The sequence below is a fragment of the Raphanus sativus genome, chromosome 1, assembly GCF_000801105.2.
Source record: "Raphanus sativus cultivar WK10039 chromosome 1, ASM80110v3, whole genome shotgun sequence".
NCBI lineage: Eukaryota > Viridiplantae > Streptophyta > Magnoliopsida > Brassicales > Brassicaceae > Raphanus > Raphanus sativus.
The window spans coordinates 22,230,833-22,302,921 of record NC_079511.1 but is presented as its reverse complement, the minus strand read 5'-3'; the positions used below and the strand labels follow the sequence as shown (position 1 = coordinate 22,302,921).

The window sequence follows — 72,089 nt, the reverse complement described above, 5'->3', positions numbered from 1 at the left end:
TAAGGAGCAAATCACATATACTCATTTAAAAGAACTAATATCCGATCCGGAATATACATATGCATATAAATGTATATATAAAATTATATATAATTTAATATCTTTATATGGATTTTTAATTATTTTATCCACTAAATTAATTATTTGGTCATTAATTTTTTTTTAAATTATCTAGTTTTTAAATAATTTGCAATGAAATATTATTATTTCATATTAAAATTTTATTTTTATTTTAATATATTTCAAAAATGATTTTTTATTATTTTTTACCGGATTGACGGATCGAATCGAATATCCGGTAAAATATACTGATTTTTTCGGATATCCGTAACACCGAATATTCGAAGCATCATGGATCAGATTGAATCTAAAAATTGATTATTCATACGGGGTAGATCGGATCACAAATATCTATTGTGCCCACCCTAGATATAACCCAACAGTAAAGAGCTCAAGATGCGAGTGGGCTAGGTATGGCCTAAATTTGTCAGTTATATGATAAACTAGAACTGAATAAACAATGATTGTGTTGTCCAAAAAAAAAAACAACGATTGTAATTATTAATGATTGTCAATACTGAAATGCTTGAAATTTGTAAGTACTAGACACGTTGTAGAATATACACCATAATTATATAGTATTATATTATATCGGGACGCATGAGATATATATGTTACATTAATCGTAGTAATATTTTCACGTTAGAAGCTGCAAGTCACACAAAAGTGGCAATACCAAAACCAACAGACTGTCTCTTTTTGTTTTGTTTTCTGTTTTTTTTTCAAGCCATAGTTATTAGAAAACACATACTCACATCACATCGAGCTAAGTTTATTTTCCTACTTCGCTACCCACACAATGTTATCAAGAGGGAAGAAGTGGCAAACTGGTGCGGACCTTGGCTCTATTTTCAACACCTTAAAAGCTTCATGATCAACGTTCCACATAGACGTGTTCATGTGACAAACAGCAGGTCCCACAACCCGATGTTTCCCATCATCTGTCACCAAGTTAACCTCAAAGACTTTGGTTCCACTTTTATGACCATGGCAATAATAAACGACATAAGGGTATGGCATTCTATGACACCCCAACATCTTAATCCCAACAAGCTCCTTAGGAGCCTCGGCGAATGTATAGTTATGCAAAGCATAGCTTATTGTGTCTTGGGAAGGTACCATTACTTTTGTTGTCATGACCTTGAGATCTGAATTAGACGCTATTGTTTTCTTGGCGAGATCAAGCATTGACTCCAAAGATGTCCCACAAAACTTGTACTCTCCTTCAATGGCCTTGTAGTTACAACGTACCAGAGTCTCCTTCATGGCTTTAGCTTGGGGAGAGTCTTTGGAGATAGAGAAGTGATTCAGAAGGAAGTCAAGCTTAGACTTAGTGAAAGGAATGAGATCAGCTTCTTGTCTTGTGAGAAGTGGAGGAACTTTTCTAAGATCGTTTTTGTTGAAGTAAATGGGCAACTTGGTTCCTATTTTAAGATCATTGATTTTGAAAAACATGTATAGTGTAGGATCCTCGAATTCACCATCTTTGAGCAAATGGCTATTGTTCTGAATTTCTTGTTCCTTGGTTGATATCAGCTTTCTTGACGTGCGTGCCTCCACGACCCACTAACACAATATACGATTTAATATATTTAGAGACGAAAAACAATACTCAAATTTTACCTTTACTTTCATTTTACGAAAGCCATTTTACAAAAAGAAAAATTTACTATCATTTTCACAAGAAATCTAATAAAATGTTCCCAAGTAAAAAAAAAGAAAAGAATAAAGATTTGTGTTTCTTTCTTTCTGACAATGTGGTAAGAAGTTAGAACCACGAATCAGAAACTTCTGCAGATTAAGCTACAAAATTAATTCATTACAAACTATTTGATGAAAACGATGTAATATTCACTCAAAAAAAAGAATCGATGCATATTCTATTTTTTATAATTAAAATATAGTAGGATTAGAATCGATGTATATTCTTACAGTATAATAAGTGTATTTTTTATCAGTTATATAGTTTTGATCCGGTTCAAGAAGCAGGTCACATGAATAATGCTTTCAACCCAGTTAAGCTGTATATAAAATACTTAGAGAGGCATACATAACATACCAGAGAGAAGAAGAGGAAGGTGTGGAAGGTGACCGAGAATCGCAAAGAAGCCATGGATTTATTTTCTCTGCGGAGAAAATTGAGTTTCTTCTTCTTCTTTTGACCTTAAAAAATGCCCAAATTCTTTAAAGAAAATAGAAGAAGGTATCCAACTGATCTTAGATCTCAATGAACTATGAATACCACCATCTCTCTACATATTTATAATAATAAATTTATTTGTGCTGATGCTGACTTATTACTAGGCTTTTTGTTTCACCATTTGTCATCTCCATTCGGATGATTCATTTGTATGATCTATCCAGATAATTCATTCAGATTTTTGTACATATTTGTTTGTCCATCGAGATATCTCATCTAAATGAATCATCTAAATGAATCATATATTTATTTTTTTATTTTCATTTTCATCCAAATGAGTTTAGTAAACAAATTACCAAAATACACTTGTATTAATTTAATCATATGGTTGATATTATTTTTAACTATATTACATTTAATTATTTAGTTTAATATATTTACATTAGAATTATTATTTTAATTTCATTGATGTTTTCATCTAATAGTTTACAGATTAAGTAAACTGTTAATATTCTTAATTCCATTTGATTTTAATTACTAATTATTGTGCAGCCTGCAGATTCGTACATCGCCATCTGATTTGAAATTGTAAAAGATGAAGACAAAATAATTGATATTAACTCATAGATTGGTTCGGTTGATTCTATAATACAAACAGTATATTTGATGGATCATCCTTTACGTCGCGAAGAAAAATATAATAAAAGAATTAAATTTTGTTTTGTATATTAATTATTATATTCTTGACGTATAGAAAAAGAGGAATATTCATATCGATATACTTTCTTTTTTGTTCTAACTTTTGAAATTGTTTGAGTGATTTTCTAAGTTTTTCAAAAAGCTTCATCTACGTTTTCTTTTGAGACAATTAAAATTATTTAATAGTTATCAATTAACATTGTAAATATTCCTTGTTAATTTTAGGGTTTTGTATAGGTAATCCAGACGTGTTTTTGTAAAGATTAACAAGATTTTTTAGATTTTTCATCGTATGAGAGCAAAATTGGATTTGGATTTGCAAAAATCGGTTGTTGATTTCAGTGGTACTATTCACCACAGGACTGCTCATAAAGTATTATTCACAAATGTCTTGTTCACAGTAGTATTGTTCATCAAATACTGTTTATGACAGACACTGTTCATTGATTCGGGTACTGTTTGCAGTATTATTTGTTTATCGGATACTATTTATCTATTTCGGATTTGTTTACTTTAAGATTTGAAATTCGATTTTTGATTGTTTGGGTTTATTGAGTTGTGTTTGGTTAGTAAATAATGGATGAAGATATTTTTTTTTTTTGAAAAAAAGGCTAAAGATGAAGATATTTTTGATAATAAGTTTACGGAAAACGGTTTTAGAGTTGTTGAAGAAGAAGTTGCGGAAGGCGCTTCATTGACACAAAGTAGTCTAGTGGCACCCACACCCGTTATGTCACACATAGTTACGATACATATTGATTCTCATGATAAAATTGGTTTGAAAAAAGAGCAATGGTAACAAATTTTGGGTGATACTTATTTAAAATCATAATCAACTAATTTGTTCATGGATAAGTGGATACTTGACAGTAGAGCTCACATCATATGACTGATACGTTGAATTTTCTTGTTGATGTCTACAGAGTCTTACTGTGTTTGGTTGGGTTACCAAATGGGAAGAATGTACTTGATGATTGAGAATAGAGTCTCATTGTGTTTGATTGGATTACTAAATGGGAAGAATGTACTTGTTGATTGAGAAGGAAGTATTGTTTTGACAAAGAAATTTGAGGTTGGCACGAGTTTTCTATTTCTAAAAGATTTGAGGTGTAGTCTTGTCTTTGTATCAACATTTGATTAATAATTTGAGATGAATTGTATTGTTCTCGAAAACAAGATATTTTCTATATTATCTTGGGGTTCAAAGAGAGAGTAAGCTGGAATCACTAGAAGTATGCCATAAGAGGATGGGCATTCCTCTGAAAAGGTAATCAAGAAAGTACATAGTGTTGATAGTGGAAATATTGGTGTATCTGGGTGTGATATATGCTTCAAGGTGTAGCAATGTCGAAGTGGGTTTACGCTGAGTACAAGTAAAAGGAAAGAGGGTTTTGATATGTTACATTGTGATCTTTGAGGGCCGTATCAGACGCCTAGCTTGAATGGTTTTTCTTACTTCCTTACGATTGTGGATGACTATTCTAGAGTTATTTTGTTTTTTTTTTTCCTTGTGGACAAGACTCAAGTTGAAAGAACTACATTGGATTATTTTGGTTTAGTTCAGAGACAAATAAATAAGCATATGAAGATAGTATGGACTCATGGTAGCAAGTTCTTGAGAATGAGAGACTATTTTCATCAACTGAGAGTGATCCATGAGACTTCGTGTGTGGGTACACCTTAACAGAATGGATGAGTTGAGAGGAAACATAGAATGGATAAGTTATATAAATAGTGTTTAGGAGTAATTTTGTTGTTAGTTTGATGATTCCTAAAAGATGGGCAAATATTTCTTAATCTAAACGATAATGGGTTATTGATTTTATTTTTTTCGATTTGCTAAAGTTAAAAAGAAAATTGTTGTTGATTTTAAACCGTTTTACACAATGACTCTTTTATCTTGATTGTTTAATTATAAAATATATAATACAAATTATTTATATTTTGGTAACTATCTACTGTTATAAATTTTTATATTTTAAGTATATTTGGTATAATAACTATTAACTTTTATAATTGTGTAGTTTTTTCAGAATATTCGGGAGTATCAATTATATTTTTTTCCAAATTTACATCATATTCTTAGTTAAGTAGATATCAATATCTAAAATTAAAAGGAGGTTGAAATTTCTATATCTTATCATCAAAATTTAATTTGATTGTGAAACTATAGTAGGATACACATAAACAATGTTGAATACATAATGGTTTACACAATAACCAAATCGTTTTGGTCTAATGGTAAAGGAGTTCTGGCTGGAGTTTTCGCCTTGGGTTCAATTCCCCTTGGTCACCCATGGACGCTCTTAGTGGCAATAAAATCCGGATTTCCACAGACCTCGTAATGATTAGTTCTCGGACCTAAAAAGCTTTTGGGATCACAATACGGTTATAAATAAATAAAGTTGCAAAATTCATATTATTATTGTTTTACATATGTTCTTGTTTTCAAAGTGTCAGATCGAGTAATTTGCTGAAGTTTGATGCAAGTATATGGAAAGATAAAAATCTGTATCATCATCCAATCTTCAGGTATAATCAGAGCATAGTAGTTTGCCTTAAGGTTGATTCAAATTCATAACATATATAGATCAAGATTTAATTAAACTGTTGTAATAGAGCATTGAAATTTTAGGTAGATGCATCGGACATTATATATGCTATTATGGTTGATATTAAAAATAATTACAAGGAGCGTGTAATATAAATGTTAGATATCGGAATAGATTTAAAAATTAAATGACAATTTTAATGGTAGATAAAATAAAAAATTGATTGATTTCAAAATTTAAAAAAATTCTATAATAATCTACAGATAGTAAAACTTTTACTGAAAAGGAAACATTCATTTAAATATAAATATTCAGTATATATTATATCGAGTATTTTTCTGAAGATTGATGCAAGTATATGGAAAGAGAAAAATGTGTATCATCATCCAAACTTCAGGAATAATCAGGGCAGAGTAGTTTGGCTGAAGATTGATTCAAATTCATAACATATATAGATCAAGATTTAATTGAACTGTTGTAATAGAGCATTGAAATTTTAGGTAGATGCATCGGAGAGTATATATCGGTTGATATTAAAAAAAATTATAAGAAGCGTGTAATATAAATGTATACTAGGTGGCCGGCCGCACCCTGTGCGGACATTGTGCATATTCAAATTATACAGGTAGAGCTGGGTCTGCGGGTCGACCCACCCCGTCCGCCCCGCCAACCCAAGGATCACCTAGTTTTTTGACTCATAATTTTGATCCGCATGACCCGCAATGAAAGATTCAAAATGCCTGCACCCGCCCCGCCCAAATTTGCAGGTAATTCGCGGGACCCGTGGGTTAAATATTACGGAATTCTTTATTATAATTATATTATTAATAATATTTTAATAATATTTTAATAATATTTATTTATATATTAATTATTTATGTAATAATAATTAAAATTATATATTTAATTTGCATAATGAAATTATATTTTAATTTGCATAATGAAATTGTTTAAGGAAATATATTATACTTGTATTGTCATAAAATGATATGCATTTATATGATTTTAACTTGCGCAAGTAATCAATATTAGTAAGGTAAGTTAATAAAAACAAACAACCTGATTAGATACAAATCGTTAAATCGCATTAAGCAATGTAATCAATATGATAGCAAGAGTGAATGATTTACCATATTTGTAATAAGGAAACTTATTAATACATGTATTAATTAATATTCTTGCGGAAGTAATATATAATAATGTTAGTATTTTGTTTTACTTTCCTTTTTAGTGTTGTCGATGATTAAAAAAAAAAATTCTAAAAAATCAACCAATAAGATTAAGAGAATTCTTCTCAGAATCTCTATATGAGTGTCATCTGGCAAATTGACTTCTCTTTTAATATATACAGGAATTTTCAGAAAATTAGATAATTTTCAGAATTCTTCTGAGAAGGTCTATATGAGTGTCATCGATATGATTTATATAATGCATGTATAGCTATTATTATTAGTGCATAAGTGGATCGTAATTATATTTCACTCTCGTTGTATCTTTGTATCTTACTCATTTAGGTTTCTCCACATATAAGTCTTTTTACCTCTCTCTCATCATAAACCTTTTAATTTTTGAAAAAGATAAAAAGGTAATTACGATCATATCGTGCATGGGGGCATTCATATGATTCATATATTATCCGTCTAGCTATTAGTATAAATATATAAGTAGATTATAATTCTTTTCTCAATCTCTATCTCTCTCTCTCTCTCTCTCTCTCTCTCTCTCTTCTCTCTCTCTCTCTCTCTCTCTCTCTCTCTCTCTCTCTCTCTCTCTCTCTCTTCTCTCTCTCTCTCTCTTCTCTCTCTCTTCTCTCTCTCTCTCCTCATTGTAAACCTTTTTTTTTTGAAAAATATAAAAATGTAATCATTCTTTTAATTCACCAATTATCTTTTAACTACCACAATTTTGATTTATATGGGAATATTTCATAGTTTAATATTTTATCATGAATTTTTCTTCGGTGAATTACCAACTAATCATAGTTTGCCAATTAATGTACAGCTTTTTTAAAGATAATAAATAAAATAATAATAATTTGTGTTAAGTTTTTAAAATAAATGAAAATATTAGTAGCTGCCAAAGAAGATTTTTTTTTTAACAATTTTAAAACCGTCACAAAATAGTAAATCATAAACAATAAACACTATACCCTAAACCCTTGGACAAAGCTTAAACCCTTGGGTAAAAATCCAAACACTAAACCCTAAATTCTTGGATGTACCCTAAACCCTTGGGTAAATCCTAAACACTAAACTGTAAATCCTTGGGTATACCCAAAACACTAAATCTCTCTCTCTCCCCCTCATCGTTAAACCTTTTTTTTTTGAAAAATACAAAAATGTAAACATTCTTTTAACAGTAATTTGAATCTCAAGAGTATTTACTTTACGATTTTAAATGTAATTTATCATGTTTGTAAATTGTTAATTTCTTTATTAATAACTTACCTTATTTTCAGTGCGGATTACTTGTGCAACTTGGTATCATATTTATTACTGTGTTTAAATATGATTGCACGACAAGTTAGTATCAAATAATATATTCATACAATTTATTACATTCTTTTTATTGCTATATAGATGTTCTGAATTTAATGCGTTAACATAAATCATTCTTACTTATTACCAATCAATTTTGTGAATTAAATATGACGAATATATGTTACGTGATGTTGTAATCATCATTAATTGGTAATCATTAATGTGATAAATATGGACATATTTTTCATTCAAGGAAAATTGTGACAACTAAATAATAAACAAGTAATAATATAATTGTTAAATGATGATAATAATAATTATAAAAATGACCTTATTATATATTGAGATCTGAAAACAAAAAATAATCCAATAAAAAAATATAACTAAAAAACAATAACAAATGCATTGACTAAATAATAACATGTCATTAGAACGAAAATTAGATAATTTCATCTCTTCCAACAGATTATTACTAAAACATGGCATTATTACAATACAATTATTTTAAAAATTGTCATGAGCACAAGAAAAGAAAAGACTAAATGTATTTTTCTTTGAAATAAATAATAATGAATAACGCGGATATTGACAAAAACCATTGCAACATAAGTAAGTTTTCAATAATCAAAAAAATCCCAAGCTAGATATGATAAGACAAATCATTTTTATCATAGTAAGAATACGGAAGTAAGACAAATCCATAACAATAGGAAATAAATATTTTTAAAAATCTTCGAGATCACTCCCCCTTGATTTTCTTGTGGGAATGTCTTTTGTTGAGAGAGTGTTGATCCTCAAGGCTACTGTCATGATCTTTTTGGCTTTTTCTTTTAGACAAGGGAGTTCCTAAAACCAGAGAAAATATCACCTGAGGACTGTAACATCAGGACCTGCAAAAGAAAGAGTTCATCTCATTAGTATGCTATTGTAACTATAAAATGTAAGTAAACACTAAAGTGTAATACCTGTTTAGGAGGCAAAGCAGGAAATATTAATTTTTCATAATAAACATTTAAATTGAATAAAGAAAGTAAATAAATCTACAATATCATAAGCTGATTTGAATTAAATATTAGTCTTCTTGCGCAAGTTGGATTTATTTAAAATAAGGCAACAAGATTAAAAACGACTTTGAAAATTTAGAAAGATTTAAAAGTCGAATTAATGTGATACCACATTGCGCAAGAATAAATAAAGTTATTAAATATACAATATCATAAACTGATTTGAATTAAATATTAGTCTTCTTGCGCAAGTTAGATTTATTTAAAATAAGACAACAAGATTAAAAATAACTTTGAAAATTTAGAAAGATTTAAAAGTCGAATTAATGTGATACCCCATTGTGCAAGAATAACAGATTCTCAATAAATATCAATAAATATGATTAAAACTTTCGCAAGAATTATTCAAATAAATAAGATAAATTACATTTATAATAGATTCATAAGAGATCATATTAATTGCGCAAGAAAAGAATTAATAATCGATGCATGTTCTATCAAAAATATGCAGATATGTGTTCCCAACTTTTCCTTACTCCGTTTAGTTTTGTTTTAGTATAAAGTAAAATCGAGAAGAAGAAAGAGAAGGAGATGAGAGAAAGAGATGGCGTATGATAGGTGTTTAGAAAAAGAAAAAATTAAAAAAATAAATCAGCCAATCAAATTATAATATAGTTGACATAAACTATATAATGATGACAAAAAAGAGATGAAAAAAAAAGATGACAAAAAAGAACTATATAGTTTATATATATGAATTTATAAGATATACATTTTATAATATGATAAATTGTATAAAATCATATTTGAGTACAAAGTTGATAATATGTATAAAAAGTTATACTAATTTTTATAATAAAATATTGATTAAATATTTTGTTCTTTAATGTATAAGCAAATAATTATTTGAAAAACATAGAGAAAATAACAAAGCATGAAACTTACATTGTAGTTTACGTGTTTTGGATGATATGATCATTTAAGTACATATGGATCCACATGAGGAAACGTCATAATCGTTGGTCTGCACATATATAAACTAAAATTGTAAATTAAAAAACCATTAGAAAAATATATATGAAAGCATTCTTCTCTTTCTAAGCTCTAACAAACAATCATTTCTAACATATTAAAAAAGTAAGAATTAGAATTCAAATAAATCTACGATTAATCAAATCATATAGAGAGATAAAAAAATTTACCTACATCGTGGTGAAATCGTTATAATAGGGCATCAGCATATAAACCAAAAGAAAAGTCAGCTCTGATGAAATATGTATATATAAAAGCTTAATGATGTAAATCAACCAAAACAATATGAACATAAAAAGTTCAGAATAAAAAGTCAGTGGCTTCGTTTCTTCTACTGTGAATGTCTTATATATAGTAAATTAGTGGACGTTTCTCAATGATTTAGCTTGCATGATAAGCCAAAATATCATAATATTTTATTTCTAAATTTGTAAAAAGGAAACTTACTAATACACGTATTTATTGTAATTCTGGCGCAAGTTATGATTAATGAGAGCAATTAATGTAATATTCTGATTAGCAAGTTATGATTAATGAGAGCAATTGGTTAAAATATACTCCCTCCGTTTCAAATTATATGTCGTTCTAGAGGAAATTTTTTGTTTCAAAATAAGTGTCGTTTTCGGTTTTCAGTGCAAAATTTATTGACAATATTCTCTTTTCTATTTTTCTATTGGTTAATACATGATTAGGTGTATTGGTAATAGTATTTTTATTTTGGAAATATGTAAAATTAAATGTTTTCTTAATCTGTGTGCATAAGGTTAGAACGACATATAATATGAAACGGAGAGAGTATATATTAAATTTGTTAGGTATAAGTAAGGTATGTTCATAGTAATAAGTTTCCTAATTAAATATAAATCATATTATGCCATTAAGACATTTAGTGATATATCGATATCTATTAATATTGTTGTGAAAGTTATAATTAATGAGATTAGGATTTAATGTGAATGGTCGATATTTATTAAGATTCTTGTGCAAGTTATGATTAATGAGATTAACAATTAATGTAACTTTCCGATTAGAAACTCGAGTAGAAAAATAAATCAAAAAGAAAAATACAAAAATTCGACCAATAGAATCGCTAGATTTTTCGTGAGAAGCTCTGTGTGAGTACCCCATGTCCAATGTACTTCTCTTTTAATATATAGGAGGATATCAGAATAAATTTAAAACTTAAATGATTAATGTTTAGTGGTAGATAAAATAAAAAGTTGAGTGATTCAGAAATTTTAAAAAATTCTATAGTAATCTACCGATAGTAAAACTTTTACTGAAAAAGAAACATTCAATTAAATATAAATATTCAGTATATAATATATTGAACGCTTCTGGTTTTTAAAAGAAGTCATTCTCACGAAGTCTTGTGGTACCTCATTTTATAGAATGTGAATGATAGACCTTTGGCGAATTTAAAAGGATAAATGCATAATATATCTATATATTTCTATAAAGACTGTAAATAATACTTCTTCTGTTCTTAAATATAAGATGTTTAGAATAATTTTTTTGTTCTAATATGTAAGATGTTTTTATATTTTTAGGTAACTTTAACTTTATCAAAAACTATGTAACTAATCAAATTTATAGTTATATTTTGTAGTTAGTCAGATAGTTTTTAATTTATAAATTTTATAATATTTTTAGATAAAAAGTGATTTTTTTAATAAACGTGTTTTACCTAAAACATCTTATATTTAGAAACGGAGAGAGTATTCGTAAGCAATACAAGAAGGCCATTGATCTTTCATTGAACTTAGTCGTAGCATCATTGACGTTTTTCATTATTACCAACGCACCATTTACAATCTTTGACTTTAATGCATCACCCAACTATTTATTCTTTCGCCCATTTAATTGTTTTTCACCCATTTAATTTAACATTCAAATTTAAGCAAAACTAAGAACAAAAAATGCGAAAGAATATTCATGTTCGTGGAATCTATTTTAAATAATACTTCAATCAGTTTCAAATTAATCAATGTTTTGAGTTGTTCACACTTATTAATAAAACACATTAAAATTTAACATTAAATGTATAATTTTTGTGATTAACATTTTCTCATAGCTTTCAACCAATCAAAATTTAATAAATAGATTTACTTTTTTTGAAATTTACAATTTATTATTATTATACATTAAAGATTACATTGAAAAAATAAATATACATTTTTTGAAACAATTTTTTTTCTAAAACATGGATTAATTTGAAACGGAAAGAATATTTAGAAAATAAACCAATTTGAAAGAATGTAAATGCACCGTCATTACAGAACATGGATTAATTTGAAACGGAAGGAGAATTTAGAAAATAAACTAATTTGAAAGAATGTAAATGCACCGTACTTACAGAAATAAGAAACTCAACTGTACTAAATCAGTCTGAAGAATTTTAAAACAGGAAAGTTGTTTCTGATATTTTACGTATTACTAGTATTAACAAAAAAAGAGGCAAATTAATTATACGAAAAAATTTTAAACAAGAAGGTGCATAACACAGATCCTGTCAATTTGCATTACGCTACCAAGCTTATATATAATGGTGACAAATGTTTTAGTCAAAATGATAATAAATTTATATGAACAATTATATTCATTTATTAGTTTTATTCAGTGATGCATGGTGACAAATTTCGAACTGTTGAACCACATATTATTTGAATAATTTTTGTTTTGAAAGACATATTACTTGAATACTTAAATTAACAATCATATGGATATATATAATATGCACTACTCTTTTCGTTTCAAAAATTAGTTGCATTTCAATATTTACTTTTTTGATTTTAATAAGTATGGTTTTAAAATTTCCTTGTCAATATATAAAAGATTAAATCTAAAATTTATGCCTGAATATATATATATATATCTAAGTTGTTCCGAGTCAATTAGTATAATACTCCTTTGTTTCACAATAAGTGTCACTTCAAGTTTTTTTTTTTAATTTTATTTCAAAATTAATGTATTCTACAATCTCAATTTAATTTTATACGTTAAATCTAATTTCTATCCTTTTGAATAACTAATACTCCATCTGTTTCAAAAAATGTATATTCTAGAAAAACAAATTGTTTTCAAAAAGATAAAATTTTAAGTTTCTAATGCAATTTTATTCAACTAATAATGAAAAATTATAAAAGTTCAAACATTAATTTTTTTCAAGACATTCTATTGGTTTAAATATAAGAAATATAAATTACAAAATTATGCATTTATAACTAAGTTTTAATATTTTTTATTAAAAAGTGTAAAAATTGTAAAACATGTATTATTTTGAAACGGACGGAGTAGTTTTTTATTTAAATAATTCTTATTTAATCAATTATACATTAAATAGAGATGTATTAATCAATTATACAAATTTATTAATCTCTGTGAAAATTATTAAAATGACACTTATTTTAAAACGGATAGAGTATCTACTCCTATCATTGTAGGAAAAAAAATTCATTTCAAAATAAATGCTGTTTTAGAATTTTTATGCAAAATTTATTAATAAGATTTTCTAACTTATATTTAATTGATTTAAATATGGTTAGAGAATATGTAACTGTGTTTTTATTTTGAAAGTATACCAAATCATATGTTTTTTAATTGTGTGCATAATAAATCTAGAATGATAATTAAAATGAAACAGAGAAATATTAAAATAAAAGGAATGTTGATCTCTTATAGCAGTGAATAGCCATTATATTAATGAACAGTAATAGTTGTAAGATCGCAGTACAAAAAAGAAAGTTGTAGTGTTTGTGCATGATTGAGAAATCTAAGTTGACTTTGTAATTAAAAAGGCTATTCCAGCGAGTACATGTTGAAGTTGACTATATCTATATATTTTCTCCAAATCGATCATTTCAAGAAAAAATAATTAAAACCAACAATTAAGATATGCATGCTTGACTTCATTGATCCCCACTCACTTGCTTCGTGTCGTTTGATAAAATCAATACTATTAAAAGAGAATGAATCCTAAACAACATACCTATAAAAAATTGTTTGGATTGTTTCATTAGACCTAACTTATTTTGATCTTACCAAAAATTAATATAACTATATAAAATATTTAAATTGATCCAACCGATTTTAATTCAGCAATCTATATAGTGAGTCCTTTAGATTCATATGTCGAACACAATTTATACTAGCATCAATCTGTTATTATTCAAATTTATAGTGAATGAACCAGAAGATTATTATTTATAACAACATTAACGTTAACAAAACTTGAATAATATTACAGCAATGGCAAATAGTTTACTATCTCATCATTTATATTCCGGAAAATCTATGAAATAATTACTCCCTCTGTTTTTAAAAGATGCATGTTCTAGAAAAAATATTTGTTTCAAAATGATGTATTTTTTATGTTTTCTATATAAAAATTGCAAATTTCAATAAAATTAATTGTATTTATTGAAAGACTATTGGTTAAAATGCATTGAAATTTGGTAATTTCTAAAAACAATGCATGATTAATATGTTTTCTTAATATGTGTGAAAACTCCAAAACATACATCTTTAAAAAACAGAGGGAGTATATTGAAAACAAACTAGGATTATGTCATTGTTCACTTTTATTTACTAGAATATCATTGATATATGGTGTTTTTCCACATCATTATATATATGTTTTCATTTGTTTTCATTTGTTTTCAAATCACTAATCAGTGTCAGTTCTTTTTGACCTTTTACAGGTCTGGAGTTGGTAGAAGAGAGAAGAGAAGGTGCATGAAGAAAAGATGTCCTTTTGGAGCAATCCTGCGGAGAACACTCAAGTAGAGCAGTCCCGAGACTGTTCTCTCTCAAGCGGAACAAGCAGACGGAATGATCCCGAGATTGTTCCAGATGAATATGGAAACTCCTATTTCGGGAATTAAAACCCGGTTGCCCTAATTTCTATTCTACTCACTGGCGCCTCCATATAAAAATGACATCTATCATTTTATTATTTTCTTACGCTAGTTTTTACAAGAGAACACTGAATTTGCGATCTGCAACTTGTAAGGGAGAAGAATTCATCCTCTCATAGAGAAGATCTTCTGACCCTATTGTTTTCTACTCTGTTCTTATGCAATTTTATTCAGGATTTATGTCTTTGATTCTCTGCATCATGATCGAGTAGTAGCCTTGCTCGCCTAGAGTTTTTAGGGTGTTGAAACATGAACTAAACATAGATAAGCGATTTATAACTGTTCTTCATTCATACTGTTCTTACTGCTTTCATTAATCTGATCACTTGATGATAGATCCTAAGTTCATCATCTAGTTAACCACTTAGGAGATAACTTGACATGTATTGAATGAGCTTAGTATCCCTAATCAGAGAAAGTAGATATTAGGGTGGTAAGTGAACTGATCGGACCTATTCTCTAAAGCTTGCAATCGATCCTCATCCCAACGATAGTTAGGTGGTGAGATCGATCTGCAAAGCGATCACTGCCACGACAGTGGAGTGTTCCAGCTGAGTGATCCGAGTTCTAGAAAGCACTTCATCGCGCTTGAATAATTGTTTGGCTCCAATTCAACACCCATTGAAATACCCTAGGCTAGCTCCTATTTAATTGAATCAATCTCGTGATTTTACTTGTTAACTATTGTCGCTTTTTAAAACCAGATCATTATCTTCTTCTTAGCTTGATTACGGAGCTCATAGAACTAGAGTGTAGACTGGTCTTCTGGATTTAAATCTCAAGTACTACAATTGCAACTGTTAACTTGACAGTAGTAAAGATTCATTTTTAGTGTATCAATCATCAACTTTGATGAAGTGTGTGTTTCCGTGGACTATATTGATTTTCCAACACATTAATTTAAAATCCCCGAATAAGAATAAAATGTAAGCATTTAATATTTTAATATTAAAAATTTAGCTAATAGTATATCCTGAATAACATCATATAATTCCATAATGTCTAAATTTAACTATTCAAATATGAATTATTTTACGATTTATAGAAAACCTCAGTTCAAAATAAAAAAAAATTATGTTACGATTTTAGATATCAGAATCGTAACAAAACTGATTGCTTAGTTTTCATATTTAATATTCACAGTTTAGATTTATATATACCCAAAAAATTTCAAAATCGCATTCCAATCAAATATTACATATTTCTAGAAATACACTAAGTAACTAACTAAATTATTCTTGGGAAATATTTACACAATCAACACGAATACTAACTAATAGTTTTATACCAAACTTGCCGAATTACGAACTATAACAACCTTACATAATAACGTATTTATTACTTTCTAAAATTTGTAAATTCTTGAATAGTCTTCACTATTTTCCTTAAAAATCATCCATATCAAATTTAATATCCAAGAAAGATTAGAAATATCCAAAAATCTGAAAAATATCGGAAACAAGAAAATACTTGAAACCCCAAACAAATATCCCAAAATATTTAAATAACTAAAAATAAAAAATTCTACTCGAAATCTGACCCGGTGAACCAAAAAAATACCCAAAATTTTATCTGAATATTCAAGATAATTTTTTTTAATTTTTAAATTTTACCCAAATCCCAAAACAATTACCATAAACCCAGAACTTAAAAGATATTCGTAATAGTGGAAACATATTTGAAATAATCAAATATTTAATATACACAAAATATTTCTGACCGGGTCTTGGATAGGACCCGAACTCGAATAAAGATCCGCAGATCCAAAATACCCAATAGATACTTTTCTCTAGACCCGACCCAAACCAAATCTTTATTTTCAGGTCGGTTTGGATTTGTTTTTTTGGTCCAGATAAAATATCTAGGCGTAAGAGAAATTTATTTAAGAGTGTACACATAAAATCTCAAATTTTTTTTTATAAATTATATAATTTTAAGAAAATCTCTTCTTCATTATACGACTTTTGTATTATAATATAATTCAAAATCTAGTGTTTCTTTTAAATGCCAGGTAAAAATATGAGGGCATTTATCATACAAAATTAATTCCTTTTAGACAAAAATATAAGAATGTTCTCTATAAATTTTTTATTTAAAGAATTTTTACGATAATCCCAGTATAAACTCTACAAATTAACATTATTAATATTTTATCGAATAATCAATTATGAAATATTCTCTCCATTCCATAATATATGATGTTTTGGTTGAATGCACAATAATTAAGAAACTTATTTCTTAGAATACAATATCATTATATAAAAATAAAAATTATCCAATCATAATAATGTAGTAAATTTCTATTGGTTAACCAATTTTCAATAAATCTAAAGTACCTTAAAAATATCAAAATATCTTATATTATAAAATATCAAAACTTCTTCAAAACATCTTATATTATAGAACGGAGGGAGTATTTATTATACTAAAATTATACTGTTACTGTTAGTTATGTGTGGTCGAGTGGTAAGTGGTTTTAGAAATGTTCTAAGCATATCGGATCCGAAAATCACCTACTCTAATATTTACTTGTTTAATTTCTCATTATCAGCAACCAAATTTGTTTGATGATGAGCAGACTTTCAAAAAATTAGTCGGGGGCCTTAATCTATTGGGCACCTCCAAATTAAAAAAAAAAGTAAAGAAAAATAATTTTTTTATTCTTTTATACATTTAAAGAGAAGTATTACAACATTTTATTTATTACATATGTCATTACTAGAATGTTTTTCAAAGTCTCTAAAAAATATATTAGTATAAATTCACTTATCTATATCGCTTACAAACATATATATATCTTAACACATCACTATATATATATTTACAAAGATATAGTTATTTTCTTTGTTAAAACACAAATATCATAACTTTTTATGGATTTTTTAAATTGGATTACCTCTTAGATATAAAACATATTGTTTTGACATATGTTAATAATTTATTTGTCTATCTATACTATTGAAAGAGAATCATTCTAAAAAGCTACTTACAAAAGTTTTTTCCACCTATCATTATTTTTTTGGTTCTAACTTTATTTTGTCTTACTATTGATTTTTATATATACCTTTATTTACTATCTAGAATTAACAAAATAAAACCCAAGTTTATATTGTTTGGTGTTCTAGAATTCTAATCCACATATTATATCATATAAATGAAAAAAATCTACAGAAAATATATTTACCAAAAAAGTTTCAAGTATTTTAAAAAAAAAATTTACAACATTAAAATTATAAGACACCCATACAAACTCTGTACCATTCTAAAAACCAATGTTTTATGTAAATTTTATTTTTTAATTCAATTTACATTTTCCATGAAAAAAATATTTAACTATTTTCTACCAAATTAGAAATTTGTCTAAATATTAATAACTAAGTAAATAAAAATTATTATAAAATTAATCTTTAATCTTGAATAAAATAAAATATAAAATTTATAATGCACTATCTATAATAAATAAAATAATATTGCATTATAACAATAAATTTTAGTTTTTATACCACATTTCCTTTAAATGATATAATAAAAGTTTTATCAAAACTTAAAGAATTATAAATCAAATATTTATCCAAATTTATATACTATCAAAAGGAATCTCTTTTCTAAAAAAACATCATATTTATATAGGTTTTTATCGGATCAACCAGTATCAAATTTCGGGTTAAAGAAGAATTTTTGAGTTTTATCAAATTTTATTAGGTTTTATTTATCGGGTTTTAACTAATCCTAACCGGATTATATGTGGATAGTTGGATTTATCGATTTCACGGGTCTAGGTCGAGTACAAAAAAAACATTTCTTAAATGTATTAACAGCCCTACAAATTTATAACCTATAAAGGTAATGTTCTAATGTACATAAAATCTCAAATACAATAACTGATAATTATATTATTTTTAAAAGGAAACCATTTGTTTCTTTGATATAATACAACTTATAACTTAATAATGTACATCAAAACAAAAACACTTATTTATGTCTAATATTACAATTTATCAAAGAAAAATTTGCGCTTACGAAACGCGGATGAAAATCTAGTTTATTTCATTAGAACAAATCACTTATTATAAATAATCTTTAGTCATGTATCATATTAAATAAAATGCCATTATTAATGGTAAAATTATTTTAATGAAGATGCATAAGTTATGTATCATATTATTATAAAGCTTCTCCTCATTAAATATTCTAACCCTGTTTTATATGATAAATGTATATATTAAAACTATATATTTGCTGAAAACTATTTTAACCTACAAGATTTTTAATTGAAAATATTGTATTCTGAATATTTTTTTTGCTATTGGTATTCTGAATGTTTGAAAAATTGTTTTGATATCATAATATCCAAAATTATTTTGATATATAAAAAATGGAAATCCTATAAAATTTATCAAGTAATTAGATTTCCACAAGATTTTATATAACATATTCTATATTCCTAAACGTTACAAACAATTTTTCAAAATTATTCCACAGATTAAAAAATATTTAATTTTGCATATTTATAAAATAAAACATCATTACCTATATACCTAATAATATTTTAACCAATAGAAAATTAACTAGAGAATAATGTTTTAGATTTTGTATTGAAATTCTAAATGATAATTTTGTTCAACAACGACAATTAAATGGAAATGAAGGAAGTACATAATTAAAAACCACATTAAACTCAGATCCGAATATAGTTGTATGTTAATCAAAAAAAATTCAATGGTTGATAACAGTTCTAATCTAATGTGTCTTTTTGGTGAAAGCATATTAGCGTTATTTATTTTGTTAGCCAGATGTTCTGGTCTAGTTAAATCCAAACTAACTAAAAATGAAATGGTTAAATATTGTGGTTATTTAAAACATTGTGGTTATTTAAAACATTAACACTGTCTTAATTAAAATTACAGTGAAATAACTCAAACCCTAATCTCTTTTTTTGTTGCTAACACCCTAGTCTCTTAACTAACAAACAAAGAAGGTTTAGATTACCAGAAGTTGGTTAAAGCTGCTCAGCTGAGAAATCCATTTTTATGTGACATGTTGTTCTTTTGGGCACTTTAAATTTAAAAATCTTTTTAAAATGTAAATGTTTCAAAAAGCATTAAATACGGAAACTATTTATCTGCACCACAATTAATCAGGAAAAGTTGGAATCATTGAAACCATAAATACATAAATCTTATCTAGTACCTTTATCTTAACTTAAAATAGTATAGCAAATTTCCAATATCCACTTATGAGGAGCACTAAGAACAGCTTTTTCTTTATGACTTTCTTTCTAAAGGTAAGCTGGTAGTCATGATTATCCATTTTATAAATGGAAAATCGTATAAGCGGTTTCAAATCTTTAGACAAAATTCCAAAAGCTAGAAAAGTTAAAAGGAAATTGGGTAAAGTATGACTGCACTTAGCCAAACACCATACTTTTGAGATCATTACAAGACAAATAATATTTTATTTAAGTTCAGATGATCATAATCGCGACACATCATAGCCTGTAATATTATATCGAACTGAAAAGGATCAGCTAATGAATTGAGATGGTAGGGTCTTTATTAATCCATTGTTCTCCACCAATTATGCAGTTAGGGGGTTATTGTGCTCAATCCTGGATGCCAAATCAATTTTTGAGTTCGCAATGTTGTAATTTTAAAATTATATATAAGTTAATGACTAAATAACACGTGTTTTTGGTTTAAACGAAAAGGTTTTTCAATATATATATATATAGTTTTACCAAAAAAAACTAAACACTAAACAATAAGAAAGTGGTATACAGTTGAAAATATATGAAAGCAAAAACACTAAACAGTAAGAGGCTTTAACTCATGGGAAATTGGGCTCTACACCCTTCAAACAAATTATAATTAACCCAATAACTAAAAGACCTGATTTATCGATACATACTGTGCTCATTATACATAATTGCCATACTGCCCCTCTCAACTTACCGGGAAACCGTTTCATTTTTAAATAAAAAATAAAAAACGCCCAACTGTTCACTTTATGTCGTGGCCGTTCGGATTTCACCCAATTAAATAATATTACACTTTACTTTCTCTTTTATTGGTTACAGTGAAAATTGAATAGTAGCGTCTTCTTCATCAACTTCATCGTCTGCGGCTACAGTAAACCAAACATCATTTCCCTTTCTGATTTCTCTGTTCTCTCCCCCCACATTTGTTACATATCTTCTCGCAAGTTGGTGACAGCAGTGGAGAGGAGAGATTTCATTAAACGCTGATTTCTCTGTTTTCGGACGACTCCGTCGGCGTTATCAAGTAAGTTAGCATCTACTTCTTTATAGGAATGAAATTCTTGTTGTTTACAAGATAAAGACAATTGATTTTGCGTGTACGGTAGTTGATTGTTTTCAATTTCGAGTAACCAGGTTTACATCTTACACCGAATTAGTTAGGTTTCCATTTTCCTTCTCCCCTGTACAGGTGCTCAAATTTTTTATAGAAATAATTCAAATTTTTAGAATCTACTTACTATGTCATAGAATCTCACTGTATATATTCTATACCATTTCGAAATCATTGCTTATATGACATTTGATTGTTCTATTTCGAATAGTATTAATTTTACACCGTATGCGAAATCTACTTACTATGACATAATACTCGTATTATCCATGTAGAGTACTATATTTCATAATTATATCGTACTGTTTGTAGTATACTATATTGGGTTACTGTATTATATAGTATACTATTTGAGATAGAATCTCTCTGTATATAGTATACTATGTGACAAGTAGCGATATTGATCTCCCTCTTTCATTTTGCAGATGTAGTAGGGTTTTCGGCTGTTTCTGCCATTATACTTCTTGAAATGGCCGCGGCTGGGGAGCCTTTGAACTCAATTTCTTTGACTGAAGCAGAAGTACGAATAGCAGCAGAGAACTATGCAATTGCGGCACTGTCAATGGGTTAGGTTGGAGTGTCTTTATGTTGTTTATCACCAGTTTGTTAAGACCATAATACATTGTTACTTCCATGTCTCTTCGCTTTGAGTTTGAAAATTCTGTTATGTCGCTTTATAAATTTGCTACTATTTTTTAAGACGTAAACAATGTGTGATTTTATAACTATTTGCATTGTACTACCATATTACTATTTGGTATGTGACCATATTATATGTCATAGTACTTCTAGTGATCCTATTTGATGTATATGGAATAGTACAACAATTAACGATAAGACTGGTGTGAATATAAAAAAATATATGGGGGATCGGCCCGAGCAATGGTGATATACATGTTAAGTTATCATTATGAGATATATTTATTTAAATATGTTTTCGTTGCTTTGGAAAGTTTATGAAATATGAACACATACTATACTATATGGAATATTAGTCCATTCTTGATAAGAAAGTAAAACTAGAGCTGAGTGGCGTGAAACATATTATTAGTAGACTTTATATGTATACGGAATGATGGGGTGAATTTGGGTTTATAGATCCAAATTAGGGTATAGTGATCCATTTTATTGTTTATCGATCCATATTTGGGTTTATTGATCCATTTTTGGGTATATTTATCCATTTTAGTGTATATTGATCCATTTATGGTATACTGATCCATTTAAGGGTATATTGATCCAATTTAGGGAAAAGTTATACAAATTAGGGTATATATTTATATTTCTGAAATCTGTTGACTATCAACAAAGATTACTCCGAATTCGGGTTTAGGGTATAGTGCTCCAAAATAGGGTATATATTTATGGACATAACCATCGTTAATGAATGTTTTTGTTTAATGTTTCCATACTATACTATGTAGAATAGTATTCCATTACATTTTTAAAATATAAAAATGGCGGTGAGTGGCAAAAACCATATTATTGAAAGATTAAATCTGTATACGTAATCAAGGTAATGATAGGATTGATTTGGGTATAAAGATCCAAATTATGGTAAATATTTATTTAAATATTATTACACATCCTTCTGGCAAGTGTAAGAACAATGTAAACATACTATACTATATGGAATAGTATTCCATTCTTGTTAATAAAGTGAAACTAAAGCTAAGTGGCGTGAACCATATTATTAGTAAACTATATATGTATACGTAATCAAGGTAATGATGGAGTGGATTTGGGTTGATAGATCCAAACTAGGGTATAGTGTTCCATTTTATTGTTTATTGATATATATTAAATGTATTCAGTAAATCGTATGCGGTGAGTATTTAGTGTGACGTGGTTGATTTTGTTCCCTCATTTTTGTACAGTGCATGGTAAATTAAGACCATAATTATTTTCCACTACGTCGACTTACCTTCTTCTTTTTACCGTCTACTTGTTGGCGCAAGGGTTATAACCGGAGGAAAGTATACACAAATGTTAGTTTATTAATTCAGTCAAAATCAATGCTCTGCACCTAATAAACTTAGCAAAGTTAGACATCTCGCAAATAAGCCCTTAACTCATCTTAGTTAGTTACACTGGAAATAGTAGTTTTTATGTCCAATGAATGAATTTATGATTTGATATGTAAAAAGTCAAGAGTTATATAATTATATATGCTCTTTGTCTACTTATAGATGATTTTGCTCGCTCTCGTTACATATCATAATTTCTCATATGTTTTGTACATATTGTAAATTACGTTATTTCATAACATTTTGTTTACTTTAATATACTTATAAATTATGAGCTTATATTGTTTTAATATCATATGAAAGACGAACATAAAATACTCAATATATAACAGTCATTTTTCTTAATATATATATATATATATATCAAATGCCACATGTAATGCAGCGGGTTAAAACTATTGGTACGAAACTTGTCACTTTTTTTTTCCGAAACTTGTCACTCTATAAAAGTAAAGCTATTCGTGGAATGTTTTTTCCTTTGAACTTTACTATTGGTGGAATGTTCAATTATGTTGAGTTATTCTAGTATAGTGGTTAGTTGTCTGTAGTTAAAAGTTTTTTTTTCTTGTCTGTAGTTAGTTAAAAGTTATGTATAGGTGGAGTGTTCAATTATTTTTTTTTTTTTGAAACTGAAGTGTTCAATTATTCATGTACAAATAATATTCATTGATTTCTAAATGATGTTTACTTACATGCTGACGCTAAGAAAAGCGAGAATCAATCAGAGGAATCTTTCAAAACTTCGATACCATTTTGAACTCGATGTACAATACATAACGATAACAATGTAGAAAAAACTTTTTTTGGAATTTTCCTACGACCAATTTCATCATCACTTGCACATTAGAAAGTAGGCTTCTCGATGATGCTGGATGTGGGTTAAGAGTTGAGAGTAGGACAGCTTTGTTTTGAACAAGACCAAAGTTTTCAATCGTTGTCATCTCATGTTCGATGCTGACTGGATTCCCCATGGTTAATTTTCTCACTTACTAGAAAGGAATGTACATATATATATGAGTCAATAGTCACTTAACTAAATTAACAACTTACTAATCACGTTTGAGCTAACAATGACTAATAATATCACTCTTAGTTAACTGTAATTTTTCTGTCAACATTGAACTAATGATGTACATTGAACTATTTGTTCTCCAAATTGTTTTCTACTCTCATAAGTTTTTGTTGTCCTTAAGAGTTAGCTTAAGTGTTTTGCCAATCAATTTGTCAGTATTTTCAACTATATGACTGAGAAAGTCATAACTATGTAATTTCTTTACCTTGCAGTTAAACAAAAATAATTTAACAGTTTTTATCTCAATGATTTTTCGTATTTAAAATTCAAAAATATAATAGGGCACTGAAATGATTTCTTATTTAATATGTAAATTTTATAAAACAGTAGTACTTTTTTAGACGAACGAATGAAACCAAACAAAAATCGAGATTGCTAGGTTATTCGAACGCCAATTAATAATCCAAGTAATACGAAGAAGAACCAATCAATGGCTAAATTAAAACTAATCAATGGCTCTTCAGCTAATAAGTAATACTCCAACTAATAAGTAGCCCACTACCAATTATGAAATTCATAAAAAGATATTAAATTGTAACTATTCGATAATGAAAGTTTTTAAAGCAAGGTTATGTGTCGTATAGCAAAATGTGGACACACATCCAAAGTTGACCCGCTTCACTTGACAGTATAATATTCTTTTTGGTAAATCCAACCTTTGGCCTGTCTCTTTCATCAATTAAAATAACTCTCACGGAGAAAAGCCAACATTTTCTTCTCGTCTTTTTCGATTAAAAATCCCTCTAAAGGACCACAAATTCAAAAGAAAAAAATCCATGTATATATTAAAATCGCCGAGACAAAATATATTAAAATCATGAAAACAACGATCCCAAGATCCTCAACAATAGATCAGAAATTAATTAATAGAGATATGGCAACCTTAAAAAGTAATGAAAGCCTTGTTGTGGGATATATATCATAATTTTCATGTTATTATTGCAAACACTAATAATAAAGTAGCATTTGTGATATGTACGCATAATAAAAAAGTATAAAACATAGTTGGGTACACGGTGTACCAGAGTGAGTGTTTTCACAGAATTTTTTTAATTAAATTGTTTTGAAAATATTTATAACGGAATACGAGCTACGATGTTAGTATATTTTTCCTATTTTTCTTTGTTCTATTTTAATTACGGAATATTTATTATATAAATAATTAATTGCTCAAAATTATCATAATCAATCATAGAATTCTTCTATGTTCTATTCAATTATTTCAGTGTTTTTTTTTTTTTGAAACTCATACTTCGATTAATAAAGAAAGTTAGTTGGGAGCCATGAAGACATCTCCAACCACCAAGTTTACAGCAGCACTTAAGGCCACTTTTGCTACATGATCTGCTTCAGAATTTCTCTCCCTAGGGATCCAAGAAAAAGAAATAAAATCAAACGCTGAGACATAGAAGAGGATATCAGCTAAAACACCATAGAGCTCTGACGAGGATGTTTGAGAGTTCACAGCTTGGACAAGTTGGATCGAGTCCGATTCAAAAGCCACTGTCTTTAAGCCTGAGTTGACACAATAACGAACTGCTTCTCTAAGTGCTAGTCCTTCCGCTACGAGAGCTGAGTTAACCCATTTTGCTGAAGCTTGGAATGATTGCAGACCCACCTCTGAGAAGGAGACCCATCCCAAACCCGCATCATTTGTCGTTACGGACCAAGCCGCGTCAGTACGCACAACTGTCGTATTTGGGGGAGGTGTAGTAGCTTTGATGCTCTGATGTGACTTCCTCGCAGGTTCTGGTTTGACTTCCAAAGCCCACTCTCTTGCTAAAGCTATTGCTGAAGATAGCGTTTCTTCCGGAGAAGCAGAATACCCTTCAAACACGAGCTTGTTACGCGCCTTCCATAGTCCCCAGAAGATCCATGGGATTAGAGGTCCGGATGTAATACCCGCAGGAGGAAGGCACTTGAGAGAACAGAGTGAATCCCAGCTTACCATCAAATCTATCGTTCCGCTGATGTCCATGTCAGTGTTAAACGGAGCTAGTTGCCAAACTCGTTGAGCATACTGACACTGGAACAGGAGATGAGATATAGATTCGGAGCAGCCGCATCTTTTGCAGAGGGGATCGATTGGAATGTGTCTTTCTTGAAGTCTTTCTCCGACAGGTATGGCTCCTTTGAGTAGTTTCCAGGAGAAGAGCTTGACTTTTGGGGCACAGTTTAGGTTCCAGACACTAGATTTCCATTTGAAATTCGCTACTGCATGAGGGATTGTGGCATCTTGAGAGTTGACAAGCGTGTAGTACCCTGATTTTGTGGAGTAAGTTCCCGACTTGGTACCCAGCCATACTTGCTTGTCCGGATTCCCAGTTAAGCTTGGCTTGATAAGCAGGATATGACTTTCAAAGTCAGGTATAACTTGTCTGATCTTTGATACATCCCATTCCCCTGTTCCTGGAATCATGAGGTCAGACACAAGTAGTTCAACATGTTGAGCGTTCGGTGGTCCCATTGGTCGCAGGAGGCTTGATAGGCTTAGCCACGGGTCACTCCATACGTTGATTGCTTCTCCATTTCCCACAACCCATCCGAGTTTCTTGATAAGTAAATCTCTGCCTAGGAGAATACTCCTCCAACCATGTGACATATTAGAAGTCGCTGGAGCAGTGAGGATGTCATTTTCAGTCCAATATTTTCCAAAGAGGACCTTGCCGAGGAGACAGCTTGGGTTTTCAAAGAGTCGCCAGCTTATTTTAGCCAATAAAGCAGTGTTGAAGTCCTGAAAATCTCTTAGTCCTAGGCCACCCAAAGCTTTGGGTTTTGCCATTGCATCCCATGACACCCATGCCATTCTTCTCGTGCTCTCATTATGATCCCACCAATATCGAGTGGTTGCAGATTGTATTTGCTTGCACAGCGAGACTGGGAGGCTAAAGCAAGACATAGGATATGTAGGGATTGCAGAGAGCACACTTTGGAGCTTAATAAGCTTACCCGCTGATGAGAGGAAGCGGTTGGACCATCCTTTTGCTTTCTGTTTGATTCTGTCCACATAGGACGCAAAGATATCCTTCTTGCGGCGACCAAACAGCTCGGGGAGTCCCAAGTATTTACCTCCCCCCCCTTCTTTCTCGATTTGCAGGGTCTCTTTGACCATATTTTTCAGAGAAGCTGGAGCTTTGCGGGAGAAAGTTATAGCGGATTTGTCTTTGTTGATAGATTGCCCGGAAGCTTGCTCGTACTTAGTTAAGATGGCTTTGAGGGATGCACAATTCTCCTTATCAGCTTGGAGGAAGAACATTGTATCATCCGCAAAGAATAGGTGAGATAGCCTAGGACTTCCCAACGCCACTCGAAGCCCTTGGAGAGAGCCATTCATTTGCGCTCTGTTACATAATCCCGAGAGAACTTCACTACATATAATAAATATGTAGGGAGAGAGAGGGTCGCCTTGGCGGATGCCTCTGCTCGGTACTACCTTCCCTCTAGGCAAGCCGTTAATGAGGAAGGAGCATGTAACAGTAGAGATACAATGCATTATGCATGCAATCATGTTTTGGTGGAATCCCAACCTTTTCAAGACTAGTGCGACAAAATCCCACTCAAGTCGATCGTACGCTTTACTCATGTCCGTCTTAACTGCCATAGCACACCGCTGCTCTGCTTTGGACGTTTTGAGGTAATGGAGAACCTCATGAGTAATAAGGACATTGTCTCCTATTGCCCGGCCTGGTACAAACGCTGACTGATTCTCAGAAATCAGTTTCGACATCAGAGGCTGCAGTCTCTTAGTCAAAATCTTAGAGTAGATTTTATAATAGACATTGCACAGAGCTATCGGGCGATAATCCGAGACTTTTTGGGGATGGTTGATCTTGGGAATGAGGCGAATATGGGTATCATTGATGTTCTCTGGCAGTGATCCTCCTCTGAAAAAATCTTGCACCTCTGCGACGATATCAGGCCCTATCTCCTCCCAGTGAGTATGGAAAAAACCGGCTGAAAAGCCATCCGGCCCGGGAGCTTTATCCGCATGAATCGAGAAAGCAGCATCTTTTACTTCCTGCGCCGATGGAGTAGCGATGAGCTTCTGGTTTTCTTCCTCGGAGACCAAAGGTTGCAGAGCTTGTCTTACTGTTTCTTCTCTTTCCCCTGGTTGTGAGGAGAAAAGCTTGTCGAAATATGTGCCAATGACAGCAATTATTTCCTCCTCTTTGTGGACCATTTCGCCATTTTCTCCTTCAATCACCGAGAAGCTATTTGCACGTTTCCTAGCTTTGGTGATGGCGTGAAAATACCCTGTGTTGCGGTCACCAAGTTTCAACCAAAGCAGTCGACTACGCTGCTTCCAATATTCTTCTTCCGCCAGATAAGCTGCATTTAACTTCTCTGATATAGTTTGGATCAGGACTGTATCATTTACTGGACTTGAGAGCGCTATATCTAGCTCTTTCTTCTTCTGCTCAATGGTTCTCTGACTGTTGCGCTGCTGCGTTTTATTCCAAGCAGAGATGGCGCTTCTGGTGGAACATAGTTTGTCTATGACCGAAGAGCCAGAAGCAGACCGCCAAGCATCAGAGATGACTCTTTTAGCTTCATCGTTTTTGCACAAACGCCGGTCATAACGGAACAGTCCCCGTTTGCGTCGTCCTCCCTTATCAAAGAAGGATATAAGAGGTTTGTGATCTGAGCTCTCGAATCCGAGATACTCCGAACGAGCAGTAGGAAAACATTCAGCCCAATGGGTGTTTGACACTGCCCTGTCTAATCGACATCTAACTAGATGATCACCCCGCTGGCCTCTCCACGACAGGAAATCGCCAGAATGTTGGAGATCAAACAGATCTCCTTCCGAGAAGAAGGTTCGAAGGTCAGAGAAAGATCCTTCTGGCCGCTCCGGACCACCATCCTTCTCATCTCCGCTGATGAGGTCATTAAAATCTCCGGTTACAAACCATGGTTCTTCACGCCCTTCGTTTTTTACTAACAGTCGGTTCCATAAGAGATTCCTCTCGGCTCGGTTTGTACTACCATGAACAAAGGATGAATAGAAACGTTTGCCTTCAAATTCAACAATAGTGTCAATTACATGAGCATCTGATTCAAGAACTTGTAAGTTCAGTTCCTGTTTCCAAAATAAACCCAGACCCCCTGCTCCATGTCCTGTTGGCGGTACAAGATGATGGCAGTCGTAACGTTGTCGGAGATGCTCCAGTTTCTTCAGTACTGTTGCATCAGGGTTTTTTGATTCCATAATGAAGATGATATCAGGCTCGTATTTCTTTGATATCTCTTCTAGGCGACGAACTGTCCGGGGATTCCCCAACCCCTGACAGTTCCAGCTTGTTATAGCTAAGGAGCGGGGAGGGATGGAATCCGAAAATCCATCCTTCTCCTAGTCGACTTTGGTATCATGTTGACCAGGGGGGCATTTTCCGAAGCTGTAGAAGATCCTTGAGGCCCTGCTGTTCGTGAGGGTCCACCTTTAGTTTGTTTTGGATTATTGGCTTTTGCAACTGGTGGCTTCCTGCGAGTTGGGGATGGTTTGGCCCGTGGGACTCTTCTCTTTTTAGTCGATGGACTATCATCTGCAGCTTGTTTTCCTTTTTGATTTCTGCTGCCTGGAGGTCGGCCTGGCTTCCTCTTTGATGTCGTTAGTCCTGTTCGTGCCTCTGTATTATCTTCTGTGACCGGAGCTTGTCCTAATCTCAAGGTTGCTGGTACTCTTTCGTCATTAGTTTGTAGGGCAGCTCTAGTATATTTTGTTATATTACATATAAAAATTGTTTGTGTTGCTCTCTGAGCTGTAATAGTTGATCGCTCCATAGAAGAAACAAAAATCCTTACACAAGTTAGCGGCCCACCACTCAGAAATCTAGATAAACATAAAAACTAGGTTACAGTAATATTACTATAAATAAATATGCACAGTACAAAGTTGACCTTACAATGTACTAATATTAAATTATTTTCATGTTTAATAAAAATGCAAATATAGGAGAATTATCGCTATTATAAAGAAATCAACTTCCTCTAACAGGGTCTCTATATATAAAAACTTAACACCCCAAAAGATTTATCATAGATCCAGAAAAATCCTCAACAAAACAAAAGTAAAAAAAAAATGAAGAAACAACGCTACTTGGTCTTCTTCTTTGTCATTTTCAGCTTTCTCCTGGTAAAGCTTCTTTATATTTAATGCCCTAACTAATCAAGATCTGATTTATACATGTATATATATATATTTAATAAATGCTGCATTATGTTGGTATAGTTTGTGAATCTGAGTGAAGGAAGATCAGGAGGAGTTGCAGAGGAATATTGGAAAAAGATAATGAAGAATGAGCCATTACCTGAACCAATCAAAGAGCTTCTCAACAATCCATTTAGGACAGGAGAAGAGAGGTTCGTCAAGGATTTTAAAACCAAATCTATCGTCATCATCTACCACAATCCTAACGTATGATTAATAAAATCTCACATATATATATGTATATTGCTCTGTGTTTGTGTATGTATCGGTTTATACATGCAGGTTTATGTGTGTATTTATTTAAGCAAAGAACAGCTGTTTGAGTTGTTAGTCTTATATTAGGTATATTTTCCGTAGTGAAGAAATGTAAGCCCTAGCTATAATGGGCTTCACGTAGTTTGTCTGATATATAAAATTAATCGACGGTGCTTCTTGTGTCTTTCATATATTTTGTACTATATGAAAAAAGGAATTCCAATATCTCATAGCTAGGAGTATTTTTTTTTTTTGATAAACATCTATCTAGGAGTTTTTCCTTACGGAATATTTGATTAGGGTAACTTTCCTCCAAATGACTTTTTGACGTTTCTTAAGAATATACAAGTGAACTTTCAAAATTTTAGTCTCTTACCCAATAACTCCTCTAAATGTAAAATTATCAAAATAATAATTATAATCGTCGCTAATTCGTTGACAGTTTTTTTATCAACTGCGTTTGTAATATTTGCAAAGAAAATATCATCGTTAATTATTTGACTCAGTAAAAAATCTAGACAAAAACACAGATACACTATTGATCTAGAGAAATTATGGGTGTCAAAGTTATGGACCGAACAATAACATCTCTGCATATACTTATGTATTTATGTGTGGTTTGTCACTATTATCCTGCAGTTTCCATTCCGTATATTTCGTACAGTTCTGGCTCAAACATCTACGCATACATTGAACTCCTTCAGTTTCAAATATATGTAAACTTTAGAATTTTCACATATATTAAATTTTAGTTATTAATGTATTATTTTGTAATTAACTATTTTCCATAATGTTTTGGAAATAGAATTTCAATAAACACAATTATCTTTAAAAGTTTCATAATTTATCATTAAATCTATATTATTAAAAACTGAAGTATAAATTATGTTTATTTGGAAACATAGATAGCAATTTTAAAAAATATATTTGTTTGGAAACATGAATAACAGTTTAAAAAAATATTTTGAAACATGAAAAGCAATTTAAAAAAGAGGTTTGCTTAGAAACATGAATAACGATATTAAAAAGAACATAGTGTTGTTTGGAAACATGTATAGCAGTATATTAAAAAAAAAGTAATAGACTTATGTTATTAAAAAAAATTAAAAATCTATTATATTATGATAAACTATCTATTTGGACCAGCTTTAAAATACACGAAAATAAGCTAATCTAATTACCTAAAGATATCTTTTGTCTAAAATAATCATAAAACAAAATTTAAACTTTATATACATATTTTAAATCAAAATAATAATTTAAAGTTGATTTATATCAAAAACTGATTCAAATATATAAATATATTCAAAATTTTATTTTTTACTAAAATATTTTCCAATAACTATTATTAAAAATTGTTTTAATATATATAAAAAAATACAATACAAAGTCCAATTTCATATACCAACTTAAATTATGGTTTTATATTTCACATTAAGTTCTAAAAATATAATATATGTGATTATTTATATGATGGTATGTATTAAATACTATTAATTATAGAAAAATTACACTACAAGTCATTTTTATAGTTTATAATAACACTCTAGATCACTTGTGTCTCCAGGGGCGGATCTAGAAATTTAGTAAGGCTGTGCATATATTGAGATAAGCGATTGACACTATAAGCAATGTCAGGTCGAGTATAAGCCAAGTATTGGAGACTGCCAATGACCATTCGGTATTGCTTAGGATCATCCAACGGTGAACCAGAGAGTAGAGAGAGCTTCGGAGTAGTAGCCTGCGGCGTAGACACTGGCTTGGCATCGAACATATTGAGCTTGGTAAGCAGATCGACGATGTACTTACGCTGCATCAAATGAAGACCATTGCTCGTGCGCGTGACCTCGATACCAAGGAAATAATGGAGATCAGTCGGGTCCTTTAAAGAGAAGCGATCTGCCAAGACATGTATGCAAGCCGATACCAGAGACAAGCTACTCCCGGTGACGATGATATCATCGACATAAACCAGAATATACAAAACATGAGAGCCATGAAGATAGATGAATACCGACGTATCAGCACATGAATTGTGACATCCCATCTGGCATAAAAATGTTTTAAGTTCCTGATACCACGCACGCGGAGCCTGCTTAAGACCATATAACGCTTTCTTCAATCGGCAGACATGATGCGGGCGATCTCGGTCAACAAAACCGGGTGGTTGTGAGACATATACTTCATCTTGGAGAGTCCCCTGCAAGAACGCATTGTTGACATCAAGCTGTTTGATCGGCCATGAGCTCGTCACTGCTAGGTGTAACACGAGGCGAATAGTAACAGACTTGACAACAGGACTGAACGTTTCTCCATAGTCGATCCCATACTCTTGCTTGTCACCTCGAGCCACCCACCTAGATTTGTACCTGTCAATTTTGCCATTAGACAGATATTTAATAGTATGAACCCATCGTGAACCAATAACATTTTGAGTTGGAGCTGGAGGAACCAAATCAAAAGTGCCATTTGCGATTTGAGCATTGTACTCATCGCTCATGGAACGACGCCAATTCTCATCTCGCATAGCCTGGTGGATAGTGGTGGGTATGGATATGGCGGGTGTGGTGATGGTAGCAACAAGGGTGAGCTTTTTAGTGGGTTTGGCAATATTGTTTTTAGATCGAGTTCTCATGGGGTGAGTGTTTGGGTTAAGTGGTTGCGGAGGTTCAGTCGGGGGTTCAGGGACGATAGGATTCGGTGGTGGAATGAGAGGATCAGGTTCGGGTGATGATGGTGGAGTGAGGTTAACAGGTTCATGGTCAGTTTGTGATGGCTGTGTCGTCTGTGTTTCAGTCGATGTAGCTGAAGAATCATGTCCTATACTCATGTCATCATGCTGAGTTGCCGAAGCAGCAGATTGAGACGATAAAGTCTGAGATGACAGTGGGTGAAGATCACTGCCCGGGGGTGCCGCTTGAGGCGAGTGTACGAGTGGTGGCGGTGAGACAGGGATACGAGTGTGAGGAGTAAAGGTTGTTTGGACTGGTTCAGGAACTGTAGGAGGTTCTTGGTTAGGTTCAGGGAAGGGAAACTCCGACTCAACAAAGATCACATGTCTGGAAGTGTAAATGCGACCAGTTGATTTATGGAGACAGAGATAGGCGCTCTGCGTGAGGGAATAGCCAAGGAACACACATAGGGTTGAGCGAGACTCTAGCTTATGAGTATTATACGGCTTTATCCAAGGGTAGCAGGAGCAACCAAAAACTCGCAACTTCAAGTAGTTAGGTGGCTTCTTAAACAGAAGAGCATAAGGTGATTGGTGCGACTTGACAGAAGATGGTTGTCGATTGATCAAGTAGACCGCGACAGCAAAGGCATACGTCCAAAACGTGGTCGGTATCGCAGCTTGATGAAGTAGAGTCAAACCCGTTTCAACTATGTGTCGATGTTTCCTTTCGGCTATGCCATTGTGCTCGGGAGTATGTGGTGGTGAGGTGTAATGAGAGATGCCGTGAGACGCAAGAAACTGGCGTAAAGCGATGAATTCGCCACCATTGTCGGAATAGAGATTGCGGACAGGTAAGGCAAAGTGTTTCTCGACTAAGGTTTTGAATTGAACAAATGTTTCGCGCACTTGGGACTTTCTTTTGAGAGGATAAAGCCAGGTGTAGCGGGTAAAGTGATCAACAAAGATGAGATAGTATTTGTATTGATCAATAGAAATAACGGGTGAGGTCCAGACATCGGAGTAAATGTATTCAAGGGGTTGAGTAGAAGAGATTGAGTTTGAATAAAAAGGAAGTTTGTGGCTTTTATTAATAAGACAATGAGAACAAGGTTCAAGTTTTTGAGTAGTAGAAGAAATAGGTAAAGAAAATTGAGAAACAATGGTTTGCAAAGTAGAAAGAGCAGGATGTCCCAAGCGCGAGTGCCAGAAGTTGATGGTGGTTTTGGGTGTAGGAGAGGCGAAGAGGGAGATGGTATTGTGGGAGGTGACTGGCCACTCGTACAACTCGTCTCTAGTTTTGCCTTGGAGCAATCGGACCCCCGTGCTGAGATCCTTCACCTGAAAATGAGCAGGAAAGAATTCAACAGATACATTGTTAGAATTACACAAACGATATACAGAAATCAAATTTTTCTGTAAATTGGGAACATAAAGAATATTTTGTAAAGTAAGGGACTTTGAGGGTGTTTTTAGAGAGGATAAACCAGTATGCGAGATTGGAATTGTCGAGCCATCAGCAATAGTAACTTCTTCTCCCCCGGTATACGGCTGGTGAAGAGACAGATTGTTCAAATCGGTAGTAAGATGGTGGGTAGCGCCACTGTCAAGGATCCAGTTATTTGGATTGTAAGCCTGCGCCACAGCCATGTTGGCTCTCGGTTGCCACGTTGTAGGTGGTGGAGTGTTGTAGTGTGAGCTAGAAGCGGAGCTCTGAAGCTGAGAACAACGACGGGCGCTGTGTCCGTACGTACCGCAGAGTTGGCAACGACCCTGATATCCTCGAGACTGTTGATCAGGACGCGGTGAGAACTGCTGTTGTTGCTGCCACGTTTGAGACCCTTTGGTGTTGGTAGTGTTGCGGCTCTGGCGCTGGTAAGAGTTGCGATTGTTGCTGTGGTTAGAGCTTCCTCGAAATTGAGCAACATTAGCCACAACCGGAGCGGCAGGAGTGATCGAAGCAGCAGGAGTCTTCGTCTGAAGCTTGACCTCGAAGTTAAGTAGCTTCTCGTGGATTTCAGTGATCGATGGAGTGGTCTCACGGCTCTCAATCTGATCAACGATTTGTTTGTACTCTTCAGGCAAACCGTCAAGTACAAACTCAACCTGATCTTCCAGTTCATAAGGCTTTCCAAGTAAAGCTAGCTGATCGAAGCGAGTGGTGAAGCTCTGCAGATACGCATCAATAGTCAAGGTACCTTTAGTCAATGTTTTAACCTGTTGCCGTAGCTGCTGAATATGGGCTCGGCTAGGCTTAGCATAGGTGGAAGACAATATCTCCCAAATCTGAGCAGAGGTCGTCGCGGTGGAGAGGATGGGTTGGATGGTCACCGTAATCGCGCCGAGAAGAGAACTATAGATCAATCGATCTTGTCTTTTCCAGAGAAGAAAAGCAGGATTGGTGGAGATGACGCCATCGGCATCAAGCGTTGGAGACGGTGGAACATTTGAACCGTCGATAAACCCGGATAGGTCGTAACCATCGAGAAGAGCGTGGACTTGGCGACTCCACATCAGGAAATTGGACGATGTTAGCTTGGTAACATTCGTCATGTTAACATTGAAGAGATTCTGTGAATCAGAGACCAGAATTGTTTCTGAGTTTGAAGCAGGAGAAGCCGCCATTGTTGCCAGGGAGAAGAAGAAGAAAGGCGATGCCTTTGTGTTTTAAAGTTTTGTTTTGAGCGGCTAAAGAAAAATATTGAGATCCCTAGGTATCACAGCTCTGATACCATATAGAAGTATTGGGCTGAATAGATTTATTAGAATGTATAATACAGTATTTATACTGTGTACAAGAGGTATATACTAGGGATTAGACAATGACTTAAACACCCTTAATTACATTAATCCTACAATCCTAACGTATGATTAATAAAATCTCACATATATATATGTATATTGCTCTGTGTTTGTGTATGTATCGGTTTATACATGCAGGTTTATGTGTGTATTTATTTAAGCAAAGAACAGCTGTTTGAGTTGTTAGTCTTATATTAGGTATATTTTCCGTAGTGAAGAAATGTAAGCCCTAGCTATAATGGGCTTCACGTAGTTTGTCTGATATATAAAATTAATCGACGGTGCTTCTTGTGTCTTTCATATATTTTGTACTATATGAAAAAAGGAATTCCAATATCTCATAGCTAGGAGTATTTTTTTTTTTTGATAAACATCTATCTAGGAGTTTTTCCTTACGGAATATTTGATTAGGGTAACTTTCCTCCAAATGACTTTTTGACGTTTCTTAAGAATATACAAGTGAACTTTCAAAATTTTAGTCTCTTACCCAATAACTCCTCTAAATGTAAAATTATCAAAATAATAATTATAATCGTCGCTAATTCGTTGACAGTTTTTTTATCAACTGCGTTTGTAATATTTGCAAAGAAAATATCATCGTTAATTATTTGACTCAGTAAAAAATCTAGACAAAAACACAGATACACTATTGATCTAGAGAAATTATGGGTGTCAAAGTTATGGACCGAACAATAACATCTCTGCATATACTTATGTACTAGATCATGACCCGCCCGGTCGGGCGGGTTTTCATTTTTTGGAAGCATGAGATATGTTTTTTTATTGTTATGAATTTTTTTTTTTTTTGTACATTATAAAGTTAATTATTTAGAAAACAATTATTACATAATTTCTGGGTGAATTTTATTATATTGTGATGTCTAATATATTATATGTGTCTGATATATAAACAAAAAGTACTTAGTTTGTCATTTTTATTATTTTATAAACAATAATCATATGCAATTATGCACTAAGTTAAATAAAGAAAAGATGGAGTTGCTAATAGTATAATTATGAACATGAATATATTTCAAATCTTTTAATTAGCGTTGGACCATTTATTTCGTAAACCAACAAAATAAAAGAAAGAGTTTCGGTCTATTAATGAATTCATGTGAATATCATATACCTATATAAGAGAGTGTGCATTTAATTTAAAATCTTACAAAATAATAGTTAGGTCCATTACAATGTTTCTGTTTTAATAAGATAGATTTATGTGTGGTTTGTCACTATTATCCTGCAGTTTCCATTCCGTATATTTCGTACAGTTCTGGCTCAAACATCTACGCATACATTGAACTCCTTCAGTTTCAAATATATGTAAACTTTAGAATTTTCACATATATTAAATTTTAGTTATTAATGTATTATTTTGTAATTAACTATTTTCCATAATGTTTTGGAAATAGAATTTCAATAAACACAATTATCTTTAAAAGTTTCATAATTTATCATTAAATCTATATTATTAAAAACTGAAGTATAAATTATGTTTATTTGGAAACATAGATAGCAATTTTAAAAAATATATTTGTTTGGAAACATGAATAACAGTTTAAAAAAATATTTTGAAACATGAAAAGCAATTTAAAAAAGAGGTTTGCTTAGAAACATGAATAACGATATTAAAAAGAACATAGTGTTGTTTGGAAACATGTATAGCAGTATATTAAAAAAAAGTAATAGACTTATGTTATTAAAAAAATTAAAAATCTATTATATTATGATAAACTATCTATTTGGACCAGCTTTAAAATACACGAAAATAAGCTAATCTAATTACCTAAAGATATCTTTTGTCTAAAATAATCATAAAACAAAATTTAAACTTTATATACATATTTTAAATCAAAATAATAATTTAAAGTTGATTTATATCAAAAACTGATTCAAATATATAAATATATTCAAAATTTTATTTTTTACTAAAATATTTTCCAATAACTATTATTAAAAATTGTTTTAATATATATAAAAAAATACAATACAAAGTCCAATTTCATATACCAACTTAAATTATGGTTTTATATTTCACATTAAGTTCTAAAAATATAATATATGTGATTATTTATATGATGGTATGTATTAAATACTATTAATTATAGAAAAATTACACTACAAGTCATTTTTATAGTTTATAATAACACTCTAGATCACTTGTGTCTCCAGGGGCGGATCTAGAAATTTAGTAAGGCTGTGGCACTTCAATATTTATTAATAATAAATAAAATATAATGATTAAATGTAAGATAAATAACTTAAAAACTAAAATCAAACTGAAATAGTTTATAACAACTAAAAACATAAAACTCTAATATAATAAAAATAATACGAAAATCTCATAAAGTCATTCTTCGATCTCCCATGTTCTGAAATCTTTTGTTCACTGCATCATTTGTCACTTTGTCAAAGTGATCCTTTTCAGTATAGCAAACCATACAATCATTCAAAAACTCATCACTCATTCGGTTACGCAAATTAGTCTTCACAATTTTCATTGCAGAGAAAGATCTCTCAACGGTAGCAGTAGCAACAGGTAAAGTCAAAACTAGCTTCAAGAGTCAATAAACAAGAGAATGTGAAAGATGTTTTTTGGTCTCCACCATCACATGTGCAAGATCCCCAAGACCCTCCAAATTGGCAAACCTTTGATCTTCAGAGATATTATCGATGTAAATACCAAGCTGATGCTCAAGAGATACATGTTCCATAGAGCTGAAATCTTCAGGATAAAACTCTGATAATCTTAAAAGTTTTGACTGATCAAACTGGGAGAATGAATCAATGGGGCTCAAAGATGCAGTGCAACCAAGCAGCTCAGTGTTTATCTCGTCAAAACGATCATTAAATTCCTGAATTTGCATATCCAATACAGTGTAAAAACATTCAACTTGATAATAATGCAAGTTTGTTATGTTGCTTCTCTTTCTTAGCCTCTTTGGATCAACAAATTCTTCTTCCATAATAAGTAACTCTGTGTTATTTTTCTTGCAAAAAGAGTTCACCTTTCAATGACTGAATCCCAGCCATTATCTATGAGATTGAACAATTGCTGCTTCGTAGATTTCACTAGAGACATTGCATTCAAAATATCCTGATCTTTCTCTTGTAAAGCCTTTGATAGATTATTTGTGAGACCAAGGATAAGTAGCATTAGCTGTAAGTAGAACACAAAATCAAATGTGTGGAAGTACTTGAGTAAACCATTAGCTTGACATCTTTTGATACCATCTGACCCTTCTTTTTGAACATGTTCAAGCACTCTAATGATGGAAGTGAATAAGTCAGCTAATCTCAGTAAGGTTTTGTAGTGAGAACCCCAACGAGTATTACCAGGTCTTTGAAGTGAACACTCCTGATTTAATCATTTTCCTGTCTTAATTTCACCCTTACTAACTCCCTCCTCAATTATCTTACGTTGATCTTCTCGAATCATATCTTGTCTCTTACAAGACGCTCCAACCACATTTAACAAGATATAATCTTATCAAAGAAATCACTAACTTCAAAATGTTTTTTAGCAACTTCCACGACAACCAACTGAAGCTGATGAGCAAAACAATGAACATAATATGCAGAACTATTTTCTCTTAAAATCAGAGATCTCAACCCATTGAATTCACCCTTCATATTACTAGCTCCATCATAACCTTGTCCTCTTAACTTTTTCATGCTTAATCCACGTTTTGCAAACAGTGAATCAATAGCACTTTTTAGAGATGCAGACGAAGTTTCTTGAACATGAATAAGACCAACAAATATTTCCTTGACTATCCCCTTTTTATCAACAAAACGAAAAACCACTGCCACTTGCTCTTTAGTAGAAACATCTGCAGACTCATCCACCATCAAACAAAATATATCATGATCAGGCTCTTGAATAATAGACTGAAGAACTTCCTCTGCAAAGCAATTTGCAAGTTATTTCTGAATTTTATGAGACACCATTTGATTGTTCTTAGGAGCATTCTCCAATACAACTTTACTTACAAGCTCATTCTGGTCTGCAGTATATTTCACATGCTCAACAAAGTTCCCCCTATTGGCTGACTCCACTGACTCATCATGCCCTCGAAAAGGTAATCCTTGTCGTAATAGATATCTACAAGCATCAATTGAAGCATTCAATCTAATTTTGTATTCATTTTTGGCTGCTTCATTCTGCTTATAAAAAGCACGAACGATTGACTGATCTTGATTCAGTAGATTATCAGCCATCTTCAAAGCATTGTTGCGAAAACTATTCACTAGTCCCACATGGTCTCCTAACCTCTTAGGATTTTTCCAAGTGTCAAAGCCTTTTGTCACAAATTCATCACTTCCACCTTTATTTTCGGTATAATCTCTAAACAAGTAGCAAACCAAACAAAAAGCTTTGTCTGTTTTTATACTATATTCTAACCACCTACCGTAGAGATTAAACCAATCAGGATTAAATCTTCTTAATTTATTCCCTGCCAGTGTCTTAGGAAAATCATGACCACGAGGTTGACAAGAACCTTTAGTAAGATATTTGCGTCTTACCTCATCTCTTTCGTTAGGATGATATTCTGATATATTTTTTTCTATCAGCAGGGTCTGAAGGCAAATCTTCCATATTAGTTTTTGATGCCGAAGATAGATCTTCCAAATTGTCTTTTGATGTTGACGGTAGATCCTCCATGTTAGTTTTTGATGGTTCTACCGAAGGATATGAAGGCAAATTCTCCAAGTTGGTGTCTGGTGTTGATAGACGCTGTTTTTAAAAATATTTTTCCATGGTACCTAATCAAAATCTGTTAGTATTCAAAGATATAATAAACACTAGAAACAAATAACTAATCTAACAATCAAATATATAGCAAATTGTTAGAGATGATATGTATGCTTACTTACAAAAGATACCAAAAAGAGCTCTTATGGATTCAAGATTGTGATTTGTGAAAGAATTTTTTTTCTGCAGAATTTTTTTTTCTAAAAAGATCACGTAAGAAGATAGATTAGGGTTTAATTAGTTAGACAAATTAGATAATTGAATTATTATGTGGACTACATAATTTCTATTGGGCTGTATTATTTTTTTCTTATTGGGCTGCTCTAGGTTCGGGTGGAGCATTTTATTTTTTTTCCTATTTTATACTACATATTTTTCTATGCATGATTACAAAAAAAAAAAGAGGAGCATGGGGCACGTGCCACACCCCCCATAGTGGTGGGTCCGCCCCTGTGTGTCTCCTGACACACTTTTCCTCTCTTCCAATGCACTTTTCCTGAGCTGTCAACATGTGAAAAACCGTTGTTGCCCTTTTATTATTTTCCTTAAATCTAACTAATTCTATACTATAAAACTAAATTACAATGTTTTCTTTTAATATTATTTTTCCTTTTTCTAGTTTCTTCTGCCGTGAGAAAGCAAAGATAAGGTAAAAGAACAGAGCCATCGACTTTAGAAAATCGATTGAAGATGAGAGTTTGAAGAAACTTAATCCTGCAAAAAATATTGTGATTGTGGTTTTTCTGAGATATAGAGCCTATCACCGTCAAATTTCTCTCTTTTGTATCCAGAATTCCAGAATCAAACGGCCTACTGGCTCATGGCCTCGCTTCTTCGCGGCGGCTACCAAGAGAAGTGAGGAGGTTAGGGTTATTCATCAGGAATTGCTTATTCACGGTGGTGACCAAAAGACATAGGTGATTAGGCTTTTGATTGGGTTCTGAAAATTCTTATTTTTAGGTTTTGTAATTGTTCTCTATTGAATCAGAGCTTAGAGATGTTGTTGGGTTGTTGGAATCTCTCAGAAACAATGATAAATCTGGTGTGTGAAAGGAGGTGCACCTAATGAAGGAGAAGAACTTGCAAAGTATGTGAGAAAATACTTTGCAAAGTTTATGATAAAGAGAGGTTGGTGATTGCAGAGGATGTGAGCTAATGAAGGAGAAGAACTTGCAAAGTATGTGAGAAAATACATTTGTATATGTGTACATCAAGAATATACAATCTTGTACATGTGTACAATAAAAATTTGTACACAACAACTCTTGACACATAACAGAGACAATGTAAGAAATGTCAATGATATTTTAGAAATTAGAGAAGCATTGTGGTTATACACACACCTATGCATATTCTGTACACAACAACAAATAAACATTTCATTGGCCGTTCAGCTAGCTTTGATAGTAATGCGATAGCCTTAAAAATTCACTATAAAATTATTTATTGGAATGAGTACATGTTGATAACAAAACCTATGTACATGTTGCTATGGCTTTGATCTTCATAATAATGTATATATACATATAACAAGACCTATGTACACTACTTATTTTATACCAATGTACATTAGGATAGTGTACACTTGGATAACAAGACCTATGTACACAAATCATGTATACAAATTTACATTGTACATGAGTATAGTGTACAAGTGGCTGTGGCTTGATCATCAGAAATAATGTACATGTGTAAAACGAGGCCTATGTACACTACTCATTCATACAAAGCTACCATGTACATGAGGATACAATTTGGCTTTATCATCAAAATATGCAGATAAAATTCAGTTATATCATCATATATGTATTTTCAATTTGGCTTTATAACATATTGAGTTACAATTCCTAATCTTGTGTCTTGGTTCAGCACTTGTCTTGGAACATAGCTCCAACGTAAAACTTGAATCGGGTCAGCAACACACATCATGTTGCAGACATCAAACGGTTCAAGTCACTACCTGCATAAAGAGAGACAACACACGTGTGAATGACCTACTAGTCATTTACACATACAAAAAACATGCACAACAAGAGCACAACAAAACAGCTTCAACAAATCACATATTAAAGAGCAGGGTGTACACTCAACCATAAAGTATAAAAGGCCTACACATACACAAGAATGAACCAATTAAGAGCAGGGTATACACTTAAGAGTAACATGTTCTTTTCTACTCTTACACAAAAAAAAAGAAACTATCAAACAAATGTATGACATTGTGTTTATCTTTAAAGTTCAGTTGGACATTTTAGCAAACACATGGTCTGCAACTCTAAAAAAAAAAAATATACAAAGAAAATATCTTCAAATTACAGAAAATTATAAGTAGAGGATTCTAACCTGACTCTGTGGCCTGAAAACTCTGCGGCATTGTGATCTAAACAAAAAAAGGACAAAATCTTAACTCAAGTAAAACAACAAAGAACATAGCACATTTTCTCACGGGCAAACTGAAAAACATGATCCCACCACATTCACAAACCCACGAAACACCACCGCCTCCTAAGTTCAATTTTTAGCTTAACATAGATCTGAGAAATGGAGAAAGAGAAAGCACAAAGTAAGAGAGAGAGAGAGAGACAATTTATCATTTTTTGTTAGGAGATTTTCCAGAAATTCAAAGCATGTTCATGGAAAGCCAGTTTCTCCTCATAGCCATCTCTTTTCACAGACAAGGGTTAATTTCTGGAAAAAAAAGAGAGAGAGAGAGAGAGATAGAGAGAGGGGCGTACAAAGAGAGAAATGATAAAAGAAAAGAAAAAAGTGAGAGAGAAGATGAAGATCGAAACATGAAAGAAAGAAAATAGATTACTAAGAGCAGTGTGGTATTTGGCCACTCAAAAAAGTCTGAGTAGTTCAAAATGACTTATGCTGGTGCATAAAGTCATAAAGTGACCCAAAACGTAAATCTCTCTTAATTATATTATTACTTATACGATGATGCATATAAAATGTGATTAATTATATGATGATACAAATATGATATATAATAGTGTAGGGATGGGTGTTTGGGTACCCATTCGGGTTTGGTTTAGGTTTGTTTGGATTTCGGATATTCGGGATCAAAGATTTTAACCTCATTCGGATATTTCTAAATTTTGGTTCGGATTCAATTCAGAACTTTACGGGTTCAATTCGGATTTGGATAACCTATTTAAATTATTTTTAAAATAAAATTCATTATATACTTTAAATTTCTCAAAATCTATAAACAAAATCATATATTACATATAAATTTGAATAACATATGTCAAAATAACTAAACTTAACATATAAATTGATTTGATTTAAATATTTGGATAGAGAATCAATAATCATTTTAAATATTTTGGTGTTTTGAGTATACTTTAAATATTTTAGATATTTACTTTTGACTATTTGTATATATTTTCAAGTATTTAAACCAACTTAAAGTACCATATATATTCTAGATGTTTTATATATATTAAATATAAAATAAATAATATATATAAGTATATAAATCTATTTAAGATATATTCAGGTATCCGAAATACTTAGGCTCGGATTGGATTCAGTTTTAGTTCTCTAATGCTAAATTTCTAATAATTTGGATATTTAATGAATTTTGGTTCGGTTTTGGTATTACTTTTTTTCATCGGATCGGTTTGGTTTTTTGGATTCCGGTTTTTTGTCCAGCCCTAATATTGACGTGAAAAAATAGCAATATATTTTATAAAAATACATCCACTCGGGTGCGCAGATCAAAATATAGTAATGCATTAAAAATGCAAGAGAAGAGTATTCTTTAGAAAAATAATCATTTTGTAACACATAGATATTTTCAAAACGAAGAGAGTATAAGTTAATAGTAAGTTTAAAACAATAGTTTCACTTAATTCGGAGAAAGTAACAGTAATAACAACAAAAGCTCTTAAGACATGATTATTAATGGGTTCTTACCTAGTTTCTAATAAATAAAAGACAATAAAAAGGAAAAAGCTAGAAGAGAAAGAGACAAAATGCTTATATTAGACATCGTTAGAGCATCAGCATTGGTTCCCCAAATCTAGTTTCTGACCTTATTATATTAGTATTTTTACATAACTTTCTTTTACAATTGATTTTACTTATTTCAAAAATATTAAACCACTAAGAAAAGAACATGTGGAAAATTAACCTCTCAGACAAATAAAAAGGTCCATTCGCATAGAGTCATTCTCCCCCTCTTTTCCTTTTTACTTTTTCATTTTTCTTTTAGAATTTTTAATATTTTTAATATGGTGAAAATGCTTTAAGAGCCTCTACTGCGCATGCTCTTAGAAACTGGTGCACAAAAAGAAAGACATCATTAAAAACTTAATAGAATCTTATTGTCCAAATGTCATATTTTTTTTATTTGGATTTTTTAAAAGAAAATAATTTAATTAAGTAATTAAGTTTAAATTAAAAATTAGTATTTAGTCGTTTTAAGAAATTTATGTGGGGTTTACCGTTAATTTTGCTCTTATATCTTTTCTTTGTCAGAAACAAATAAATGATAGAGAGAAAAAACAAAATATTTCACCTTTTTCTGCATAGCAAATGATTGAAAAACATAAGTGATATATAACCAACAGTCAAAGTAATTTTCTTGTTTGCTGAACATTAAGTGTCAGCCAGCCAGAAGTTGAACAAACTACTTAGGACAAGTTAAGGGTGAGGGATACAATAAAATTTTAATTAATTGAATAGGTCAGCTATGTTATAAGAAGAGAGAAATTGGGGTGTCTTATTCCATTGATAATGAATTATATAGATATACAATAGATTGAAGAAAAAATAGAACTTGGGGAACAAGCACACTTGATAATCAAGTAAACCTAATATTTTCCGTAATGGACTTCATCACAATATTCATAACACTTTCCCTTGATGTTTGTTATACCAATGTGCTTTCACAATGCCGTGGATGTTGCTTCATTAAAAAACTCACCAAGAAAACCCAATGGGAAAAACCAGGGTTAAGGGAAAGAGAGGACAATGCGTAATGACTTCTCCTCATGTGTACATACGTCAAAATTTTTGAGATGACGCAATCTGATCAGGTGAACTATCTTCTCGAAAGATAATGCGAGTAGCGCCTTGATGAATAAATCAGCCAAATTTTCAGATGAGCGAACTTGTAGGACATGAACATCGCCGTTCTTCGGCCCTGCATGAGTCTTTATATGAATTGATCTTTTTCTTCGATTCTCTTTATCACAAAAACTTTAGAACATTGATATACCTTTTCATAGGAATTATAGTATTATCGTTGTCTATCATTTGTGTTTTCTTTGTTGCCTCTTTAAAATGGGACAAAAACCATGATAATGAAAAAGAGGGCAACCACACTTACTATCATATTTCTTTTCCTAGAAACAATATCTTCAGGATATGATATCAAATTTGGTTTATTTTACGTTGCTTCTTATCTAAATCTATTAATTTCCTCATTATTTTTAACATATCTATACTTAGGCGGTTGGAATATTTCTATTCCGTATATATCTATTATGGATTCCAATCAAATAAATCTCTTCAGAGAATTGAGCTTAACAAAATAAACTCTATTTATGTATATTATGATATCTAGGACCTTTAGACTTCTTGTATATAATCATCTTTTGACTTAGACAATAGTTTCTTGGTCTAATTTGGATTTCAAACCAAATTTCTTACATACAGTCGTCTCGTACATACGATATTTTCATTCGTAACTATAAAAGTTACTATTTATGACTTTCTTTCTTGTCATGTGAAATTACATCTTTCAGTTGTGAAAGAGATTAGTAACTTTCTCAAATAACACTCTTAAATATGGTACTTCAAAATCATTCAAATATGATCATCTTAAAATTTTTAAGGATCTTTTAAGATAACATCTCTTTTCTAGTTGTCCAGTTTGGAATACATAACAATGTAGTATTTTCAAAAAAATTCTTCCAAACAATATATTTGTTATAACTCTTCTGTATTATATTCAAATCAATGATTATATTGATTCATAGTCCCTTGATAAATATAAATGGATACATTAGTTAACCTTATAATAATTCATATATCGAATAAAAATAATCAAATAGCTAGAGTTTCTGGGAACATAATTTTGATGATACCATCGATCCTTCTTGGATTTTGTCTTTCAGGGATTATATTTTCAGTGGGTCATATAATTCAAGTTCTTCCTTCATTGCTAGACTGATAAGGAACTTAAAAGTAGTTGCATCTACCACATGAAACTATGTCTCTTCACAATCAATTTCATATTGATCCTTTCTTTGGTGCAATGACTCATTTCTATCCCACTTGTTTTATACCTTCTAGTGTTTGACTAATTGTCCAAATACTTCTCTCTTTCACAAGAGTTTATATCTTTGTCTATTGCTTCTTTCTGATTTGGCCAATCATTTCTGAGTTTATATCAGTGTTGCTAAAAGTGTTTAACACTTATCCCAATGAATTCTCTATAATCCTCAGAGACTTAAGACGTGAATTCACCAATATTATAAAGATAAATAGTGGGTGATAAGTCCACCAGCATCTCTTTTATTCATGCCAATAACTTTCTTTGTCTCGTTAAAACCATATCACCATTTTAAATATCACCAATTAAGTTATAAATTTCATTCATTAGCTCTAATATTGACTAATATACACGAATTAACAAAAAAAATATTTAAAAGTGTTTATAGTTTTAGAGAAAATGAAAATTTATTAAATATTGACGCATACGACATCCAAGTAAGTCGTTTGGACGATTTACGTCCGACAAGTCATTTTTGCAATTGACTTTTAAATGTGTTCTTAGAGATGACTTATTTGTAAGTCGTTCATTTTTGTTTGTTAAAAAAATACCTCGAGAGTACCTGAGACGAAAGTCGTCTAGAATAAACGGGTTAGTTTTGCATTTGACCGAATTGTGTCAGAAATTTTGACTTTTTCTGGACGACTTACTTGTAAGTCGTCTCTGGAAAACAAAAAAAAATCAATATTTTATGGAAGTTAGATGACTTACTTGTAAGTCGCCTCATGTTAGTTTGCAATTGGAAAATAAAACTAAAATATTTATTTTTTCCAGACGACTTACTTGGAATTCGTCCGTGTAGACGACGTACACGAAAGTCATCCAAGATAAGTAAGGTTTGACCAGAATCTTGGAATAAAATCTTGGACGACTTTGCTTATCCTGGATGACTTTCAAGTAAGCCGTCCTGCCAGAAGACTTTCAAGTAAGCCGTCCTGCCAGAAGACTTTCATGTAAGTCGTTTGGAAAACACTAAATATTTTTAAGTTTTATTTTCCAATTGCAAAACTAACCTGAGACGACTTATCTGGAAGTCGTCTATAATAAAGTATTGACTTTTTTTTTTGTTTTTCGAGAGACGATTTATAAGTAAGTCGTTAAGGAAAAGTCAATTTTCTAACACAATTCGGTCAAATGCAAAACTAACCCGTTTATCCTAGACGACTTACAAGTAAGTCATCTCGGGTACTCTTGAGGTTTTTTTTTAAAATGGACGACTGACAAGTAAGTCGTCCATTTGACCAGAAGACTTAGCTGAAGTCTTCTACAACCAGAATACTTACGGGTAAGTTTTCTAGGCGAACAGATCTGAAAAAAAAATCAATTTCATACCTTAAATCGGTGAGATGACTTCCTTAGCACAAAAAGTCTTCTCCAGCCATACAGAATCTCAAACGAAAATAACCCACCAAGAATCGTAAGTTTGAATGGCTCTATCAACCATAAAAAAATTAGAATCAAAAGGTTGAGTTTTTTGGATGAATATGGAGACAAAGTGAAAGAGATGTTGTGTTTAGTTTATAAGAATTGAGAAAGAAAGAGTGTAAATCGATTTGAGGTGCACTAATAGCTTCAAATTGGTTGTTCATGGTAGTTGGGGTATTGATGGCAATGACAATCTTGTAAATACTTGAAGATGATGAGGTTGAGAGAGTAAAAAGACCATTTTCGAAAAAAAGAAGCTAATGGTATTTTCGTAAATAATGTGAACTTGTGGGTGAATAGGGCAAAAGAAAAATCCAAAAAACATTGGTTAATTTTGTGGTTGACTTCATGTTTCAAGTCAATTTTGCAAAACCCTTATATTTAAGTCACATCGTTAGTCAACAGTTATAGTTGACTAACAGTAAGCCTAAAACAATTTTTAAAGTTGATGATTTTTGGTACAAATATAAATTAACATTTTAAAAATGGAATTTAAAGATTGAAAATATATTTTAATAACTATAAAACTAATAATTAAAAAATAGATAAGAGATAACTCAAACCAAAATATATAAGTTTTTTATTTTCTCAAATTAAAAAATTCTATTATTTTCATTTATATCTAAAATAATTAGTTAACATATCATTAGTTAATTATTCAGTTATAAAATCATTATGAAGAACTTTTATATCATTTACGATCAATTTTTATAACTATACAATCTTATTTGGATTATGTTTTATAATTTTACTGTCAAAAATTGTTAGTGAATGTTAATTCAACTTGTTATTTTCAAATGAAAAGAGTTAACAATTGATGAATTCTTCCCGATTCTTTATGTTTATAATTAGTATCTTCAAAGAAATTTATATAATATCTATATATGAAGATAATTTACATTCCACTAATTTTTTTATATTTTAAAAATTGTTTAAATTTTATTTTGAAGAAAATAATGAAAAAAATATATTTTAATTTATTCAATATTTATATTTATAAATCTTATTCTTACTAAACAGGTTATTCGAAAAGTTAACATCCAATTTTTTCAAAAGATATTGATTTATATTTTGCCAAAAAAATCATCAACTTTAAAAGTCATTTTAAGTCTAATGTTAGTTAATTATAACTGTTGACTAATAAAATGACTAAAATGATATGGTAATAAAAGTTTATGATTGAAATTGTTTATCAACAAAAGTTCAGTATTTTTTTGATTTGCCAAAAATTGATATTTTATGTCAACTAAATTTAAAATTTGATGATTTAAATGACAGTTTTCTTGTTTGGGTTTAGAATCTAGGATTTGGTTTATGGTATATAGTTTGAAATTAGATTTAGGATATATGGTTTAGAATTTAGTATTTAAGGATTTGCTGTCGACATTAACGTCGTTAAAATTAGAACCATTGTTTTTTCAGCTATTTTGTAGTTTAAAAAAAAGTTTAATATCTTTTATTTACTAACCTAAGTATTGTTGTATTTTTAATTAATTTATATCTATAGGATATGCGTATCTCTATTATTAAAAGAGAAGTACACTTAGGAAATGCCCCTGAATTTTCAATGTTAATTACACTTCCATGCCACTGAACCTATTAATTAACATTTCTAAAAAAAATCTTGTCTTTTCAGATTATTAAATGCATGTTTTTTTACTCTGATTTTTCCTTAAAAATCAAAAACACCATCTTCACAGAAAAGGAAGTTATTTATTTTATTTTTAATGACTTAATCAATGATAGAGATAAATCACCTATACCAATAGATGATTATTAATTTATTTTCTTTAGCCAAAATAAATTCAATATCTAAACAGAAATCTTTGCTGACAATAAGTTCTAACCTATAATCACTCTCAAATATTTAATATAACTATAAAACACAGAAACTTATCCTATAATTACGTTAACTTCTAAAAATTTGGTGAATAATAAATTATCTTTATATTTTTTCCATATCTAAGTAATAAATAAATTGTTGTTTTAAAATGTTATATTAACAATAATGTAATACATATAATTTACAAATACATATATATATATATATTATCAGTAGTACAAAGAAAAAATTAGTGAAAACAAATATTTATACGGCCACGGGTCAATCTATAGAAATAAACAACAACAGCGCAAGATTATATTTTATTCATTTATATTTTTTAAAGAATGTTAAGATTTTGGAATTGGAAAAAATTATGACCAACCTCTATATTATTTTAATTAGAAAATTTATAATTTATATCAAAATATTTTGTTAAACATTTAATCTTAATTTTGTTATAACTATAAATATTAATTTCCAATCTAAATTTATGTCTAAATATTACAAATATATTATGGGGAAATTTCATAACTACACTTTGTGTAGTACCACAATTCAATAATACCATCAATAGAAGGATATTTTCATAAATACATCAAGCATTAATGGGTGAATTATTAAACTGACCCTTGTCTATTCTTCTCAACCATCGTCTTCTTCTCTACTCTGTAAAAAAATTCTCCGACGAGAACAAAGTGTCTTCTCTCTCACGGCAACGAGCGCCGGTGACGAGGTCAAGCGATGGCGACGAGATCGAGCGACGGCGACGAATGCGACGAGATCAAGCTATTGCGACGAGATCGAGCGACGGCGACCGAGCGACGACGATGGGAGACGACGAGATCGTGCGAAGGCGGCGAGATCGAGTGTATTCTCTCTCACAAAGCAGATGAGATCGAGACTCGAAATCTCAAAGTGTCGAATCCTCATCAAAAATCACAAGTTGTAAGAGAAAGAGTTTTATAACCCCTTTGTAAATCTGGATTTCAAGTAATTTAGAATTTTATTACGATACCACATAGGGTTTGACTATATACATCCGATATATTTTGATTAAGTGATGGTTCATTAGCTTCCATATTTTATTTGTTGTGTAGTTCACGAGACTACTCTTAGAAGAAGCGAGTGATGCTACTGACGAAATGATGGAGCAAGAGATGGCTTTAGCTAAATTAATGTAACTTGTTACTTTTTAAGCACTGAAAGTTTTGTCCTTTTATGTTGCCATTCATGTCTTGCTGTATGTGTTCATTGTGAGATTACTCTGTTTGACAGATCATGTGGTCAATTATCATAACTAAAGAAGGTTCCTTTTTCTAATGTGCATTGAAAGTTTTGCCCTTTGTGAATAATACGTGTAGTTTCTGTTTGTACATGTGAAAGTGTTTGTTTATGTTTGCTAGATTCATGTCTTGAAGTGTGTGTTCATTGTGAGATTAATTACTCGTTGATTGATTTTTGTTTTCACAGGCTAGGGCTTGTTGGAACTATTAAGGTAACGTTCTTCGTCTCTTTCTGTTAAACTGGTTTGGTAAATTCATAGCACGGAGATATGTTGTTAGAAAGCTAATGGAGTTTTTTTGTTGTCGTTAATGATGATATGTAGGATTGGGCTAATGAAATATTTAAGAGGATGGAGGATCAAAAGTCAACCAGGAAAAGAAACATGATGCATTTTGGCTGCCTGCTTATACATTTCTTGTAGACAAGAGGACAAGCCACAAACTATTAAGAGTTTATAAAATCATTTATAGATCATTTATAAATTTTATAAGAGCTTATAAAACCTTGTATCAACCTTTTATAAAGTTAATAAACACACATAAATATTTTTATAACTATTTATAAAAGTTTATAAAACTATTTAAACTTGCCTTGGGGATAGCAAAGAAGCAAACGCCCCACGTGGTGTTGTAATAGAGTCTCTGAAACTTCACCTGGATAATAGTTGTTTTAATAATTTATAAGTTTTATAACTTTTATAGCTAATTTATAAATCTTTATAAAATAATTTATAAAGTTTATATACCATTATAAAAGATTATAAAAATACTTTATATGGGTATGTAAAATTTTTGAAGCGGTGAAGTCTTGCTTGCTGTCCACACGTGCCTCAGAATCTGCCACGTATCATCATCTCTTTACAAAGCCTTATAAGGGTATGTAAAATTATTTGTAAAAGTATATAAGCCATTAATAAAGGCATATAAAACAAATTATAAAATCTATAAACCATTTATAAATGTTTAGAAGAAAGTTATGAAAGTTTATAAATAATTTATAAGGGGTATGTATACTATTAATAAGGGTTTATAAAACGTTATGAAAGCTTATATTAAATTTATAAGGGGTATTATTAGTGTTGTATATATTTATAAATCAACTAAAAGAGTCTATAACCATTTAGAAAGCCTTATAAAACAATTTATAATGGTTTGTAAATAACTTGTAAGGGTTTATAAGAATATGTAAATAATTTATAAGGGTTTATAAAAATATTTTATAAAGTTTATACACCAATATAAAACAATTTATAAGGGTATGTAAAATTATTTGTAAGATTATATAAACCATTAATAAAGGTATATAAAACAAGTTATAAAATCTATAAACCATTTATATATGTTTATAAGAAAGTTATGAAAGTTTATAAATAATTTATAAAGGGTATGTATACTATTAATAAGGGTTTATAAAAAGTTATGAAAGATTATATTCTATTTATAAGGGGTATTATTAGAGTTGTATATATTTATAAATCAACTAAAAGAGTTTATAACCATTTAGAAAGCCTTATAAAATAATTTATAATGGTTTGTATAATAATTTATAAATAATTTATAAGGATTTAAAAAAATAATAATTTATAAAGTTTATACACCATTATAAAGGATTATAAAACAATTTATAAAGGTATGTAAAATTTCTGAAGCCGTGGAGTCTTGCTTACTGTTAGCATGTGCCTTAGAATCTACCACGTATCATCATCTCTTTACAAAGCCTTATAAGGGTATGTAAAATTATTTGTAAGAGTATATAAACCATTAATAAAGGCATATAAAACAAGTTAAATAATCTATAAACCATTTATAAATATTTATAAGAAAGTTATGAAAGTTTATAAATAATTTATAAGGGGTATGTATACTATTAATAGGAGTTTATAAAAACTTTATGAAAGCTTATATTCAATTTATAAGTTATGAAAGTTTATAAATAATCTATAAGGGGTATATATATACTATTAATAGGAGTTTACAAAACTTTATAAAAGCTTATATTCAATTTATAAGGGGTATTTTAAGAGTTGTATATGTTTATAAATCAACTAAAAGAGTCTATAAGCATTTAGAAAGCCTTATAAAACAATATATAATGGTTTGTATAATAATTTATAAGAGTTTATAAGGGTATGTAAACAATAATATAAGAGTTAATATATTGTATATAAAAGCTTATATGATTCATAAATATTTATAAAGATTCAGAAACTGATTTATAAAATCTTATAAACTAGTCTATAAGATATTTTATTTTGATTTACAAGAATGTATAAATTGATTCACACAAGTTTATAAAATTGATTTATAATACTTCATAAAATATCTACTGCATTCTATAAGTTAATTATAAATATTTATAAACTAATTTATAAAACTTTGTAAATCATTTGAATCTAGTTCCAACAGAGTTTGTACTTGCAAAACTCAGTTCTTGTTAGTCATTATTAACATAATATGACAACATCAAGACTTCTCCATATCTCACTCTTCTATAAAAGAAACGACTGAACCAAACTCACTTACACGTCCAACCAATTTCTCCAACTATGCAACTCATAAGAGAGATACAATTGTTTTAGTATAAGAGATGTCTTAAGAAGATGAGAGAGAAGAATGTATTAAGAAACATACTCTGCAACTTTTATAAAGCATTATAAATAGTCATTCTTTAATCACATAAACTACGTTCTTGTTGAGAGTCCCTCTTGCTTCTTCAAACAGCTCACCAACCTTATCATTCTTCAAAATCTGAACTCAATCCAGTCACATATTATTCATAAGCATCAACACTCACTTCCAAAAACAAGATACAAAAATAACATGCTTTCGTAACTCAACAAACTCATGCTCAATCTACACTGCTTCTATAGATATTATACACAAAACAAGACATAAAATATGAATCTCATAAGTACCAAACAGAACATTATAATAACAAAACACCAACATTTCACCTCATATATTGCATATACTAAACCTTGCTAAAAAAATAAATAGTAGCATTGTATTACCTCAAGAAAGTGAGGTACTTGATATGCATATCACCACACATATTCTCCACAGTATCCTTTAAATCCAGAAGCTCACATCACACCTTTGTAATTCCCTGTAACATTACCAGATCAATCAAGAGAAGAAGTAATCATGGAATAAATTTACTCTTAGGTTAATAATTTCTCATGAATTAAATTTATTTTAAGCTCTATGTCTTTTGATTGCTAACAGATGAACAATAAGACTTGAAATGACCCAATTTATAAAGTCTTATAAATTTTAGATTTCAAAACTTCATGAGAAAAACTTCTGTCTTCTTTATCAGAAACAGATCGATTTTGATAAATCAAGCTACAATTACAGAAGGAGACGAAAATCACCATCTATTATCCTCTTACATTTGTTAGTGTTTCTTATGCGTCGGGAGAGAGATCGTATTGTTCGTCTGAGCTTGTAGAGTCTGTCAGTTTCGCTGGAGAACTCGTTAGCCACATCAGATCTCGCCGAAAAATTTGTCAGCATCGTCAGATCTCGCCGAAAACTTGTCAGCGTTCGTCAAATCTCGCCAGGAACTCTTCAGCGTCGTCGGATCTGGCCGGAGAACTCGTCAGTGTCGTCGGATCTGGCCAAAGTCATCGAATCTGGTCGGAGAACTCATCACCACCGGAGACTCTTCCTAGATCTGATCACGTTTAATATGAATCTCAATTTTTAAGAAATCGTGGAGAAAAAATGGTAGTTTTAGGTTTAATTAGTTAGGGGTATAATAGTATTTTGTCTATTAAATTTTTAATGGTAAAAATGGTTAGTGTAAACTTGAAAAGTGGTATCATGAAAGTGGTATTTTTGGCAATTTCCCATATATTATTTAGTATAAATAAAAAACTAAAAACATAAAATAATACCCACCCGGTCGGGCGGGTCAAAGTCTAGTTTAATTTATGACTCGAGTAAAAATAATGTTTGGGTCGGCCCCTTACATAGCAAGAGATCTTCTGTCATGGAAAGAAAAATAGAAGGAAAAAAATGAAAATTATAAAAAAAAAAAAGGAAAAAAAACTAGGGTTGAGGGGATGAATCATTCCTGATTATCGAAGGGTCATGATGTATTTACTCAGCGATGCAGAGCCTCTTTCAATCTAATTAATTACAGACACGAACGACGCAAAACATATTATAGGGAAAAAAAGATCGCACCTCTTCACCAGTTTGTATGTCTGTCTCATCTATTTAAACTGTCTCGAAATTAAATTTACTGCACCACCGCCACAAAAATATAAGAAACCCATATGGCTTATTCTTCTTCGTCGTCGTTTTCGGCTTTCACAGACCTTCCTTCATCCATTGTGGGTGTAACACGTGAGGAGTTCTATGCTTTTCACAACATAGACAGAACCTTATTCACTCGTCTCGTCTTTGATCTTAACCGAGACACGAACCAAACGTCTCAAGTGATTGCTTTTCTCTTCTTGCTCGAGCAAATCCAGTACGCTCGAAACTTAACACCGTTTCTCGTCGAGTTACCAGACGCATTCATTGAGACGGTGGCTAACGAAGTCGATGTGTGTCTAAGCATCTTACACAACCTAGATTTCTCAACGCTCTTCGTTACCAACAACGATGATGGTTCGGTTATACCTTTGCTCTTACGTCTGACTGGAGGCAGGCTTACTCTCAGATACGTCCATCAAAACCGCGAAACTCTCCTCCTTGGTGTGATTAAGAATATGAACGAAATCTGCAGCCGAGCCTTTGATGACTTATGCGTGAAGGCAGAGATGTACTACAGGGAGCAGTTGTTGGCGTTACAAAGGGAGAAAATTATTGAGGAGATGAGCAATATGAGGTTAAGTGTTCAAGAAGGATCCCCTAATCGGTTGAATGTTCCACAAGGAATCTCTAGTACGTTGAGGGTTCAACAAGAAACCCCTATTAGGCAGAGCGTTCCACGAGGAAACCCTAATAGGTTGAATGTTCCACAGGGAATCTCTAGTGCGCTGAGTGTTCAACAACAATCCCCTATTAGGTTGAGTATTCCACAAGAAATCTCTAATAGGCAGGGTGGTCAACATGGAATCCCTATCAGGCAGAGTGTTCAACAAGGAATCTCTACTAGGCAGAGTGTTCAATATCAAACTCCTATTTGGTTGAGTGCTCAACAAGAAAGGGCTCCTGCTCTTACTACACCTCTTCCTGTTGATGAAGAAACAGATATAGAGAACGAGGAAGTGGTTATACCTGCGGATGATAGGACGGTGTTTCTGACTTTTTCGAAAGGATATCCCACTTCGGAATCAGAAGTTAGGGTTTACTTTACAAGGAAATTTGGGGAAGTGATAGAAGCGATACTGATGCAAGAGGTGGAAGAGAATGAGCAACCGTTGTTTGCGAGAATGGTGTTGAAGAAGGAATGTGCTTGGAAGATCGAAGAGATTGTGGGTCCAGGGAATAAAAAGAAATTCACTATTGATGGCAAACATGTTTGGGCTCGCAAGTACGTTCGCAAGAAGCCTAGTTCAACTGCTTCTCCCTCATCATCACATGTGTGACTGTCTTCTTCAGTTTTTCAACTATAAGTTGGATAATATTCTCAGACATAAAATGGCATTGGTCTTATTATCACATTATAATATTTATATTTTTTATTTGGCGATATATATCATCTATTTACTATTTTTAATCTCGTTGTGAATGAATTATATTGAATGTGACAATGTTAAAAGTCAAAGTTCCATGTCCATCAGCCATAAGTCAAATACATTTTATCTCGGTTGAAACATTTACAAAACAAATAATACATATTAAATAAAATGAAAGAGGACATAATCATCAGACAAACAAGATGACATCCCTCGAATTCTCATATATCGATCAGAAAAAGTACATAATCAGTAGACAAACAAGATGACATCCCTAAAGGTCTTCTAGAACTGAAGTAGCATTTTTTAAATTTCTGATTCCACATAAAATATCCGAAAGTATTTTATCGATGGGTGCATATTTACATTTTCCACAGATTTAGCCTCACCCTTCAAACCTATACAGATATTCCCATACGCCATGTTTGTTGCGTTGAAACAATGAGTGCTTTACTTTCAGCTTCCAATCTATCATAAGCTTTGGAGATATCAGTCTTAGTGGTCATATATAGTTGAGAAATTCTTGTCACATTATCAGTGATCATTCTACTGAGAATGGGAGCTACTTGTGACTCTGAAATAGTCTTACTGAGAAGAGTCTTCAAACGGTTCACTAGAAATTTTGATATGGTTATATAAAAACTTTAATATAATTCAATAGGACGAATACGATAGTCAGAAAATATATTTGGTTTTCCATTTGGGATTTGTACAAATGTTCGTTTTAGTGATTTCAATATTCATCTTAGAATAAAGAAAGATTGTATTTCCAAGATGTTATATAACATCTTGCGACTTGCGGTTAAACCGTCTGGTTCAAGTGCGCATCAGCTCCAATACTATAGACTGCTTCTTTAATCTCAGTTTCACTCACTTCCCTTGTTAGGAGATGACCTTCTACTGTAACTTCTACTGTAAATGACTCACTAAGTTGTCACTGTCTGTAATACGGCAACTGTTCAAGCTTCGATTTCTTTTTCTTCTTCGTCAACAAACAACAGACGCAGAACAATATCATGACAAGGAACAAAAGTCCAGCTGCAGCCACATATTCCATTGGGCAGCATTGATTGCCAAAATTCTGTTTCTCAAATATCCTGCTTCTACACATGCTTAGTTGTTAGAAAACAAGTAAATAGAAATTTGGAAAAGGAAAATCAATATCCAAACAGCTCTTGTAGTTCAGTTGTTCAGGGCACCCCTCTGGTAAGCAGTAGGTCTTGCTTTCAAATCTCAAGGAAAGAATTATAAACTACTAACAAAAAAATTTAGATAAAATCTCGGTTATAACAGAATTGTAAGATTTTAATACTTTGATGGGTTGTATAACTCCCAAATATAGAAATAATAACTAAAACAAAATCAAAAAATTTCTTAAAAATAGAATCTTAAAAAATTGGAGTTCTAGTTCCTAATCTTAGGAAAAGAAACAGAGGTGGGTATTCATTGTTTCATCTCACAATAGCTTTCAGTTGACACCATCGGAGAGAGTGATTATGGCGGAGGGGCAGTCCCCGGAGAACTCACCGCCGGCACCTCCTCCTCCTTCTCCGTCATCTCCCTCTTCCAACCAAACAACATCTCCTCCTCCTACTTCAGACAGTCAATCAACATCTCCTCCTCCCTCTCCAACTCTAGCTCCCCCACCAGAACAACAAGAACAATTACCTCCTCCTTCACCGGAAATTTCCTCCTCGCCTCCACCACCTCCGTCTGACTCCTCAATCCCCTCCTCGCAATCACAATCTCAACCTCCTCCTTCACAATCCCCACCGCAGCAGAGTGACACCAAAGGAAACAACAAAGGAAATGATGGGAGCGGCAATGGAGGAGGCAATAACGCTTCTCATCCTCCACCACCGTCTACTAATTCTGACCGTAGCTCCCATTCTCCACCAAAATCACTAGCGCCGCCTACAAGCAACGGTGGCTTTAACACGTCAAGTAACGATCGTCCAGACATGGGTGTTGTTATAGGACTTGTAGCTGCAGCTGGACTTTTGTTCGTTGTCATGATATTGCTCTGCGTCTGTTGTTTGCGGAAGAAGAAGAAAAAGAAATCAAAACTTGAACAGATGCCGTATTACGGAAGCAATGCTTTCCCCGCAGGCAACAGTATGTACCCATTGAACCCTAACTAAAGCCCATTAGTTTTTTGTTTGCCAAAAAAAAACATGAATTTTGTTTCCTGTTACCCAAAAAATTAAATTAATCATATTCTCAGCTATTCTCTATAAAAAAGTACAAAGTTATAAACCCATCTAAAATACACGGTATGAATTAGTTATTTCAACTTCAGATTTGTTTCTTGTTTCCCAAGAAACCAGTTTTTTTCCTGCAAGACTAGTTCTGAATAATTTTTATTTCAAATCACAACTCAACTAAGTCTTGTCTGTATTTTCTTTTGGGTGCGAATGTAGATGGGGGTGATCAATACTTCAATAGTGCTGCTACACAACAACAACAACAACAACAACAACATTACAACCAGAATGATCATAATGGCAATCTTCCTCCACCTCCTGGAACAATGGGAACAAACTGGGTGAATTCACCGCCGCCACCACCACCTCCAGGAAACTGGCAGCCAATGCCTTCACCATTGGCACCAGTTTCAGGTGGCGGAAATGCAATCGGAAGCGGTGAGATGAGCTCAAATTACTCATCAGGTCCATACGCTCCGTCTCTACCACCGCCACACCCTTCAGTGGCTTTGGGATTCAACAAAAGCACATTCACTTATGAGGAGCTCGCAGCCGCGACTCAAGGTTTCTCCAAAGACCGTCTGTTAGGACAAGGCGGGTTCGGATACGTTCACAAAGGAGTCTTGCCTAACGGTAAAGAGATCGCGGTGAAGAGCCTTAAAGCGGGAAGCGGACAAGGAGAAAGAGAGTTCCAGGCAGAGGTTGAGATAATCAGCCGCGTCCATCATCGACATCTCGTGTCTCTTGTCGGATATTGCAGTACTTCAGGAGGACAGAGGATGTTGGTCTATGAGTTTCTTCCTAATGACACACTTGAGTTCCACCTTCATGGTAATTAATGATGAGTTTCTTTTTTTTTTTCCGACAATTAATGATGAGTTTCTTATATATGTTCCTGAAAAATGTCATTAATTATACAAAAACTAACTCGCACTGTTACTAAATAAATGGAGTTATAGGGAAAACTGGAACCGTGATGGATTGGCCTACTAGACTCAAGATTGCCTTAGGATCAGCTAAAGGACTTGCTTATTTACATGAAGATTGTGAGTGAATCTTTTTTTTTTCCGTCTTTGCCGTTCACTAATTTGGCTCTAAATCAAAGCTCATTCATATGTTTTATCTAATAATTGTGATAAGGTCATCCTAAAATCATCCATAGAGACATAAAAGCTTCAAACATTCTGCTTGATCTTAACTTCGAAGCAAAGGTATGCTTTAATTAGTTAATAAATTGTTTATATATTTCTCCATAACGTCCCTTTCAATTAATCTCCAGGTTGCAGATTTTGGGTTGGCTAAGCTCTCTCAAGACAACAACACACATGTGTCGACTCGAGTCATGGGGACATTTGGATACTTAGCCCCTGAATATGCAGCAAGTGGAAAATTAACAGATAAATCAGATGTTTTCTCTTTTGGAGTTATGCTTCTTGAGCTCATAACCGGACGCAGACCTGTTGATCTAAGTGGTGATATGGAAGATAGTTTGGTCGATTGGGTATATAAGTGTACATTCATTTAAATTGAACTCAAACCAAAACGGAACTAAACAGTTTCATGGTCTGATTAATGTTATTTGGCAGGCGAGACCATTATGCATGAATGCAGCTCAGGACGGAGAATATGGAGAATTAGTTGATCCATTTCTTGAGAATCAATACGAGCCTTATGAGATGGCACGCATGGTGGCTTGTGCTGCTGCAGCCATTAGGCACTCGGGTCGCCGTCGCCCAAAGATGAGTCAGGTAAATTATAAGTTTATATCTTACTATCAAAAATTTACATAACTGTCAATTTATTTAAAATAAGTCATTTTTAATCCTAGAAATTCTAGGCGTAAGTTAATCTTAGATCGTTAGGCTAATGCTTACTATAAACTAAATGTTTTGTGCTTTTTTTCTTACTAGATCGTTCGGATATTGGAGGGTGATGCATCTCTGGACGACTTAAACGATGGTGTGAAGCCAGGACAGGGCTCATATATGGGCTCAAGCGGAGGTGATGGGAGCTCAGACTATGAGACGGGCACATATGGTGCTGAGATGAAGAAATTCCGGAAAGTGACACTGGACAGTCGCGATTATGGGGCAAGTAGCGAGTACGGTGGCACCAGTGAGTACGGGCTTGACCCATCCTCCTCGAGCAGCGAGGAGATGCACACTGGAGGAGGCTACAACAAAAGTACAACTACTTCTACTCGCAGGGTTTAAACCATAAACCAAATCATCAAAAACCGTCAAAGCAAATATCTATTGTTTTTTTTTCCGGGAAATATGACCGTTGGATGTGTTTGTTTGTTGGAGTCAAAAATAATATAAAAGTTATTATTTCTTAATTTATGTATCTTGTGCTAACAAATGTCGAAAATATTGGTTGTCACAGTATGTCTATGCTTATTTTTATAAACAATATGTTCATACAAAATTACTGTTTTTCCCGTTAAAACTTGATTGATTGAACATCTCCAACAAGCAACTTCATTTTAAATGGAAAAAAAGAGATGGTTCTCTAATGGTAACTCTCAAATTTTAACTCTTAAAAATTTATATTTTACGCTTTAGTCCTAAATTTTATTAATAGTTAATTAAAATCATAAATTTAATAAATAAACAATAAAAATATATTAATATATAATATTAACATAATTAGTTAAAAATTTAATTATAACATCAAATTACTTACAATAAAAATAGAAAACATTAAAACATAGAAATAAAACACAAACAGTTCAAATTACAATATATATATAATACAAAACTAATTAATACGATTATTTTTGTAATATTCAATCAATGCGTTTTAAGTAATAAATGAGTTTCCTTATTTTTTATTCGAAGATTACGTGCTAAAAATTGTTGAAAATGCATATCTTCGTTTATGGCCATCTCAACATTTATTTTGACGGCGCCGGTCTTGCATCTCGAATCAGTGCGTAGATATCACGTACATAGCAACATTCGCCCATTGAAAAATTTAAACTCCATCGATGATATTAACACTCACCAGTTTATCTGATCTGAACAAGTAAGAATTATACAAAAATAACTCAACAACAGAAACCCGAAGAGAATACTCCAAATTTATATCAAGGATATTTTGGTGATCTTAGAGGTTCCAGACCAAATTTACATGAATATTAGTATTGAAATGTTTATTTTAGTGTGTAATATTTCAGCTTATATAACTTTTATTTTGATGTAAAATATTATGATTGTATTATAATTTAATATTTGCATAAAAATGCATTGTGTGAAATAATATGTTTATATTATATTTTTATTAATATTATTATATATTGGTATACAATATTTATTAACATATTATTATTATTTAAAAATAATTTTGTAAGACCATAATTATAATATTTAAGTGCCAATATAATTTTAATAATAGAATGCAGCATAAGAAATAAGTATACAATCACTAAATAAACATAAATAAAAGAAATAAAGTGAAAAGTAAATAGTGTTTTAAGGGATTCACCATTGTCCGCCCCCTCAAATTTGAAGATTTATTATTCACTCACTTAAAATTTGAAGGAAATAAAGACTATTGGAATGAAAAAACCTTTAAAAGATAAAAGAATAAATAGCTGTTAGAGATGTTCTTATAGAAAAGAAAACTCTTTTAACTAGTAACGACAAATAACGTAACTCGTTCATGTTATTTGTTACAAATAAGCAAATACACTAAACTTTTATTTAAACTGTTTTTTATTTACCATATGTGCTTTATATTTTTTTTACATTTTTATTTACAGTAGTTATATTTTGTCGTATTTATATATCAAATTTTTTGATTTTAAAATTAACTGATATTCAATACTACTTATAACATTTTGTCATTCTAATATTTTTCTGGATGATATATTATTCTATTACTATTCAAACTTTCAATACATTTATTGTAAGCTAATTACTAGAATTCGACCCGCGCTTTAAAAAGCGCGAGATTTGTTCTCTTTTTAAAATTTTATAAAATTTGTTAGTTATAAGATTATCCGTTGTTATATAAGATAACATAAATATATTTAAAATTGTGTTGATTTTTTACGTTTGAAAATAATCATAGATGTTATGCTATAAAAATTTGTATATTTATATTTATAGAAAATAATTTTAAAGAAGTTAATTGATAAAAAAGAAGTTAATTATTTTATAAAATATTGTATTAATTTTTTAATTTATTCTAAAGTTTTACATTTACAAACATAATACTAAAGATATTTCTAATTGCATATTTTAATATTATTCTTTGCATAATTTTTAATGAAAAATAAATAATTTTTAATTACTTAGATGCATATATTTGTTCCAACCATAGAAAAACATAACTATAAAGGTTGTAAAAATGAAATTTTATGATTTTTTTATTCAAAGAATTTGAAAAAATACACTACAAAAAGACACATCACCAAATTTATATAAAAAATAAGTGATATTCGTTTAAATTATTTTTACCTGCAAAATTAAGTATATGTAATTGTATAAATAACTAACTATTCCAAAAGATGGTTAAAATATTTACTATCGATATGCTAGACCCTTACCGAAATAAATGCTACAGCTAATTAACATTTATGATTTTTTTATTTGTAAAGAAAATTGTTTGGTATTAAAAGTAAATATATTTCTTACCATAAATATAGTGATATCTCCTTGTTTTTCTCACCCACAAATTCATATTTTTCTTATTAAAAATATACCATTAAAACGTTATTGAATCCAATTGGCTGAATAAACAGTTGTCAAAATAAATAAAATATTTTTTAAATGATAATGGCATAACTTTATAAATAATTTTGAAAACTAAGGGTAGAATCCTATGATAAATTCTGCTTTAATAGTATAGATTACTTATATTAATTTATAGTTTATAAAGTAATTTATGAATTAGGTTAGTTACTATCTTTATTAATTGATATAATAATTTAATTATGAGTTATTTTGATACGTATTAGGAAATGTTTGAATATAGTTAGATATTTTAAATTTTTAAAACATGTTAGTTAATGTTAAACCAAGCATGCAATCCGTTTTAGATTAATGTTTGATTTGAACAAATAACTATATTTTAAAAGTGTTAGTATGGTGTATTAATACAAAAAAAAATTACTAACAAAATCGGAAAGTAATGTTAATGCAATCTTGAAAGAATAAGATATTAAATGCTGTAATAGTGTGGATTAAATGCAATTAAACGATTTGTTTATATTTATGGTCAAAATTAATTAATCATTTTATGCATAAATATAGGAGTGGCAAAGTTTTGTATTTAACTACAAAAATTAAGGGCAAAATCCTAGTAGGGATTCTGCTTTAATAGTATAGATGTATCTTCTTTAATACGTGTTTTTATACAACAGTATTTGAACAGTACCACATTATGTATCCACTTATCTAGCACTGTCTATATATTTTGTCGTTAATATTTGCATCCATAATATATGTTTGTAACAAAACTATTGTGAATTGGTGCATATTGTAGAATTTATCTTTGTTTATTTAAATTCAAAATGATGTCAATTTCAAAGAATATTATTGATTTTTTTTACAAATTTTGTTGTAGAAATTAAAGAAGAATAAATTCTTATATAATATACACGAGACGATTAGGAATTTGGTACATCCCAAATTTGTAATTGTGGGAATGGGTGTACATCCCAAATTTGTAATTGTGGGAATGGGTCGGTTTAAGTCTAAATTTGTAAAAAACTTATCTACTAGGTGAGAGAAACAAATGGAAACCCACAAACTTGACCAGTGTTCATGTAATGTTGATTCGAGAATTTATGAAATCCGCTAGCGATAAATGTGACCCATCATTATCCTAACAATCCATAATGGATTGCTTAATTATATTATAATAGTATGTAGGTAATTCTTTCAAATAGTATTTTTAAATTTTTGTCACAGAATAGCACCCAAAAAATAAAATAACCAAAATAACACTTTTTATTTAAAATTTTTTAATACTTATTTTTTGTTTTTAAATATTTGAACACATTCCTAAAACTCCACCTTTAACTCTAAACTCTAAGTTTTAAATTAATTAATCCAAAAATTATTAAATGCATATTTACTCTTCCATAAATTTTATTTTGGTCATTTTCCTCTTTATAATAATATTTTGTAACAAAAACTTTGTTTGGTGATATTTTGGTCTTCTTTAGTATATTTAAGGATTTAATTTTGGTAATAAACTTAGCTAATCAACTTCTTATTCTTCTTCTTCTTGGTCAAAGCCGAAGTCCACACACTCTCTGCCTTAAACTCACCTGTCTCTGAACAAAACAAAACTTAACAATACATGATTCAGTACACTGAAACCTTAAAAATCCATCGGCTATACAAGATACGATGAAAACTCACACAATCAGTACCATCCCAGATTTTAAATCAATCAAAAACTAAATTCAATCAATATAATTGAGTGATTGAAAATCAATCTGGAAGAAGAAGAAGAAGAACACTCACCTACCACTAGATATACGAGCGAAGACGACACGATCTCCATCGTCGAAGAGAGGTGGACAACGAAAGCAGAATCGCCGACTGATTCATCAGACGAGGGGAGATCAATAGGAGGTTTTCGATTCGAAACCGTCTGATTTAACAAAGTAGGGAGAGAGATAGAGATGAGAGAGAGGCGGAAAAACCAAGGTATGACGCGTGCCCATTAAGCGTCGTTTCTTCCTCTGCTTAATTAAGCAACATTGTTTCTATTAAAAGGTAATTTCCTTTTATTTATAATTACAATTACCTTAAGCAATCTTCATCAGCAACTGGGATAATGATGCTCTAAACTTGTTCTCACATGCTATAAAATGATGTTCCCACATGCTATAAAATGATTGTAAGACTTGAAGAGAGTGGGTGAGAGATGTTAGTGGGCCACTATAAGTTTTTTGGGCTGAAGAATGAATAGCAAAAACTGTATTTATTTGTTTTGACTTATTTAATTATCAACTACTCGTAAAACTGTTAAAAGTAAAAAGATAAAAACAGGTGTTGGGTCGTAGGAAGCTGCCTATCCCACCAAAATTATTTGATACATTTATGTAATTATACTATAAAGTAATTTGCGGTTGTACTTAAATGTTATTTCATGATAATAAAGAGGGGTGGATGACAAAGGGAAACCTTAATAGATCTGATATTGAAATACTGAGTTTGTTGCTATGCCCATTTTCCCTAAATGATTCATTGTTAATTTCTGCTATTTTTCTTTTTTTCTTGATACAAATTGATCTCATTCTCATCACATCAAACATAATCATCTCACAATTTTGTATGTTAGTGGTATATTGAAATATATACCACTCACTACCAAAAATTAGTTTACATAATTTGTTTTATATATTTGCATTAATTATAAATGATGCAATTTTTGCATCACTTAAATAAATGACTATAAAATGGTGATACAAATAATTTGCATCACTTTATTAACAATTAAAGTACTGATATTTACATTACTATTTTAAATTATTTCAAAGTTTATGGTGAAAATTAATTTTTACATCAAGAAATGATGTTACTATTGATGCCGATTAAATATTGAAATCATTCATTATTAACTTATGTGATCATTTACAACTAGCAATTTACTAAATAATTAAATTTTGACATATTTGATGTTAAAATTATGTCAATTTCATAAATAATTAAATAATTGTATCATTAAAATTATCAATTTAAAAATATTAAAATCTTTTGTACACAGTTTATTTTAAATCTGTATCAAATTTTCATAAATAATTCTAATATATTTAACTTACATATATGATATAAATATTATTTTATTTCTATATTTATAATTCATATAAATTTGATTAGTTTTATTAAATTATTTAGAATATATAAAATGTAAAAAATTAACTAATAAATAAAAATCAGATTTTAATTAATAAATAATATATTAGAAAGCAATTTACATAATTGATCCATCATGCAAATTCATAAAACATAAATAATACAAAGTTTCTGAAAATATTATAAACCTAAAGTTGATCATGATCACTATCACAACTTTAAAAGTTTGAATATCTATCAATACCATTTCATTTCTTGAAATAGAATTATATAACAAATGAGTTGATCATCTGAATATTTATTGATTATGAGATTAAAATTATACATAATTTACTTCATTTGGATTAAATAGATTAACTATGTAATTTTTTTATGATTCTGGTATCCGAACACCCTCGAAAGAGTACCCGACTAGTGCCTAATGACCGTACGCCGGAGCAAGCCGGGTAGCTCGCCGAAAGCATCCAGAGGAACCGCCGATTTCACCCCATGTTAATTGACGGTGACCAGCACGAATCGAACCTGTATTGGGGCCTAAACTCCCTCAAAACCACTAGACCAACTTGCGCTGGTTTAGATTAACTATGCTAGCGAAAGTTGGTTTTTGTATGTTTGCAAGAAGTTACAACAAAACTTAATTACAGTCTATGCTTTTACCTAATGTTTAGTTTACAAATATTAATTGTACATATTAAATTTTAAAAATGAAATCCTATAAATTTATATTATTAAATTCTTATTGGTCGAAGTATCAATTACTTGTTTGATAAATATTGTCATTCTTTAACATGATCTTGTAATTACAGTCTATGCTTTTACCTAATGTTTAGTTTACAAATATTAATTGTACATATTAAATTTTAAAAATGAAATCCTATAAATTATATTATTAAATTCTTATTGGTCGAAGTATCAATTACTTGTTTGATAAATATTGTCATTCTTTAACATGATCTTGTAATTTGTTCACTTGTGTCATAAGGTCAATGACTATTTCAGAAATTTATTTGCCTTGTCTAGTAACACAGAGCTAGACACTAATTTTGAAGGTTTCCACAACCAATACAAAGTACTCGTCTTGGATGCTTTGAACAAAAAACTTGTACATATTCTACATTCAAATTAGCGGTAACACTGTTTGTGACGTACAAATTTTGGTTCAAACGCATTGTAGTGTTTCCCTAAAAAAGATAATAAATATCCAGCAAAATTTACTTATAAATCTATAGTATTATCAGATAAAAATAGTTGTGCATATTGTCACTTTTTCACATAGAAAGCTTCCACTAGGTTTTGTACGAGTCTCGGTAAAAAACTATGTTCGACATAGTGTTTTTCCGATCTTTATTTTCTTTGTAAAAGATACATGGATAAACGTATACAATATCCATATAATAAACTAATTTTACATCACAACTACATCATTTCTATCTCATTTCTTCTCATTGCATTTGTCTCTTGTATTATCTAAACTATTATTAAATATTATTTATAATTGATGTACAACTAAATATAAGTATCTAATGAATATATTTTATCTTCTATTTTCAGTGAATCTCGTGTGGACGAAATGACTCTATTGATTTCCGAGAACATTATCAGATGGATTCAGCAGGGTCTCATTTAGATTACTAGGGGCATACTCTCGGGCAAGCGCATGGTCGTTGACGTAGATGTTTCTCTATTCAAACCAAAGAAATTCTCTTTATCATTCTTGACAACATTCATTCAAAAGTTGGAAACTTAGAAAAACTTAACTTTAAAAAGAGAACAACTATCCTGAGGAATCATAATTTAGCTGTAGTGATCATCTTTATGGACAGCAGTAGCAGAAGTGGCAAAGGGATCGGTGGTCGCAATGGCAGTGGTTACCTAAACTCAAGTTCCAAACCCTCTTGATTGCTGCAGTGTCTGCGCAAAAGCTTGGTAAGAATAGATGATTTCTTGGTCTTCCTAAACCCTAGACTCTAAAGCGTATGTGTTAAAAGAATATATTTATATGTATTTAGCCCTGTTCGTTTTATTATCGCTGCGTCAGCTGTGGCGTCAGAAAATTAAGCCTTCAATGACGGGATACACAACACAGGTGAAGCACGGGATAACTGATTTCACAGACGCTGCGGCAACCAACAGCGAATAAAACGGATGTGGAATAAATCAGCGGCATCGGCGTCTAATTTTCTCTGTCTCCGGAAATCTATTAGAGACTTTAGCTTTTGTCACTGTTATTTATGTCTCCTTCACCGTATATTTTATAGCTGCTACCGCTGAAAGTTGTGATCATAAAACGAACGGGGCTTTTATATTCAAATATAAGATACTTTTATAAAATTTATTGTTAAAAGTATATAATTAAAATTTAAAATAAAGCATTTATTCATTTCTAACAGTTATATATTAAACTGTAAAAATAAATATAAAATAAGCTTATAAGAAAATATTTTATTTTTATTTTTAATATTTTATAAGTAATTGACACATTTAACTTGAATATGTAGGTTATATTTCTAATAAGATGACAATGCATGAAGATAATTTATAATATTACTTATAATATTTCTGTATTTCTATTTCATTACTATCAGTTTTTTATATCAACAAAAAACATGAATTTATATTTTCTATTTATGTATGACATTGTGTTATTTCAAAATGGAAACCTGATTTTAAACGGAATTGTAAGTTTCCAAAGTGCTTTAAAAAGGTTATTTTATAAACATTTTGGAAACGAGATTCTGTTTACTTCCACAACGAGATTCCGTTTACTTCCACAAGATTCAGATTTCGGTTTCGGTTCTGAAATGGTATGCTGATGTACAATAAAGCTTTAGTTATAGTGACGCCCTGCCACTAAAAATTTCCTGCTAACAATATATATTTCTTGTTGTGCATCCCTAAAAATTAATCTAAACTGTGCCAGTTTGGATGTAATTTTTATACTTTTGTCCTTTCCCAGTTCATTCTCTGAAACATAAGTATTTTAAAACTACGCATAACTGAAGTTCGTTGTTGAATCCGAATATGAATGCAAAATTTTTACTGTTCAAAGTAAAGTACTTATTATTCTTAACCCTACAAAGGAGACTTATTCAAATAAGAGAATCATAATAAACAAAAAAGCAATGACACTGTTTTAGGAAAATAAATGTCTTTATCTTATGAAATGTGAAAAAAAAATTCAAAAGCCTGGAATGAAAAGTTTTAGTGTGCGTAACTTCACTAATCGAACTTGATAAATTTATCATTTCTCTTCACTCCTTTCACCGACCACACTCAGCGCCTAAGATGTCGGTTGGTCTGAGATCTAATGGTGAAGCTTAGCTTACAAATCCGATCTATTCACATAAACACCCTAAAATCTACTTTCGTATGGCTAGGGATGTGATGCTCATTCATACTAGATCTAGCTATTTATGTCACTTTGGATGCATAAGTTAGCCTAAGATCAAGCGCTAGGTGATCAGATTAGCAAAAGCGTTAAGTACATCACGAATAAAGACTATTAAAGCATTAACCTATTTGTGTTTAGCTTGCGATGCAGAACTTTAACACCCTAGATTAACTAAGCCGACTACTCAGCCATAACACAAGATACCAAAAACATCGATTCTAATACTGCATGCAAATGAAAGAGATAAAACAGAGGGTTTAGGGTAATTTTCTCTAGGTGAGAGAGATGGAACCGTCTCCGTTACAAGTTGCAAATCGCAAATCCAAATCTAGAGTTTATGGTCTCTTGCAAAAACTAGCTAGTGTAAAAAAGGTAAAATGAAATAGATGGAGTTATATAAAGAAGCGCCGTCAGCTAGGGGAAAGATCGAGGAGTTAGGAAAAATTACGAAATAAAATCTTGGTTTCCATAAATATTGTGAGCAGTGTAATGTTTCCTCCTTCATCAGGCTGCTCCGTTCGGTATTTTTTTTTTTTTTTGATATCTCTGGTGTCTGGGCAGCCACTTTCCCAAATATCCTCCGAAGGGGTCCAGCGCCCCAGCAGTAAGGATGTTAAATCGCTGTGGCCGGGTTTCGAAGCTGGGTGGCGGGCACCTCAGCCGAGGTTCCATTACCACCAGGCTACGAAGCCCGGGTCTCCGTTCGGTTTTGCACGGGAAACACCTCTTTTGACTTCTTTTCTTCATTTGTCTTTCCAGGAACCTTCATACCTACTTCGGACTTGTATCTACTCTAAAGATAAAGACTATAAAACCATTAAGAAGATATATGTACAAAGTGTTAAAACACACAACATAACTAACAGTAGATCATCAGATGTGATCATGAGTGGAAGTGATAATGCTAATTCTTTTCACTGATGAGAATGCCAATTTTTTCTTAAAACAAATTAACTTTTTGCATTATGAACTTTTACTTTCTTGAAGATAAATATCAATTTAATCTCTTATTATAATATTCCTGCTATATAAATATAATTACGATAAAATTTAAATATATACTATAACTGTAATATATATTATTTTTATTAATATCAAGTACTTTAATTGATACAAATTAAGATAATAATATCATTTATATTTAAATCATGTTGAAGAAAAAGATAGTTACATCTAT

General features: G+C 31.3%; 4 protein-coding genes and 1 pseudogene across 4 annotated transcripts; 3 read left to right on the top strand and 2 right to left on the bottom strand.

Moving 5' to 3' along the window:
- Window positions 1–621: 621 nt before the first annotated feature.
- Window positions 622–2,304, bottom strand: LOC108840471 (BURP domain-containing protein BNM2A). The gene is made up of 2 exons (XM_018613303.2): window positions 2,120–2,304; window positions 622–1,626 (listed from the first exon to the last, which is right to left on the bottom strand). Exons 1-2 carry the CDS (start codon window positions 2,171–2,173, stop codon window positions 841–843), a joined length of 840 nt encoding a protein of 279 aa, XP_018468805.1. The 5' UTR covers window positions 2,174–2,304; the 3' UTR covers window positions 622–840.
- Window positions 2,305–30,325: 28,021 nt separating this feature from the next.
- LOC108857756 (uncharacterized) lies at window positions 30,326–31,000 on the top strand. The gene is made up of 2 exons (XM_018631772.2): window positions 30,326–30,483; window positions 30,580–31,000. The coding sequence occupies exons 1-2, from the start codon at window positions 30,430–30,432 to the stop codon at window positions 30,769–30,771; spliced, it is 246 nt and encodes an 81-aa protein (XP_018487274.1). The 5' UTR covers window positions 30,326–30,429; the 3' UTR covers window positions 30,772–31,000.
- A 7,631-nt stretch (window positions 31,001–38,631) lies between these two features.
- Window positions 38,632–40,821, bottom strand: LOC108848629 (uncharacterized; annotated as a pseudogene).
- A 14,960-nt stretch (window positions 40,822–55,781) lies between these two features.
- LOC108848620 (uncharacterized) lies at window positions 55,782–57,514 on the top strand. Its single transcript, XM_018622031.2, has one exon. The coding sequence runs from the start codon at window positions 56,151–56,153 to the stop codon at window positions 57,408–57,410; it is 1,260 nt and encodes a 419-aa protein (XP_018477533.1). The 5' UTR covers window positions 55,782–56,150; the 3' UTR covers window positions 57,411–57,514.
- A 1,458-nt stretch (window positions 57,515–58,972) lies between these two features.
- On the top strand, window positions 58,973–61,996 carry LOC108857390 (proline-rich receptor-like protein kinase PERK7). The gene is made up of 7 exons (XM_018631377.2): window positions 58,973–59,615; window positions 59,921–60,535; window positions 60,664–60,750; window positions 60,845–60,915; window positions 60,984–61,205; window positions 61,291–61,452; window positions 61,615–61,996. The coding sequence occupies exons 1-7, from the start codon at window positions 58,997–58,999 to the stop codon at window positions 61,915–61,917; spliced, it is 2,079 nt and encodes a 692-aa protein (XP_018486879.2). The 5' UTR covers window positions 58,973–58,996; the 3' UTR covers window positions 61,918–61,996.
- Window positions 61,997–72,089: the final 10,093 nt, after the last annotated feature.

What these genes read in the sequence shown, in the direction of transcription:
- LOC108840471 (XM_018613303.2), bottom strand. Translation starts at nt 2,173, where the DNA reads ATGGCTTCTTTGCGATTCTCGGTCACCTTCCACACCTTCCTCTTCTTC. An exon ending in CCTTCCTCTTCTTCTCTCTG is followed by an intron (nt 1,627 to 2,119) that starts GTATGTTATGTA and finishes ATATTGTGTTAG; the next exon opens with TGGGTCGTGGAGGCACGCAC.
- LOC108857756 (XM_018631772.2), top strand. Translation starts at nt 30,430, where the DNA reads ATGAAGAAACAACGCTACTTGGTCTTCTTCTTTGTCATTTTCAGCTTT. An exon ending in TCATTTTCAGCTTTCTCCTG is followed by an intron (nt 30,484 to 30,579) that starts GTAAAGCTTCTT and finishes ATGTTGGTATAG; the next exon opens with TTTGTGAATCTGAGTGAAGG.
- LOC108848620 (XM_018622031.2), top strand. Translation starts at nt 56,151, where the DNA reads ATGGCTTATTCTTCTTCGTCGTCGTTTTCGGCTTTCACAGACCTTCCT.
- LOC108857390 (XM_018631377.2), top strand. Translation starts at nt 58,997, where the DNA reads ATGGCGGAGGGGCAGTCCCCGGAGAACTCACCGCCGGCACCTCCTCCT. An exon ending in ACTTGAGTTCCACCTTCATG is followed by an intron (nt 60,536 to 60,663) that starts GTAATTAATGAT and finishes ATGGAGTTATAG; the next exon opens with GGAAAACTGGAACCGTGATG. An exon ending in AAGATAGTTTGGTCGATTGG is followed by an intron (nt 61,206 to 61,290) that starts GTATATAAGTGT and finishes GTTATTTGGCAG; the next exon opens with GCGAGACCATTATGCATGAA.